Source organism: Squalius cephalus (assembly GCF_949319135.1).
Source record: "Squalius cephalus genome assembly, chromosome: 1".
NCBI lineage: Eukaryota > Metazoa > Chordata > Actinopteri > Cypriniformes > Leuciscidae > Squalius > Squalius cephalus.
Genome location: NC_137122.1, coordinates 32,136,988 through 32,199,705, shown reverse-complemented (window position 1 = coordinate 32,199,705; position 62,718 = coordinate 32,136,988). Strand labels below are relative to the sequence as shown.

The 62,718-nt window shown below is 38.7% G+C and overlaps 1 protein-coding gene across 2 annotated transcripts; it reads left to right on the top strand.

Annotated features, from left to right (window-relative positions):
• Positions 1 to 2,482: 2,482 nt before the first annotated feature.
• Positions 2,483 to 43,983, top strand: micall2a (mical-like 2a). 2 transcript variants are annotated; one of them, XR_013821275.1, is made up of 19 exons: positions 2,483 to 2,864; positions 3,768 to 3,816; positions 5,503 to 5,644; positions 8,558 to 8,886; positions 9,039 to 9,169; positions 9,371 to 9,886; positions 10,813 to 11,021; positions 11,361 to 11,439; positions 11,849 to 12,024; positions 12,118 to 12,213; positions 12,289 to 12,390; positions 12,784 to 12,845; positions 12,935 to 13,058; positions 13,924 to 14,026; positions 14,193 to 14,266; positions 17,708 to 17,822; positions 17,960 to 18,006; positions 18,113 to 18,269; positions 43,767 to 43,983. XR_013821275.1 is itself a non-coding variant. In XM_079871673.1 (18 exons), the coding sequence occupies exons 1-18, from the start codon at positions 2,722 to 2,724 to the stop codon at positions 18,196 to 18,198; spliced, it is 2,583 nt and encodes an 860-aa protein (XP_079727799.1). In that variant the 5' UTR covers positions 2,483 to 2,721; the 3' UTR covers positions 18,199 to 19,162. The 2 variants fall into 2 exon arrangements, 1 of the variants encoding a protein (XP_079727799.1); XM_079871673.1 differs by lacking the exon at positions 43,767 to 43,983 and having other exon boundaries at positions 18,113 to 19,162.
• Positions 43,984 to 62,718: the final 18,735 nt, after the last annotated feature.

Below are 62,718 nucleotides of genomic sequence, written 5' to 3'. Positions count from 1 at the left end.
TAAGCATAAAAGGCCTTTAATAAATTGGGCTATATCATTAAAACTTAAAAAACCAATTGATCTACGCATTTCAGATTGACCCTCAGGATACACTGATTTATGTACCCCCCCCCCCCCCCCCCCCCCACCACCACCACCCCACAATATATGCTGATTGTGCTTATTTAATTATTGCATGCTTTTGGAAATCACATTTATTTCATGCTTAGCATTTACATGCTTTTTAAGAAAATCTGCTATAATCCTGGGCAGTGTTTGTTCAGAGCTTCGACCCTTGAGAACAATATAACTTCTGAACTGCAGGACCCTGGTGGTATATTTGAAAATGTGGACACAGCACCTGTTCCATGTCAAATGAATTTAAAGGTCCTCAATAAGGGAATTTCCTGTGGGATCAGCAGAATCGCAGTCAGCTTCATGCAGTGTTTGTGCAGCCAAAGCCCTTGTTGAAGAGCCAGAAAATGCATTTGTCTTTAGGTCATTGGTTCAGTGTGGAGTGAGAGTGCCCTCCTCTGGGCAACAAGGTCCTCTTGAGTTTAAGAGCATAATGTTTTGAGATTAAGCAGAACAGTCATTTCTCTCTTACACCAATACAGTAGTATAGATGTCTATAAGGAATATCATGCATGTACAATATGGGAGAGGATTTAAAAAGTAACTGGTAGCGCAATCCCATTGATTCTGCACCCATGCACAACTTGAGATGCTCACCAGTCAAACTTAAAACCATCAGAGGAGGTGGATCATCTGAAATTACACTGAAAACAATCTCTTTCTCTCTGCCTCAGGACAGCTGAATGGAGCTGGTATTTCTGTCCACACAAGGATTATATACATCCTGGACATCAATATGAAGACTTAGAAATTGTATTATGTTTATTAAATGAGGTTTAGACCTTTTTTTTTAAGCAAATATATCCGTTTTATTATTTTTTAAAGGCAAACAAGCTCTCTTCGTCACAGTGGGCTGAATGTTAAAGGGTTTCTGGTTTGTTTTTCTGGGTTTATATGCCTATGCAAATGAGATTGACAGTCTGACCTTGTTGAGAAGCCATTATAAACATTCATATTCATGCTCCAAAAAATCTGAACTGATTTATGCTGATGGTTGTAAACATCTTCTGCAGCACCCTGTGGTTTCATCCTAAACACATTATACATTGTTTACACTGCCTGTATTATAAAAAATATGGGTCATTCTTGTTAAGCAGTGTACTTCTGTAATTGTAATTGAGCTTTGTTGCAATTAAAGGAAGTATTTTTTACAAAGCATTATACTAGGCTTCCAGATATATATAGTCTGGTCGAGCTGAAGCACCGAAACTTTATTAATTATGACTTCATTTTTTACACAGAATTATCAATATATGCAAAGGCTATAACATGGATTAAATTTAAAGCAGGTTGCAGTATGTATGGCAATTCATTTAAAGAGTTTAAAGGCATTCCTTTTTTCAAAATCATTTATAAAAGCCACAAAACTTTTAAAAAAATCTACATTTAAGTAAAACCTACTTAATTATAATCAAAATATTGTTATATACAAATTTTACCTTTTTGTTCTGCATAGAAACATCAAGCTTAACAAACTTTGTAAGTCAAAATAATAGTATATATTAGGGCTGTCAAACGATTAATCGCGATTAATCGCATCCAAAATAAAAGTTTGTGTTTACATAATATATGTGTGTGTATGGAGTATAATTATTTTCTATATATAAATACACACACATGCATATATATTTAAGAAAATGTGTTATTTATATATAAAATATTTATATATAATATAAATTATATATAATATAAATATATATACACAGTATATACATGCAAATATTTCTTAAATATATACATGCATGTGTGTGTATTTATATATAGAAAATACACCGTACACACACATATATTATGTAAAAACAAACTTTTATTTTGGATGCGATTAATCGCGATTAATCGCAGCCCTAAATATTAATCATTTGGTTTGAAACATTTACATTTAAATGTTATATATATATATATATATATATATATATATATATATATATATATATATATATATATATATATAAATTGCCAGTTTTTCATGTTAGAAGTACATGAAATGATTTTAAATGTACACCTATTAAATTTTGTTTTTGTTTTTTTTAAAAAAAAATTAAAAGAACTATTTCTGACCTTACAAATTTTTGTTCAATACTTTGTCCAGTATAAACTGAACTGTAAAAGTTGAACTGACTTAAACATAAGTTTTTTTCATTGTAGGTCTTCTCTTCCATTTGATTACTGTAAGCATGCCTGGAATGGCCCATACATTTCAGACCTTAATTTCATCACATTCCTCTTGATAAATAACATGCTTGTAGTTGTCATATTAAACACATCAACGACCGAAAAAAAAAATTCGATAAAAAAAATAAAAAAATAAAGCAATTAGCGTTTAATTATTGATGGCTTGAAGCTCCTCCCCCTTGATTTCCTCTGTGTATTCCACAGGTGCCGCGCGCGCTGCTCTGCTTTAGTGAACACAGCTCTGAGGAAACGCTGCTTTCTATTCACATACGCTTCAACTCTTTTTATTCTCTTTCACTGTGACTTCCCGCACTGTCTCCTCAGTCATTTTCTCCCATGCTTCGTTATTTCGTCGAACAAACGACGTCTTTCGTTTTCTGTCATTTAAAAGACACCATCTCCCGTGTGTTTTGGCAGTAAGGGCTTCTGGAGAGGATGGCTGCTATCAAGAGGCTTCATCAGTGGTGTAAGAATCAGTGCGATGGATATAGAGATGTGTCCATCAACAACATGAGCACATCTTTCAGAGATGGACTGGCCTTCTGTGCTCTCATCCACAAGTTCAGACCGGACCTCATGTAAGAGACGTTTATTTATAAACGGTCGTTGATTAGGATGCAGAAGTTGTTCACTAACTATGAGAGTAAAGTATACCAAAATGGGCTACCAAGAGTTTTAAAAGGAGTGTGGGATGTTTCAACTTTTTAGTGTGGTCTATAGCTACTTTATGCAAAAAGTATTTGGACTTTTACATTTGAATCTATGCCTGGTCACTTAAGTATTTGGACACTTTCTGTGAACTTGAGGAGAACTGACTTCATGCATCCATTTGAGTGGCAGAAGAAAATGGCATAGAAAAGTTAGTACACTCTAGCATTGTGTTGAATGTTAATTTTTAAGTGTGTAGTTGAATTGTCCAACTTTCAGAGGCCACTGTATTGAAATTATGACAGCAGATTCATAGGTAGTTGACATGCTGTGATCTTAAAATATTTTAAAAGGCGTTAAAGGATTTTATAATCATTTTTGTTGCTTTTATGACTTAATATCATGAGATTACTATAATATTTTAATGTAGTATGTGTATTTATCACATTTAGAGAACTATTTAAAATCAACTAGTGAAGGCAAAATGTAATAAAAAAAAAAAAAATGGTGAGAACTGACTAGTCAGGGCATCTGAGATTTACACTTTCTTTTGTACATTCAAATTGTTACATTCATCTTTTGCTGCATCCATTCTGTGTTATTTTTGCCATAGCCTCAACAGACCTATTTCTTATGTTAAATATGAGTTTAATATTGTAGGTTTTGTGACCTTTAAAAGCTGTCACAATATTATGTTTAATTTACAGTTTGATGCATTTACACCTTGAAACCACCTTTATTTCTGTGTGCTTTAACTTATTTCAGTATCAACATTGTATTGTAACACTTCTCAAAGTGTCTATCTGGTGAGTCATGTCCTTGTTTTCTTTCAGAAACTTTGAGTCTCTCTCCAAAGACAATGTGTATTACAACAATCACTTGGTAAGTTATTCTGTTTGGCCTTGATCTTGGCCTGACTCATCGCTTGCATGTTTTGCTGCCAATTGTAGCCCTATCCTGTACAGATGTGTGTCTGCTGCTGTCCTGTGGTAATGCAAACGTGGTTGGATGGCTGGATGTTTGTTCTTTGTTTAGTTTGCAACATTCATGGATTTTCTCTTATTGACCTGAATTAGAGTGCTTGAGACCCTTTTCCCACTGCTTGTGAAATGCATGTGATCTAATTTTGCAGCAATCTCAAATGAGACTAGTTGCTCAGTAAAAGAGTCTATTGATCGGTCGAGTCTTGGAGCAATAGCTTTTGGCAGGATAAAGATACCCTTCAGTTTTTGCAGAAAGTATCTTTTAGTGAAACTGTCTAAAGTTTCAGACTTGTCCTGTGTGAACTTGGGACAGAGAGAAGAATTTTGTATCCTAAACCATCAAAATTTACTTAACAGGACTTAAAGTATTCTTTTTCCCCATTGACTGAGTACTACACCCTCTTGATTGATTCAAAGATGTATTTATTCATTTTAAAGATTCCACGCTTTAAGCATTTTAACTATCACAGGCAACTTGTAGGCTAATCTTCAATTTACTTAAAGAATAGTAGATATCAGATTAAAATGAGTTTATGGTATATTGAAATTTTATTTGAATGAATTTTTGATTTACCCAGAAACTGGCTTCTGTTAGAGTATGTCTTGTATGGAAAATTTAATTTGTGTTTGAGTGTAGGGACACTGTCCGACCAGGACCGATGACCTAATTATTTTTCTTCCCTATCTGGAAGTGCTTATGAGAATGAGGTGGTGAGACATGCCACACCTGGGACTTTGTTACAATGATGAGCTCTTTCTCTGGTTGCTTCCTCAGAGACTGTAAATTATAGGCCACACACTCTGAGATCTGTTACAAACCCTCACCACTTCTATAGGAAGCACTCCGCTGTAGTTTGAACCCGAGCCGTGTGGAGTCTGTCCAGTTAATGCATTATAAAGAAGGGTGACAGTCATCCACAGGGCACCTGATCCTCTCTGTCAAGATTAACTTACCTCTGTGCATTTAAACACCAAAGAATAGCTGTTTTCCCAGTGTGCTTTGGTTAAACCCAGACAGTTTTTAACTGAAATGTTTATTTCATATCAGCCTCTCAGTGCTGTCATACAAAAGATAAACAGGATGTTGCAGCTGCATCATGGAGGATGTGCCGCCCCTCCTCAGCTATCCTGTAAAATGAGTGTGTCCAGGTCAGACCTAAACAATGCCATCGTATCCTCTCTTCTGTCCCCATTCCCAGGCCGCGGCGCGCACGGGAAATGTGCTATTCATTATGCACTCCCTGCTCGGGCCATCTTGATGTGGTGCCAGATTGTGCTGGTTACTGGCCTATTCTATTTTTGACGGCTGCTTTTTTTGTGTGCCTTGTCTGTGTTTACAACTAATCGGCCAAGTTCCTTTCCCCTAGAAAACCATTGCCACAGCGTGATTTTGGCGGCCTGAAACAATCATATGAGGTCATGTTGAATGAGGATGTTCAGTGGTTGTTATAAACACAGGGAGTTGTGTGTGTGTGTGTGCTCGTCTTTTTGTAGTTGTGGTTGTCTAATTGCTGTTTTCTTTTGCGTGGATTATGTGGCGTTGTGAACTTAGCTTGGCTGATTTCTGTCGTGTGATGTGCTCCAGGCGTTCCGTGTGGCTGAAGACCATCTGGGAATCCCAGCTCTTCTAGATGCAGAGGACATGGTGGCGTTGCCTGTCCCAGACAGACTCAGCATCCTCACATATGTCTCACAGTACTATAATTACTTCCACGGCCACTCACCAAGTAAGACTTGAGTTCACCATTTTTATTAACTGTGTAAATGTCTTAGCTTGACTCATAACTTGATCCATCTGCCCATAGTTGAGAATATTGCATTGTGGGATACAGTATTCCTTTCATGCTAGGTCTAAAAATACATATGAAAGCACATCCATTTCTCAATGTTTTGTCCTTTCCACACTGATACAGCTTTTTAAAAACTGAGCTTTTTGAAGTTTACATGACAACGTTTTCAACTAAAATCTTGTGTTTTGGCCGTTCATTATACGACAGTGGTATTTTGGGGTCTGAAAACACAAACTTTTGGAAATGGGATTCAAAGTGCATGTTTTTGAAAACGAAATGAATGTCTCTGTGTAAACTACAAAAATGACACTTACAAAGTGACATCGCCAACTACTGTCCTGACATGAATAATACAGCATTTAGTCGTTTTCACAGATCCTTGTGAAAGGTGATCGTTTTGACAATGTTGTCTTTACACAGAAAAACGCAAAAGGAAGCTTTTCTGTTTTTACTACATCGTTGTTGTACGAACAACTAAGTGGATACATTTAAAAACACTGGGTCTCATTCACTAAGTATGCGTACTCACAAATTTGTGCGTAAAATGTACTTGTAATGTATAATTTCGTAATAAAATGTATTCTAAATTTACGATAAATAGGAACAACTGAAACCACACGTACGCAAAAAGCACTTATTCTGTACAGCTTTATATTTCATCCTAACACGACTATAATTATATTGAAGTATGTTGCATTAATTGTATTATATAGTACATGTATAAAATTATATAATCAAATTATTAAATAATTCAATTTCATCTTAAATACATTCCATAGTTAAAAAGAAAATCTGCATTATGGCTTCAGCTAATAATGCAGATATATATGCGTATGTACAGCTGGCTAATGAGAGGTCTGTAATTTGGCTCTGTATAAAAGGTGTTTATTGTGAGAACTGGTTAGAATGGCACACTTGGCATTGCTCGTGGGTCGGGCGAGAGCGCGTCTGCGAACAGCGGTAAGTTTGACGAGATTGACGAAAGGCTGAAAGGAAAGCATGTGCGGAAAGCGGATTTTTTTTGGTGTGTTTTACGATGTTTAGTGACACGTCTTGTACGCATGGATGTTTATACCCTTATGTGCCTGCTATTTGCTGTTCACTTTCACAGTGTTGCAAAGATAAATGTTACTTTGCAAGAATGTAAATATAAAGATTGTACAGAGATGAAATAATCGTAATAATAATAATAAAAAATAAAATAATTGTGCGAGAAGAATAGCATGAGGACTTTGTCTTGTTTCTCTATCATCTCAGTGAGCTTCTATTACTATTATCCAAGTGCAGTAAGATTTGTTTTCTGATGTTTTAGTATGGACGAGAAAGCACTTGGACGGAGTGCGTTTTGAAAAGAAAATTTACCTGGATTAAAGGTACAATATGTAAGAATTTTGCATTAAAATATCCCAAAATCTCAAGGCCAGTGTTATATATTTTGTTAAGTTGATTACTTACAATATCCCAAATGTTTCCAACTATTTTTAAATCGTGAGAAAATTGCGATTTTAACCAAGGAAACGGGGCGTTAGAGCAGGGGTGAGCTGGGAGTCGCCGGTCAATTGCGTTATATCCGCGTTACCCTCGGTTTCCGCTCGTACTGCGTGGAGTCCTGGACAAATGCGGAAGTTGTAGTTGTAGCGTCTATCAAACAACAAACTTAGCTTGTTCGTGCAGTCGTTATGGAACACAATTATTCTTTACCGATTGCAGGTGGTTCTGTCGACAAAGCATGCTTAATTTTATATTTTCCAAATGTAGCATTCGGTAATAGTTATGTTTATGTAAGGAAAGTATTTTTGCTTTAGATTTGTGTTTAACGTTAATTTATTGACATTGTTTATCTGGTGTTTATGGCAATGTAAATAAATATAGCATGTGTTATACATAAAGATTAATCAGTGTGGGTACAACTACAATATACATGTGGGTACAATGTACAAATGATGTGGGTATGTTCGAATGTACTTTTACAACAATTGTTTAGAACACGTAAAACTGCGCAGTGTTATCACAACAATGAATTCGACAAATACAGTAACATCTATGATAACCAATATAGTAGGCCTATTAAACCGTACTTATCTTGCGGTTAATTAATTTTAATGAAATAAAAGTGTGATGAGGTTCAAGAGTCAGGAAGGAAGAAGACAGGGATCGGCGTGACTGGGACTTTATTAAAACAAAACAAACAAAAGTCGCACACAACGCGCATTCACCGTGGCAACCGCGACGGCACAAAACAGTTCAAAAATGAGAGCTCGGATCCACCGGTTTTCTTTCTCTGCGTCCAATTTTCTCTCCAGTCTCTCTCTCGTTCCAGCGCGGCTTATAAGCGGTCTCTCCACGCCGATCACTGCAATAAGACACAGGTGTTCGTCATTTGCACTTGACCTACTTGCGTCTCGCTCGTCTCGTTTCTCTCTCTCTCCCGTTACAGACCGTGCTGAACCACCCCCCTCGCCATAAAAAGCATGTCATTAAACGCAACATTAATGAAAATAGAACTTTACCTCATCCATGAACATGATTTTTCGATTCCCGTCTGACTGATTTACATCCACGGTGGAATTTAAAACGACAGTTCCCATCATTCCACGCTCCTTCATATCGTCATCAAGCTACGCCGTTGTTGTTTGGAATGTAGCGCCCTCTAGCGGCAAAAAAATCTTGCATATTGTACCTTTAATGCAGACATAGTTTTAGTGTGGTCCACATTTTTACTATTCTATGCATACAAAAAGTTTGCATTCTGTGCACAGTATACTGCAAAAATAATGGTAGTGCATGAGTAGAAAAATGCAGTGTATCCATATTTCTAAGTCTTTCTTCTCAATGGTCTCTTATTTTCAGTCGGGGGAGTAGGAGGTATCAAGCGGCATGCTGAGGACTCAAAGGAGATGCCATCTGAGAAGAAGAATCTGCCTGTGGTGGCCAAAAACCACAATCTCAAAACAAATACAGAGAACCGTCCTCCTCAAACCGAAATGCCAAAAAGTATCAGAGACAACCATCCTCCATCTCTTAACATCCAGAAAAGTGCTCCAGAGAAGCACGTTCTAGCTGATCCAGCTCGGCAGACTGGCACAGACTGGCAGAAATCTCCAGGGGCGAAATGTGTGCGGGCGCCCGTCGCACCACTCAGAGCGAGATCTCCACAACCACACAGAGCTGCTGAGAAGGTGTCAATTTGCCTATCCCTTGATTATTCAACATAAAAAAAATGACTGGTCTTCAGACCTAGTTATAAACAGATGAGTTTAGAATGATTCAGTCATGATTTGGGAAATTGATTTTTAGTTTGGAATGTTTTCATTCATCTGATCTTTTGTAGAAAACTGTTTTGGCGGAGAGCTCAAATAAAAGCGGCACATTGAACAGTGATTGTGCAGTATGTGGAAATCATGTGCATTTGGTCCAGAGGCACCTGGTAGATGGGAAACTTTACCACCGGAGCTGCTTTAAGTGAGTTTTCATTGGTGGTGCTTGGGAAGCATGGCTATTATTGCTCTAAATATTGATAAGTATGGCAATTTGGCATGTACTGTAACTTTTGTAAGTTATTTTATTGCAATGTACACTTCTAATTTAACACAATTGTAAAGTACTGTAACTTTATTATTATTATTATTATTATTATTATTGATTTCACTCTCTCTTAAACAGGTGTAGTGTATGCTATGGCACACTGAAATCTGGGGCATATAAACTGGGAGCGGACACTGGCTCACTGGTCTGCAGTATTCACCAACATGCCCAAAATGGCTTCAAGCCTATGGTTAAGCCTTTTAAGAGCAGTGGCTTTACACTCGCTGATTTGGTACCCAAATCTGACCGTGGAGATCAGCCATCTTCACAGCTCTACACCTCTGTGTTATCTACACCCGTCAAGGCTGTGCCCAGACCAGTGGAGCTCAGTCTCGCTCCGCAGTCATGGACGGCCTCTGCTCAGAGGACTCAGGCAGCCAGGCAGAAGTTCTTTCAGTCCTGTGGCCCAGCAGCAGAGCACCGGCCCACCGCAAGACCGCAGTCAGGCCCCTCAGAGTCCATCGCCAATCAGAACGCCAGTCTGAAGATGGAGGAGGAAGACCAAACCAGTGCACTGACAAACGGAAAACAACTCCTTGAAGGAAACCGAAATAACAACAATGCGCTTAATAATGACCCAGGAGCACACCGGCAGTGAGTTACTAACTAATGATTGCTGTCATGGTTTAAAGTATTATTGATCAGTGATCAACAATTTCTCAGGTGAAAAATGATCTATTTGGTTTTTCACACCAGAAATGTACCCCTACATCATTTTTAAAGTATGGGTTGTTTGTCACTGTTCATAAATGCTGGGTATTTTGGTTTCAGGATTTCTCAAAACCTTTGTTAATGTTCTTATTTGGCAAGTACAACACTGCAGTTCATGCATCTGCATGTTTTTTTTTTTTTTTTTTTCAAAAGAGGTTCTAGACACCTTTAAAAATTAAAAAAAAAGTGTAAAACATTGCTTAACTTAAGATTTTACCTGACCTTAAAGACAAACTATAAAAAGCTTTAATGAATGCTTGGTGAGAAATTGGATCATATGTTTTAAGTAGGCAAATAATTGCCATTCAGTTCACCGCCATTCAAATGTTTGGGGTCTGTAAAAATTTTCTTTTCTTTTTGGAAAGTGTCTTTTATGCTCGCCAACGCTGTTTATTTGATCAAAAATAGTTAATATTGTAATATTGTTAAATCACACAATTTAAAGTAACTTTTCTATTTTAATATTTAAGATATTTATTCCTGTGGCCAAGCTGAATTTTCAGCATCATTACTCTCCTTCAGAAACCATTCTAATATGATGATTTGCTGCTCAAGAAACATTTATCATCAATGTGTTGTGCTGCTTAATGTTTTTGTGGAAACTCTGGTAAGTTTAATAACTTGCCACATATGTTTTTTTTTTTTTTGGTAATGATCAAAACTCAAAAGTGGCAGAATATATATGTATATGTATATGTGTATGTATATATAAAACATACTGAACCCAAACTTTTGAATGGTAGTGTCAGTATATCTGGTTCATATATTGTACATATGATCATGGTGTGAATGCTGTATGTCTCTCACAGGATACAAATCAGATGCTCTTCTGCTGAGGACTCCAGCTGGAGGCAGGAGTTACATGGACGAGATGCAACAGGAAGGAGCTTGTATCAGGCCACTCCATCCAGCCCTGCTATCAGCAGTAACCGCACGAACAGCAAAGAATCCTCCTACCTCAGTGCCATCAGCAAGGAGCGCAGCAGACCTCCATCCCTGCTGCTTTCTACTGCCAAAGGTGGTGTTCGCTCACAGATGACCTTTGCTTATATGGATTGTGGTCTTTTTTTAAAAATGGTTTCTAAAGGTCACATGGGAAATATTTCCATAAACATACGTAATAAGTATGAGATGAGAACATAGGCAGGAAAGCGGTTAAATTAAGCCATGGGCTAGCATCCATTGTTTTTTTTGTTTTGTTTTTTCCTCCATGTAGTCAGAAAGATTGAATCTTAAGACTGATTTCTGCCCTGCAGTATTTTAATCCTTTCTGTTTGACGGCACGGCTTCAAATGGCATAATTTGATATTGTGTGACTCATGCTTTTTGTTTGCCATAATTTTTCCCTCTGCTTCAGCCAAAGATGTTCAGAGCTGCGACGCCCCAACTGACTGGAGATCAAAGCCAAAGGCAGCTCCAAATGGACCAAGACTAAAGTAAGTTCGACCAGCCTAGTTCTCCCTAATGCTTTCTAATCCACACGAGGGGAAGCAGGCAAAGTCACTCGGGTGTGAGCTGCAATGACACTTCAGAGCTGGAGTACTGACAGTGGGGCCTTTCATGTATCCATTCTCTAGCCGGCGGATGCCTCCTGCCTCCCCCATAGTGTTTGACTGCCTCCGCGTGCATCCGCTCGCTCTATCCCCAATCCTCAGCAGTCCCAAGGAGTGCTGCGCCTAAACCAGCCCCCTCTGAAACACTAGACTCTTACTTTGAGTTCCTCTGATCATTCTTTTAATTTTGTTTGCGTCTACTGTATCTAAGGTGAGCGTCGGCTTATGCTGGTTTGAAATGATGATTTTGAGTCTTAGTCCTGTTGTAGTGAAGTTACTTTGCTTTTTGTAGATCTCATGGTAATGCCAATGATGTCCTGCTGACTTGTGGAAAAAACGAAAGTGAACATTGTTTGAAGGTCCAAGAAGATACTTCAAGAGCTCCAACCTCCTCTGTACCAAACAACTCTCATTGCTCCAACAATGTTGTCCTGAAAACTGAAAGGGAACAGCAGCAAGGGACCTGGGGTAAGCCAGTCACATCAACCTTAAACCGCAAACCTCAAATACTAGATGTACCTTGAACACTGCCTGAAGTTTACCACTTTATTTCCCTCTCAGTTCAAAATGGAGCATGTACACCAGCAGGTTCTTCTGCCCCTATCCAGCCATTCAGTCCTGTTGTCTCATGTTTGGGAGAGACTTGTCATGGGCAGGGTAAGTCCAGGCCACATCAGCTGCAGCATGGTAAGATTTGCGTTTATGATGATCATACTTTTCTTCTGACCACAGGTTTGAAACCCGACTGTTCCTTGTCCTCATGTGTCTTGCCCTCTCAGTCCTGTCACAAACCTTCATCTCCAAAACAAACTCGCTGCAGGTCGGCGATGTCCAGTAAGCATTTTCTAAACTTATGGTAACAATTATTTTTTATTATTAAACCTTAACAGAATGGTTCACATGATGCAATTCGTTGCTTTTTATCTTATTGTAGTTAGTGAATCACCATCTATACCACTTGTATAGAAAACAGAAGCATGGTCTAAGCTCTGTTTGTTGAATTTAAAAAATGTTTTTTTTGTTGTTGTTTTTTTGTTTGTTTGACTATTTGCAGTAATTTATGCATATTTCGTGTCCGTGTTTTGCGGCGCCCCTAAAAGAGACATGGTGATGGAAAAAAGTTTTGAAATATATTTTTTTCCACCACCATGTCTCTGGGCTCTGTAATGTTTAGCCTTCAGCTTTTCATACCCCCAAAAAAGTTTTGTCTTTTTAAAATAATTTTAGGTTACGACAATGGAAATATTTCATCCAAAAATGGCTTGCTGCTTGAAACGAGGTCGCCTACTGTAAGTTTGTGCAAATGTTGTATACTGTCCTTTGCCAAATGATCAAATATCTCATCACCATGGTTTAATTATATTATGTGTCTTTTCAGATAAAGCCTTGCTACATCTCACCAGATCAGATCTCAAAAGAGCTACAGGACATTGAGAACAATCTGAATGATTTGGAGAATGAAGGTGTGGAGCTGGAGATGAGACTTCGCATTTATGAAGAAGGTATAAGATTAGATTAGTAGTTCATGCAATGGTTGTGTTCCTCATTTCTCTAAGTTGAAGTAAGATTTGAAGGTCCCGTTCAAGGTTGTTTAGGAAAAAATAAGCTGTTTGGGAGATCAGATGTTCCTTTTGGTGCTATTCCAGATTGTGTTTCACACGGCATGTTGCAGCACCTTGTGTGTGTGGGTGGTTCATTGAGTTCTGTGAGACGCGCACTCATTCCAAACCTGTTAGCTGAGCCCGTCCACCTGGGAGTCAGAATTGCGATGTAGCCTTTAGGGGAAGGCTGTGGCCAATAAAAGGCTCTCGATTCCAGCAGCCAGGGCCAAATGAGGCGAGGCGCAGAGGAAGCTCCCTCTCCTCCTGTGGGATGCTGGGATGAAAATGGAGAAGAGGCGGTGGGCTCCAGTGAGAGGCTGCTAGCTGTGTGGGGCAAGGGCACTTGATTGGCTCTTTTCAAGGTCACCATGGCACAGTAATATCATCTCCAGTCACCTGTCCTGCTGCTAGCGGCCGGTGGGATTTCATAGAACCTGACTGCCTCTCGCTCCCACCAAGGCCAAAACCACCACTTGATGAAATTAAGTTTGTGTGTGTGCGTGTATGATTGTACTTGTATGTTTTTTGTACCACCTCAAGGCAATGTCAATGGAAAACATGCTTTTTAGACCGTATTACAGTGCTCTATTAGGAGACAAATAGAATTCAATCATAGCTCAAATAGAACTTGAAAGTGAGAATTTGGAGATGCCCATCTCCAGAGTACTTTAAATTGTGGCCTCAGGTGGGGTGTCACTTATGTGGTTGGATGTGAGCAGTGCATTTAGGACCCTGGTGTCCTTGGTAACTTTGGACTGTTTTACAGAGGGTCATGGGGACCTTCTGATGGATCCCTTGATGGTGGACTGGTTTAACCTGATTCGGAAAAAACAAAGCTACATCCGCAGGGAGTCAGAGTTGATGTACATGTAAGTGATCCCTTATACTGTATTCACCAATTGTCTAGCTGTCTTAATTTTGGATGAAAACATTTCCAAAATTCTTAATATTGACTAATAAACAATAAGGGAGAAAAGCGACTAGTGTGTCTGCTTGCTGTCAAATTTGGTCCTTACAGTTCTCAATCTCTTTCAGAGCAAGAACACAGGATCTGGAGGAGCAGCAGCCGGGAGTAGAAGGAGAGCTCAGGAGGTTAATTAATAAACCAGGTAAAAATGAAGCCGGGTTAACTACTGTAAATATTACTCGTCAACTTTTTTTGCCATTAGCAATGGACAGGTGATATAGGGGGAGTGAACAATGTCAATGAAATGGTTTATTTGTGTTAAGAACCTTCCAGTGATCATGCTGGATTAATGTCAAACTGGAAATGTTTCATTTTGCACTGTAAAAAAAGTTGAGTAAATTAAAAAATAAAGCAATTAGCTGCTAGTGGTGCAACGGATCATCATTGATCCGTGATCCGTTCGGATCAATATCTTCGGTTCGGCACACACGTGATCCGCGGATTGATTTATGGGGGGGAAAAAAGCACTCAACATTTGCTTATATTTGTTGTTCATTTAAACCGTTATGAACCGCAGCGAGCGTGACACCTCATTCGCGCCGCAAGACCTCCAGACGCGCGTAAACGCGTATTTACATTGACTTAACATTGAAATCACTCGCGCCAGACGCTCTATTCGCGTTTGGTGTGTGAATGCAGCACGAGGGTGAGGGCGGGCGAGAGAGAGAAAGAGTGCCTGCGAGTGAGTGAGCGAGAGTGAGGTCTGCGGTCTTGGCCATTAGTTGATTTACTTGTTTTTGTGTAGGTAATACGTTGTCAAATATGTTTAAACTTAAATAAACTACCTATACAAGTAGTTATGTCTCTTTGTATTAATGTGTCCTGTTATTGACATAATGCGCGTCATTGACAAAATGCGCAACCAGATGTTCGAATAGTTCGAATATATGTGTTTTTTTAGAGGGAATATTCGAACGTCATTTTTGAGCAATTTTGACAGCCCTATATGACAGTGGAAACACATCAAGCATTGGTCCATGTTTAAAGGAAGGAGATATGCCTTTTTATGTTGCACTTTAAGTTGTTTTTCATTAATTATGTTAAAAAGAAGATATTATGCCTTGTGCACTTTAAGTTGATTTTATATATTTTAATTTAATAATTTAAAAGTGTTAATAAACAAACAAAAAAAAGTTTTTTTTTGCTGATCCGAAAAATGATCCGATCCGTGACTCTGATCCGAGAAACGATCCGAACCGTGAGTTTTTTTTGATCCGTTGCACCCCTACTAGCTGCAAAGCATTTGAGTTTTCTCAACTTCAATAGTTGTAGTTGTGCCAACCGATTTTTTTTTTTTTTTAAAGTTCTTCCAAATTAATATTAAGGTAAATCAACTCTCCTCTGCAATGTAGAAATATCTTGGTTTAACTTTGTTACCTGGTTGCCTTAATTTTGAGTTCATTGAAATAAAAAATTTGAGTTACTACAATGGAGATTGGTTTAAACAACAGAAACTTGATTTAACAAATGGAAAAAAAATTGTGATAATTCATGAAAATAATTTCTTAGTGAATATTAAGACCTTAAAGGTGCCTTGTGTAATGTCCGCCAAAAAATCAATTCATACTCCACATTCCATACCAGATGGGGGCAGTATACCTCCAGAAAGTGAGTTGGTCTACTCTAGAGTAACAACCGAGAAACGGCATAGTCTCTATGCTCCGCCCCTACCTTCACAACGACCCTAGAGCCATAGCCGAAGCCGAGCCAACTCCTAAGAGAGGACGTTTTGACTCCAGAGGAACGTTGGTTGATGTCAAGTGATTTTAAAATATGACATCTTCAAGCTACTCCCCTTCACCTTTAACAGTGAATTTGTTCATATTACATTTTTATTTTTAGTTTGAATTACATTAATTTGACAGACAGCATTCGCTGATGTTGACCAAGCTAGCGCCAAGCCGCCAACGTAACCAGAGCTGCCAACTCTCACGCATTCACCGTGAGACACACGCAATTGACACTTTTCACACACTCTCACGCAACACATCAATTTTCTCACGCACAGAAAAATCGCGAAGCAAAGAGGACACAGAGACCGACAGACTAGACAGAGCAGGTTACTTTATGATATAAAAAAATCTCAACTCTCAGATTCTGTCAATTTTATTACGCAATTCAAACAATAAACACCGTTTTGGCGTTTGTAAATGTTACACGACAGATCCCTAGCGCACGTGAACCGATCATCTCTACTAGCTAATAGTAAAAAAACACGAACACTGTTGAAAGATACAGTAGTAGGCTACAACTTACCAAAATGTATTCCTCATACATAATATCGACCAATCAGTGTTTTTTATCAGCGTGAAGAGGTCAATAACATAGCTGGAGAACAATTATGTCAGATTTACCTCAGGAAAGCCATTTAATAAACATAATATAGGTCACGTAGTTGGCAAGAAAAAAAGAGCTATAGAGAGTATTGTGCTATATATGTGTACTATATTACAATGCTACATATTTATTATATTTTTACTTATATCATGGGCTTCAGCCATTCTTCCGCTCTCTTCCCTGAACTGAAATGTAGTAGTGGGCTGTACTTTCCACACGATTGACATCAGGTTCAAGTACGCCCACAAGCCGTGCGAGTTATTCGTGTATTGCAGTTTGGCTGGTGGTTATGTTGCCCGCATACCGCCTCCCATGGCCGAAACTGGTATTATGACACCTGTCGGGCCGTGGCTAGTAATGCTAAAGCTAATTTAGGTTGATATCTCTGCAGCACTATAACTTGTCATTTTTTTTATGACATCATCGCCCTTATTTCTTCTCATTCTTTTGATGCGTGTAGCTCATTTTTTGGATATTTTTACCTCAATTCTTACACATGTCACCTTTAAGTACTGTGAACTTATTTCATTGGAATCCACTTAAAATAATATTTCTTAATATAAAACTATATGGAAAATTGAAATTGTATGACCCTCGTCTCAATCAGTGCAAAGGGACTTGCATTGCACTCAAGGAATACATTATTTACAAATTAATGTCTTACAATATGGCAAAATAAATAATGTTTATTTATTAAAGGGTTAACCGTATGCTCTGCTCTAAACTTTCATAAATTACAATGAGCTTTTTAATTTTGCTCTGAGTGGCATGCATGTCTTCACTCTTTGGTTGCTATGTTAAGTCTGCATTTAGAAATGAGCACAAATTATAAATAAATCTTATTCATAGATCTCTTGTGACACATGGAGCCAGTTCTCAGACCTGTCTGTTGCTTCAAATAATTCATTGGGATTTTAACAGGATTTGAAAAGTGATACAAAGTGAAATCAACATGTCAACTATTCTATAAAAAAGGACAAATGTAATAGCAGTTTAGTTTAGTATGCTTGGTCTCATTTTGCATGTTTTACAAAAGCCATAATGTGCGTAATGTGCATAAAGCCATAAAAAAAAAAAAGGCTTATAAATCATACTAAAATGTTTTTTGAAAATCTAAAATGCTGAGTTTTCTGTGATGGGTAGGGTTAGTAAGGGGATATAATATGGTACTACGTACAGCATAAAAATCATTGAAAGGTCCCCATAAAACTTGGAAACCCAATGTGTTCGTGTGTCCGGCTGTTAGAACATCTCAAGACTCTGGATGAGAAGAGGAGGGAAACAGAGCTGTTGAACAGACTGATGAAGATCGTGAATGACAGGAACGCCATTGTTGAGGGGCTGGAGGAGGACAGGTTACGGTAAGTCCTGAAGAAACCACACTACTAATGAAATGCTATACTTTCTGAGTGCAACTGCAAGTGAAGATTAACCACATTTAAAAGTTGCACATTTGTAAATGTAATTCTGCCAAGTAAATGTAATGTCACATTTCAAGGGAGGAGGAGGAAGATCAACAGTTGAACGAAATGATGCAAAGACTAGGTGAGAACTTTTGCTCTCTTTATTTTGATCTTGTCAAGTCTACTCTGAGCTTGAATCGGCGGATAACATTTCGATGAAAACGTTCTTTGTTTCTGTCCGGGTGCAGGTCCTCAGAAGTTTAAAAACAAACACAAGTCGTCCTTCTCAAAGCTGTTTAGACGGAGAAGTAAAAAAGCCTCAATGGGAGAGTGAACTTCAGATCTACTGGAGCGCAGTGATCCAGATCTTGTCCAGTGATCCAAGTCCAGATTTCACCTAAGAAGGTTTGGGACTAAGAATCACAGGCTCAGTGAGGTAGTTTGAGTTCTTGGAGCAAAATGTTTCTTTAATAGCCTAACACTTTTTTTTTTCTTTTTTTTAATTATTACTCTGATCATGTTCTGATAGTTTTCACTTATTTGATTTAGCTAATACTAGTTCTAATTATTTGTTTTAAGTGTTAAACATGTTTGATCCTGCAGTATTTGCTAATTTTTGCCTTCTCTTTAAATGTGTGGGCTAGTTTGAATTATTGTTAAAAATGTACGCTGCTTTTCCTGTTTTCTTCTTTTTTTTTTTTTTTTTCTTCCACCCCCACTTGTTCAGACATAAATGGTAACTTATATTAGCAGATAAACAGATGTCCAAGATTGGCTGAAGCATGCTTCTTGACTGTGATCCAAGAATCTGTGGAGCATCTTAATTTAACCCTAACCTCCAAAAAAAAAGAAAAAAGTTGAACTGTGCTGCCTGCTAAATCTAGTGTCTTCAAGATGCAGTGCGTGCAGTGACCTGAAGGGGGCACTATGAGCTTGCATGCATTTCTATCAGAGTTTTCCAGTTATTTTATATTCCTGAGAATGCTAAATCAAGCTGGAGATTAGACAGCAGAGGAACTTGTGTGCTGTAGAGGCGCGGATTATTGGTCGATTAAACCTAGCTCAATTAAAACTGTTCCTCATTTAACTTATCTAAGAAATATAGTCTTTCCACAGATGTCTTTTACATGGTGTTTAAATAGAAGTATTTGACCAAACTGTTTTGAAAAAACCCACTGTTGGAATGTTTTAAGAAGTTTTTAAAGTTCTTTTGAGAGATGCTTACAAATGGATATGCTTATTTATTGTATATTTGACTTTTAAAATGAGTAATCCAATAAATCTTAATGAAGTTTCTTAGTGTATTGTACCAGCAACTGTTTTCATGCTCACAATCTCTGAATTTCAGATGTCCGCAAGTGAATTTGCGAGGCCCAAAAACGTTAAACGGAAAACCCCATCCATGCAGAAATGGTCAGAAGTGCACAATAACCAAAATGCCCAGTTTATCCCACGCTTCCAGGCGGTTCCCTTCTCCGAAAATTAAAATGACACCGCGCTCGCTGCAGCAACCATAATTGTTGTTCCTATCATTGCTCGTGCTGTAAAACGGCCGTTTATACAGCCATCATTTAATATGGGTTTTAGTAAAATGCATTAAGATAATTTACTCACATTTAATATCATGCCACTGCTTACAGGCCATCCATCCCCAATTTAAGATGCATGAAATTGTGATCATGAACTTGGAACACCATCTCTCTCTAGCTGAGAGGAGCCGAGGAGGATATTGGTGCAGAACGCCACGCGTGATGCGGGTGACAGTCGAGACTGAATACGTGTGATATTAGAGTTAATTAAAGCTTTGCGCCCCATCTCCTGCAAATGCTCGCACTCCTGCAATTAAGAATCAAAGGCGAGGGCTTAGTGTCAGGGGGGTGTCTAATACATGGTTTTAACAGGAATGGGACCTGATTTGCCAAGCTCCTAGCGACAAGCATTAACAACAGCCTCAAATTAGGCGGACATTAATATTCATAAGTAAAACAATTCGTCCTGTGAATGGCTGATGAAATGAAATTCTCCGAGGTGAATGCTCGCGTCCACGCCGCCCGTGTCCATCAAAAGATGCCATTACTGATCAAGTGCTTAATGTATATGAGCCGCCTGATGAAATTGAAGGGATAAAGGATGCCGGGGGTTTGGCTTGTTTGTCACCAGCCTGGTATTTCAAAAACCGGTCCGCCAGCTCAAATGCACCATCGCTAACCTCAAGCATACGCGCACGCGTCTCTCTTTCGGTACATAACTGAATGACATTTACATATTTGCTTGATCAAGGCCAGCTAAACTGAGGTCACTAACACAAAATGGATTTGAAAATGGAGTGTACTTAAGCGTTTTTTTGTGTGTTTTCGCTGGAAAGTGCGCTAATGCGATGCACATGTCACATGGGCTGCGGCGCAAGCTTTCAGTGTAATGCGACGTGGTTTAATTGTTTAATTAAAAGCATACATTACACTTATCTGACGTACAGTTTATTCTAAAGGTCAAACTCTGCTTGTCCAGCGGTGGCCACTGAGCTGTTTGTTCTCTTCCTGTAGGTGTGTGTGTGTGCGTGCGTTTTGCAGATATGGTGGTAGCGCTTCTGCCACTAGTCTGTAATTATGATCCTCAAGGTAATTTTATCAGCCTCATTAGCTCTGATGAGTAAACGAGAAGCGTGCTTCTAATTTATTAGCCATCCAGACTGGAGCCCTGGCTCTCATCAGACGGATCATAATGTTTGTATAGGGGAGCTGATATATTCAGTGTATCATCCGGCTGCAGAAAGATTCGGATTTAGTAACTGTATTCTAAACTCTGAATCAAACTAAGCTATATCCGTGCAGGTCCAGAGCAGTGGTTCTCAATGTTTTTCACTCCAAGGCCCCCCCCCATTGGCAAAGACAATATTGGGAGGCCCCTCAAGATATTTCAGGTACTTCTACTATATTGGGAATTTATTTAATTATTTGTTGTTTTTGTTTGTTTGGCAATATATTTAAATTCTAAATTCCATAAATCCAAAAGTTTTAACTTAATGTTCTTTAGGGTTTACACTTTACTGCCAATGATTTTCCTAGTCATTTGCGATTTTACGGTTTTATTTTTAACTCCAAATTAAAAAATTCTTCCCAGTTTAAATTATTTTTTAACTTGACATAACTAGAAAAGTGGTTAACACTTAAAGGGTTAGTTAAAGGGATACTCCACCGTTTTTTCATATTAAACTGTTATTCCCTTTACTAAGATGAGTTGATGCATACCTCTCTCATCTCAGTGCGTGCACTTAATCGCTCTAGCGCGCGGCGACACTTTGAAAGCACTTAGCTTACCCCAGTATATTCAATGGTATCTAGCAGCAATGAATTTAGAAGTTACCAAACACATCAATGTTTTCCCTATTTAAAAACAGTTACGCGAGTAGTTATACGACCAAGTATGGTGACACAAAATAAAACGTGGCGCTTTTCTAAGCGGGTTAAAAAGGATAACTATAATGTATGTCGGAATAGCACTTTTGGAAGTACTTCGACTCGGCGCAGTAAAAAGTCACGCCTGATCCTCTTCCTAGTGGGTTCCTAGTGGTCATAGTTTAATATGAAAAAACGGTGGAGTATCCCTTTAACACAAAAATGAAAATTCTGTCATTAATTACTCGCCCTCGTCGTGCCTTTCGTTCGTCTTCGGAACACAAATGAAGATATTTTTTTATGAAATCTGAGAGCTTTCTGTCCCTCTATTGGCAGCTAAACAACTACCACTTTGATGCTTCAAAAACTTCATAAAGAGATCGTAAAACTAATCCATATCAGAATTCATCAAATATCTTAATTTGTGTTCTGAAGATGAACAAAAGTCTTACGGGTTTGGAACGACATGAGGGTGAAATTAATATTCTGTATATGTTTAATAATATTGAAGGAACCTGAACTAAAATTGAACAGTTGTATTTTCGTTAACTAACGTGCAAAGATTAATACTGTATCACATTTATTGCTCATTGTTAATGTTAGTTAATGCATTAACTAATGTGAACTAATTGGACCATATTATAAAGTGTTCACGAAAAATGTATATTCATTAATTCAAAAAAAAAAAAAAAACTTCCATGACTTTTCCAGGTCTAGAAATCACTATACCATGAAGCCGGTTAAGGTGAATACCCAGGATTGTTTAAGCTTAGTTTGTGTCAACCCTGGGTTTTAGGCACCATGAAAGTGGCTTTTAGCGCCGTAGTAACTTAACTTGCAGGTTGTCTGGCTTTTTGCGATTTATAATTATTTGATGATTTATATAATTATTATACCCCTAATCCATTACACAAGAGCAATTTTAGTTTAACAATTATTAAACATTTAGTTAAAATATGCATAAATGTACACAAATAATATGTAATGTGTATATATTAAAAAAAATACACACACACTCCACAACTTTCACTTGTACTGTCTCATATAGAAAGATATTTTCTTGCTGTATGAATGCATTTATGTACTTCATATTCTTCAGTCTCTTAAAGAAATGAATCTTGCTGAATCTCTCGTGAGAAGTGAATTGCAGTTTTGCTAAGTTTCAAGGAAAGCGATTGGCTGTTCGCAACTGATGTCACGCTTTCATGTGCCAGGATCACATGATCACATGAGTCAGGATCAAAGCCTGAGTTGACAGAGTCAGCTCAAGGTACCAACAAAGGCTGATTTGAATTGGTTTGGTTTTGTCAACGTGAAACTAATCCTGTAACCCTGAGTTTGTTCAACTACTGTCATAGTATAGGCCCCAGGTTTTCCAAGACCATGAGAATCCTGGTTCTTAAATACAAATGACAGTTAAGTGAATGAATTAAAATCAGCTAAAAGATGCAATCTTTATATATATATATATATATATATATATATATATATATATATATATATAAAAAAATTTAAATAATTGCAAATCTTGTAGGGTGCTGAGGCCCCCCTAGTTGGTCCCAACCCCCTGGTTGAGGACCACTGTTGTAGAGCTAAAAACTAAAACAGATTTATCCACTGTTGTGCCACAACATATACAATATGTAAAAAGCTGATCACACTGTAAACTTCAATTACCCACCCCAAAATTATTTTTGCTGGGAAAATTTCATTTAGTTTCTGTGTCATTTGGTGTGTTTAAGGAGAGGAGGTAATGTGCTCACAATTTCACTGTGCGAACATTTGCATTGAGGGGAAAATATGCACTCTGGCTCCTGGGAATGAGATGGAAAGTGCATGACTGGGAGACTTGACAAGTGCAGCTTTTCATCCATCTCAAATGAATAATTTTCCCTTCCCTTAAACATCCCTAATCCAAGCATGTTATCAGCGCCAATGCAGGATTCTGCCCGACTCTGCTCAGCGGCAAGGCAACTTTTCCCTCTTTACACGTTCGCAAGAGCTCCTGCTCCTTACACTGGCACAGAGACTCGTCGCTTTATCCTTTCGGCTGGTTTTGTGGATCAGTGGAACGGGCCCCACAACAGAAGTGATACATATGGAAACTCTTCACAAATGCCAAAGTCTCTTTTCACCCACAATCTGAGCTGGCTCACTAGATGTCCAGCATTGGCACACAACTCCTGACAGAGATATCACAGCACTGCGCTGAACAGAAAAACTGTCACTGCATCTCGTATCGCATGTTCTGCGAATGCAAGTAAATGTTCAGCGTCTCAGTTTTGAGAGTTTCAAATGAATATTTTTAGCTTTCCAGTAAGCAGCTGGAATCCGTTGAAATGTATTAAGTTGAAATTCTCAGCATGGGAGCTCTTTCTTGTGACACTTTCCGGTGAATAAATGCTTTGATGCTGTACAATTGAATTGCTGTTGAGATCTCATGGCAAGATCTGTGATGGGTAATGAGACCGTCAACTGTTTTAATAACTACAGTGCTCACTGCATGTTAACCTCATTTCCAGGTAACTTTCGGATGCCACAACAGCTCGTCTTATAACGCTAGAGGAAGCTTCTAATTTGTCATTTAGTGACATTTTAAGCCTTTTAACTGAACCCAGTCAGGGATTTACAGTTCCCTCCCAAGAAAAAATAATTTTGTCCTCTTCGTGGCAAAATGAAGGGAGAGATTAATGGTGAACATGCTGTGTTAGAAGAGAATTTATGCACGCTTCAATGCTTTAGGTGTACGATTTTGGTAGGCACATACTAAAAGTCTGGAGGTGTGTAGCTGTACAGAGGAAACATTGCATTAGGGGCGTTTCCTCCGAGGAGGCAGTGCCTCAAATTTGATGAGAAAATAATCCATATTATAAAAATAAAACAATGCATATATTACAAAATTTGACATTAAAAATTATATAAATCACTCGTTTTTCCAAAGTAACACTGTCCAACAGCGACACTAGCAGGTAAAGTTACAGCGGGACGGTGCACCTCTCTTGCCTCCCCTGAGCCCATTGAGTTTTAACGGACTCCCTAATGTGGTGGGTTTGGTGGGGCGTAATTGAGAATAAATGGGGGAAAGTGAGAGGCAATGCTGCTATCATGCTAAAACCTGCCTCTTGTCAGTCTGAATAAACAATGATAGCATTAATGGGAACACTAATTAAAAAGCAAGTTTTTTTGTTTGTTTGTTTATTTAACCAGGAAAATGAGACCACATTATATGGTTAAAAAAACTGGGGACTTTGCCTCCATTTCATAACACCCCTGCACGCCAATGCATTGCGTTATGCTACTTTTTTTACCTGCACCTATTTTTTTCAGTCCTTTTTCAAAAATGGACCAGTGGTTTCCAACCCTATTGTTGTGCGTACACCAGGACCAGGGGTGGGAACTGCTGAAATGGACCATTTGGGAGCAGATGTCACAGTTGCATGCGCATTGTGGTGGCTGATAAACAGTGGTAACAAGTGGAGGAAAACGGACAAGATCGACAGAAGAAGAGGGAAAAGATGTCTTTGGATGTCAGAATTGGAATGCAAAAAAGATGGGTGAAGGCACATTTCAAAGTGAAAAACATGTTTTCGAATCATTAAGTGGACTGTACTGATGAAATCTGTGACTATTACTCTACCATTAAAGCATGAGTTTGAGATCTTCACATAATATGCAGTTCATAGGGGACATAATGTATTAGCCCTACAGTTACAGCATGAAATATTTAACACTTTTATCTCACAATTTTGACTTTTTTTTCTCACAATCGCGCGTTTATATCTCTCAATTTGGACTTCTGAGGGGAAAAAAATTAATTGTGAGATATAAGCTCACATGACTTATTATTGTTAATATTCTTTTATTCCATGGCTTCTATATACTGCTACTGCAGAACTGTCATTTTCAGACACCAGGTAGGCTCCGCCCACAAAATACCATATGGTCTTTATTCCTCAAACTTAAATGGTATACTGTATGCGTTTTTCTTGTTTTCCATAAGATAAACACATGAACTGTTTTGTCAATGCCAGGGATCACACACAAGCTGTATACATTTAATTAATTGATATATTAAAAAATGTTGATAGCATACCTTAATCACAAATCCTTTATGTATTCTAGGGTTAACACACTTCTGGTGCTTATAATGACAGACATACAAGCAGCCCTGATATGCTAAGGAGAGCTCATTGAGTGTTTTACACTGTGTGTGTGTGTGTGGCCGTGCTTATGTCTGTTTGATGGCCGCTGTGCAGTGGAGACTGTGCTGTCTTTTCTCTCTGTTGGCTGGCTTCTTTTGATGCTCTACCTCTCTTATCTTGAGCCTGGCAAGGTTAATGAAGTGCTAGAACTCTTGGAGGAAGTAAAAATGAACTGACTAGCAGAGACCAGAGGAAGCTTGGAGATGAAACGCACATCTTGGAGCGGCTCTAAGTGGCAATTTTGGTGAATTACTGAGACAATGAGAGGAGGAACGTCATCTTCTTAGACACAACGACACTGGGTATCAGGAATGGTCGATTGGATCTCTTTAAACCCGGCTCATGTGGAATTACATTAGCATTTTAGCCTTGCTTGTAATATGATCTGTCACACCTCTCCGCCAGCCAGTGGTGGCGGGGCCGAGTGCTGTTTTTCTGGCATTGACAACCCACTCCTTCATTTTCTGGATTTTAGGCGAAGTACGTTGGCTAATTGATTGTGTGGGCTGAAATATTCAGCAATAAACATAATGGGAATCTTTTGTTAAATTTGTTTTCACTGATCAACTTTAAAGACTGAAATTTTTTTTTTTTTTTTTTGCACTTAACGGTATGGCTGATACCTTTGGCTTATATTAACATTTAATGGGGTGGATGACGTGTTATCAGTCTTGTTAACTCAAACTATTCATCTTTTTTTTAGTTTGAGATTAAAATAAACATCCGATGAAAAATTTAGAAATGTTTTGGCATCTAACTGAAATAAGTTAAACATCTACTAAAACTGAAATATAAGTTAAAGCTAAATTAAAATTAGTAATACAAATTAATAAAATTGACAAAAAGCACATAACAAAATTGCAAAAATTAAAACTGAAAATACTGTGTATATGTGTTATGTGTTTATTATATATATATATAATATATATATATATAATATATATATATATATATATATAATTTAAAATGTGTAAGCATATATGAGAGATAATATATATATATATTACACTTTTTTGGCTACTGATATGATTGATATTTCCTGTAAATTTTTTATTTAAGGGTAAAACTCTTTTTAAAGATGTATATATTATGTGCCTTTTGAACTATGAAGCATTTGGGGATTTTTAGGCTACTGTGTCTTATTCGCTGTGCATGTTTATGACTTTGCCTCCACGTGTTCCTCAAAGTCAATTCAGGAAAATGGTCATTTATTGTATGACTTCCAGCCTGGCTCTTGGGTACTGCTTAAGTAAAACAGAAATGGCTCATAATATGAGATTAATAGAAGGAAACATTGTGCTAATACTTCGTTGCCCATAGCTCCCCCTCCCCGTCCTTTCCATTTCCAATATTCTAATGTCCCTTCGCATCTATATGCACTAATAGGTAAACATGAATCTGGAAGGTCTACATTCCAATGAATTAGCATATAAATGACTTCGTCTTATACAAATAGAGCTCTTTTGCCCATAAGTCCCAGTGCTAAGCAAAAGATTGTGTATGTAAAATATGTCAGGGGAAAATGTAAATTAATCTGTCCCACTCATCGTTCAGTCTAATGAGAAAATGGTTTTACCTTTAACCCGACTTTTCTATTTCCAATAGCTCGCTGACATCACTTTCACCGATACGCTCCATAATTGTTTCAAGCAAACGTGCAGCAGCTGTCAATAACAAGCAGGTCTTTTTGGTACAAAGCTCAAATGCGAGAAACAAACAAAAGGTTTAGCATCACGTTTCTATTTCATACTTTCGGAGCCAATAAGTCTGTCACAGTCATGCCATTCTTCTGCCTATAAATATATGGATGGTAATAGTCTCAGACACAATAACATTCATACCACGCTGCCCGTCTCATTTAGCTTTTCATACTCACGGTTGTAATTAAGCCCGCACTTTTTACATGAATTCAAGCTATTTGTTACATAGCTAGAGCTAATATGTTAGAAGAGGCTTATCGAATTGGGTCAGCTAATTAAGCAATTAGCTTATTTCAGCTCAGTACTGACACTTTGCTAATCTAGGCCATTGTGCTCAGTGATATGCCAACACTGAGGCAGTGTTAGTCTCTACCACAGCAGGGCTCTCTCAACCCTCTCGCTGGGAAGGGCTTTTCAAAGCCTTCCCTCCGCCATCAGCTCGCACTTTGAATGACTACACACATCCTTCCACGTTAATACTCCCATTTCTCATGCAAATCCCTGGAATTGAATAGGTTGTTTATTGTGCAGTTAATATATTGAGACATTCATGCCGTGTTGTTGGAGTGTTTGCCTTCTACATTTTTAGCTGTGTTAACACACGTGGAATCCCAGACAGATTACAGTGCGATAGTGTTAAAGCCCTGATGAACGTCTGCTTTCGCGTGAGGTTCGAGGCGACCGCAGGCTTCGTTGCGTGCTTCTAAAGTGTCGAGCTTTTAATGATAAAAATCCAACACCATCTCTAATTAGAAATGCGTCTCTCAAGTCACTTTTTCCACTTGGTCTGCTTTGGGTATCGCAGGGTTTTGTGGCTTTTGTAGGCATTCGGAGAGCAAACAAAGAGTTGGGATGCGTGTTAAGATTTGCTGTCCAAATAGTTTTGATCGGAAAATGCTACAAGACGCACTGTATTGTCGAACATTAACTTTAATTGGCCATGGCTCGCTGAAAAATGTTTTCTGTTCAGATGTCTATCATGGAAAGAATGCTGTGAAGCAGTGTTCGTTTAATGAATAAAAATATTTGCAATTAGAGCCTATAGGCTAAGGAATGGGAGTCAAGTCTTGGAAAGCCTGTAATTATATCGCAATAAGCATCTCCTAGCTGCATTCTTGTGTGAATGTGCAAAAGTGTGTTTGATATGAAAAATAATTGCACTTTCAAGTTCAAAGCACACTATTATACCTTTATCAATTGGATTTATTTATTGCATGCAATGCTCCTTGTGAAGTCTCGTGCGCATTTCTTTCTTTTTTTCGTAGTTGTTGTTGTTGTTCTTCATGTAAACACACGAATGCAGCTTAAACTCATTTTAGTGTTGAAAATACCTTGCTGAAGAGGCCAAGCAGCCTGTCTTGTTCAGTAAGGCTATTAAATCGTGGTATGTATTAGAGTGTGTGCTAATTACAAAAGAGCTTAACCTCTTTATAGAGGAGGATAATGTTTGCTTGGTTGGAGAATGCTTTGAATATTAGTATGTATTGGGTTTTCGCAATTTCATAAAAAAATAAATATATATGCACTGCAAAACAGTTTAATTAGAATATATGTTTTGTTTTCCTGTAAAAAAAAAAAAAAAAAAAAAAAGAAAGAAAGAAAAAAACACCCCAAAACAAACATTTAACCAATTTAAATATTTGAATAATTAACTTGATAAAGAAAAAAATATATATTAGGACTTTATTTCAGAGAATATTTTGAGTTCCTTTTAAACATTTTGTGCTCAGACTGGAAAATTAGGCAAATATAGTTGAGATTTTAGAGACCGTTCAAAAGTTTGGGTCAATAAATGTTGGAAAATTGAATAATAAAAAATTACTCACTCTCGTGTAGTTTCAAACCCGTAAGGCTTTTGTTCATCTTTGGAACTCAAATCAAAAAGGTCTCCGCTCTTTTTGATGAAATCTGAGAGCTTTCTGTCCCTCCATTGACAGCTACGCAGCTACCATTTTGACGCTTCAAAAAGTTCATAAAGAGATTGTAAAACGAATCCATATGAATTGAGCGGTTTATTCCACATTTTCTGATGAGACTCCATTGCTTTATATGATGAACAGATTTAATTTAGGCCACTTTTATTCACATGTAAACATTGATCAGTGAACATAAACAGAAGCTCAACCGAACCTGCTTGATGCACGAGAACAACCTCTTGCTGAAGCTTAAACGTGTTGCGTAACACACGAGAAAGAACCCCATTGGTTCTCACACGTCAAGCGAACATGTTTGAGCTTCCTTTTACCACAACTGATGTGTGAGTTGATGTTCATCATATAAAGCGATCGAGTCTCTTCAGAAAACCGCTTGTACTAAACCGCTCAATTAAATGGATTATTTTTACGATCTCTTTATGAACTTTTTGAAGCTTCAAAGTGGTAGTTGTGTAGCTGATTTTTGGGTGAACTAACTCTTTAAGAAATGTCTTGAGCATCACACAAGCATATTAGAATGATTTCTGAAGGATCATGTGATGCTGAAGACTGGAGTAATGATTTATTCCTCACAGGAATAAATTATGTTTTAAAATGTCTAAAGTATAGATTTTTTTTTCACGACATTGCTGATTTTACTGTATTTTTGATTAAATAAATGCAGCCTTGGTGAACATAAGAGACTTCTTTCAAAAATAAAATCAATCAGGGAGAAAACAAAACAAAACATACCACCCCCAAATTTCTGAACGTTATACAGTATATTTAACATTTTTCAGCTGCAAGATAGGTCTTCTTAATGAAATGACGTTAATTTCCACTTTGTCCCTCGAAACACACAAATAAAAGTAGGTGAAACCTACACCAGTGTTTTTAACACATGCTCTTTAATTTTTTCCAGTGTCAGGGGTTTGATTTTCCATATAGACCGTCGGAGGCAGCCTACATGGGGGGTAAGTAGCCACAGCTGATCACAGAGGTGCAGGAGCACGCCTGCAGCAGGGGTAATACATAATGCGGGTCATTGCTCTGAGGTGACATTTATCACATGCTGTGCAATGATCTCCTTTTTGAATATGAGAGAGCGAGCGCCTCAGTCACACAAGTATGGTAATGTGTCCAATATGATCCACTTATTTCCCAAAAGCAGAACCGAATCCAACATGGCTGACTCGTGCTTCTCTTGAAAGCATTGATTTGACATGGCAGAGCGGCGCAAAGCCCGGTGAATGGATCATGCTTAAACACACGTCTGGCAGCTCTGTTTGGCTATGCAGAAAAAGGAGCGTACAGCATTTTCTTTTGTACGAGTCAGGGGGAACGGTTGTTTCTGTACGAGGCCCAGAGCGCCATCTCTGTTCTCTCTTAAATCTCTCGAAGATTTCCGCACAGAGCCAACCTGATTTTTTTGAAAGTTTCCAAATCGGTTGTGATGGATTAAGTAGTTCCAGGCGGATCCGACACCGTGTAGCGCTTGGCAATGCGTAACGGTCATTTTGATGATTAACAGCGGATTTTACTTCCCAAGGGACTGTGAATGCTGAGAAACCGGAGATATTCTGCTAGTGACCCTTTGACGGCGCACACTTTAAACACCATTATCATCAAAACTCCTCTCTTTTCCGCTCTCGTGGCACCCCGGCCTGCATTGTTAATATTATAATGCCAAAAATGATCCATTCTGGTATATATGTAGGCCACTGTACCCCAAAGCCTAAGTGATAATAAGATTTTACCGACTAACCTGTGCGTTGTAGATATGAGATGTTCAATCATCTTGAAGTTGCTCTATTTAATAATCCATCTGCCAATTAAGCCAGTCAGTGGTGTTGAGGCCCACAAAAGGTTAATAAGCCTCAGCTGCAGTGTGGTTATCCTGGGTAAATGTCACTTAGATGAGGGGCACACAGGGTCAAGATCTCCCTCCAGATCTAAATTTAATCACACCGCGTGTCCACTGGCCTCCTCTTCACCCTAATTAGTGTCTGGCCTGAGTCGGAGCGTGCGATCGGGTCTCTCCTCACCCCTCCGCACGCCTTGCACACGTGACCGGCTAACAAACTAGCGCTCAAAGTCAAGCGCAAAGCCACCGGTGCCTTAATTGCCTGTTCGGGCCGAGGTTGTCGGTATCCTCTGAGGTTGTGAGATCATCAGTGGGATTTCGAGCCATATGATGTGGTAAATCTTGTAAGTCGTTGTGTTAGAGGTTTGTTTAGTTCGAAATTCATGGTTGGACTCACTCGGCTAACTTCATTAAAGACTTTGTCAGAGTAGTTAACGCGGGGAGCAGGGGTTAATGCTGCCATATTGTTTGTTTGCTAGGGAGACGATGCCGCCGCATGTTTTTCCGCTCGCCGCGGCTATGTGCTTCTCTATATGCAGTGTGGAGGAAACAGGTGCTTGAGTATTTAATTTCAAATATTAATATAAATTAGACGCAAAATGGGTAATCATTCTCCTGCCCTACAGAAATGATTAACATCATTTGGATAAATAACCAGATGGCAGAATCACAGAATTGAGGTAGATTTATCTTAATTAATATCTTGAATCTACTTGGAGAAAGGTAAATGACTCCACCGGGGCCGGAGATGTGTGTTTATCAGTGAACCTCTCTTAAAGTGGGCCACATAGTGGCTGCCGGGAGAAATGAACACACTCTTTCTTGGTATGTATGAAACTGACACATGCACACAGATTTTCTCTTTCTCCATCTCCGGTTTTATAAGCCACACAACAGTGTCTGTTGAATAATTTCAGCCTAATGGAAAGGAGATTTAGTGTAAGAAAAGTACCGTGGAAACTTGCCCAGTAATCGCTGGCTTGTGCATACAGGTATATTAGAAGGTAAATCGCTTCCAATTGCGCAGTTGAGGTCTTTATCCTATCAGTTATTCTCTTCCAACTCGTATAAAACAACTTTCCGCACTTCCAAGCGGTTGTGAAATTCCTTTATTCCGTCTCATTGAAGCTCGTTATTTAAAATGTTAATCATCTTATGTTAGAACCGCACAATAGAGCCTAAATAAATTGATGTATTGGCGTAGTTTTAAATTAATTCATTTGGTTTCCTACTGTGTTGCATAATTATACTTAAGTGCTTAATTACATATTTAAATGGTGCCTTCAATTACTCTGGCTTAATAAAATATCATTAGCGTGTCTCCCAAGTTATAAGCTTCAGAGACATATATTAGTCTAGCAGGCTAAAAAATATTTGATTATGGACAGACAGGAGTTTGGCAAAAACCCAGGTCCAATCTACAGTGAATCTCTGTTAACATAGAAGCCGCTGCTCACATCAAAAATTGACATCGGAGTTAACAAACAATGTGAAATTTACATATTAATTAGCACTGGGCACTGTGGGCTGAATTTGAATATCCGCTCTCAGTCTCCGTGAAGTATCTGTGTGAAGTCACACTGCCGCCGTGTGGAGGTGACTTATGGATTTAATGGAGAAAATACCCCGGCTTCACCTCCACTGTCATCATCCAACATCTGCATTTAAAATACCCAGCTTCACCCACTTGTATGTAAATAAATTTTCACCACAGCCAGAACTGTCAGCCTTCTTTTAAAACCGTAAAAGCTTAAAGGTTTTAATTTTTCCACAAAATTCCAAAGAGAACCTTTTAATTTCTTTTAAGCAGACATTTTTCAAAAAGAAAAAGAATAGGATCTGAAAGATAGGGATATTGACATATATATTACAAATATAACATGGTCTTGATTTATAACATCCTTGTAATTAATATTAAGCACATAAGTGTACTTAAATGTTTTTTTTTTATAAAATAATCCTCGTAGAAGTTAAATTGCGTCCAAAATCACATACTGTCAGAGTATGTACTACACACGCACTGTACAACATACTACATTCGTTACTTTAGCATTGTCATGTGACCTATGACGCCACCATGTACTGTTCCCCACCATTTACAAATACAATGCTGACTCTCCCATGGACACAATAGTAAAGTGCCCATCAGAAGCACACTTCAAAATCACTGCAGATGTACTAGGTCATCTGGGTATAGTATTTTTCGTCTACTGTTTTATGAATATACGGCATAATCTGCCATACTATTCATTTCGCATACTGCTTTTTACGGTAGGCATATTTGGATCCCTGACCAAAAATAATGATCCGCTGTAAAAGTTTGACATCACAGTTACAGTATAGTGTAGTTTAGAGCATTGTATTGACCTATTACAAGCCAGCACTGTAACAGTCCTTTTATAGCGTAATATAAACATACATTTTTTTTGGCAGAAAACAAATCTTTAAGTGTACTTCACTACTGTTCCAGTGTTCAAAAGTTTGGGACTGGAAAGGATTGGGATTGTCTTTTTTTATTTGTATTTTTTATTTTATTTTTTAGAACTTTTATTATTTTGTTAATGCTTTTTATTCATGCATTAAATTGATCAAAAGTCAGTATGACCGTAAAGATTTTACATGGTTACAAAATACTATGCCGCAAAATAAATGCCGTTGTCAAATAAACAGCCATTTTCCATTTAAATGAATAAAATACATTTTTAAATATATTAAAATTGAAAACTGCTGTTTTAATTGTAATACTACTTTACAATATTACTGTTTTATAATATTTTGATCAAAAATAAATGCAGCCTTGCTGAGCATAAGATGACAAATAATATATTGCTGACTCTAAACATCTAAAAATTACAAATAACCTTTTTTTATGCGTTTATTTTTCATTGGACATTGCGGGACACTGTAAAATACTCTGAAAAGATTGATTATTGATTTTAGAGTTCCTACTCACAACGATTCGTCAATGTTTCATGCAGTTTAGTGGTCGGCGAATAAATGCAGATTTTGCCTTTCAGGCTGTATTGTGATCATGAAATCTCACGCCAGCATATTGGGAGAAAGACCTTGCCCCCTCTGCTCTCCTAATATTCACTAATATTCATTTAATTTATCACCCTCAAAGGTGCACAGAACTGTTGATTAATTTCCTCCAGTTATGGTGCAGAATGCTTATTAAACTGATTACAGCAGTTCCCACATATCTACACGTCTTTTCGTATGTTTAACATCTATACTCGTAGTAGACGATGAGGTTCTATAGCAATGGCCCCTGGGCAAATGGTTATAATTAGAATGCAGATCAATTGGGAAGCAGGTAATTTACCTTTAGGGAAGAAAGTCTAATTATTGCCTTTGAAAACCTAATTTAGCGTCAAACACTTCAGGTGTCTCATCGGCAAGAGGGGGGAAATCTGTCCCGGAGCATCGCAGTAGCTCTCCGCTCTCCTTTGTGTCTCCAGTTGCGTTTTGAGGAAACCTGAGAAGCCTGCTGAAGAACGAGGCATGTTCTTCCTCATCTCCCACTCCATCTAGCTGTGAACGAGATCTGAGATGGGAGAAGGACTCGTCGCCTCTCAGTTAAATGCTCCTAGCAGGTAAGGCCGTACCTGACAGATGGTGTTTGTGAGTGATGCCCGTTCCCAGTCGATCAGGGCCCCAGGAAACGCTGGAGGAACGTCTCCACAGAGCGTCCCTCGCAGCCTGATGGCATATGCTCTGCAGTGGCCTACACCTGCTGAAGGACGGCGCTCACACCCACGTCCCTGGGCGGCCCAGCCAAGCCGGGGTGTTATTCACAGCTCAGCCCCTCGCTCAGACTGGTAAATAAAGCCGAATACGCTGCGGCGGGAGGGGCTGCCACCTGGACTCGGTCTGGGGAAACATCTGCACAAGCTCTTATTCGGTGGTCGTTCTCTCGTGAACGTGAGCGTACGGCTCCGCTATAGTCGTTAAATTCGCCAATCCGTGGATTGGAAGGTCACCAAGACGTCCTCAGCTGAAACAGTGAAGAATGCTCCAACTGTCTGCGGTTAGCCATGTCCAACTGGAAAGCGTTGAGGTGACAACACAGAAAGTGGCGATTAGGCCCCGCTCGCCTGAGCCCGAGCCAATTCGGCAGTCTATGAAACCTCAGGCTAGGGAGTGCGATCTGGCGCTCTGTCACAGACTGAGTCGTGCTGGTTCCAGCTCCAGACCCACTCCACTTTCCAAACCATCTCCATCTCAGCAGATCTTGGCCGTCTTCGGTCCCCGCGGGCCACTGGAAAAATAATATGCTTTGTCTGTCTGTGTGTGTGTGCGTGCCTGCGCGCATGTGTGTTTTGCGCCTCTCCCGAAGACAAATACGGCCTGCCTTCATGCTATAACAGCCATTACTTAATTGTGCCGGATTTTCCGAGCAGAGTGTTGCTTTAATTAAGCAGCTAATTGCAATGTAGTTCTTGATTAGCTTTGGGGGATGGGAACGTTCAGGCAAGGCTGATATGTTGTGCACACTTCAGAATCATTTACAGAAATTGAAGCTAATTTCACTCTCTGTGTCTATTGCTGCATTAATTTAATTTGGGTTGCTTTTAGCTCATTAACACTTCTAATTAATACGTTGACATCACCATTAAGATGTCTCTTTGAAATTGCTGTCTCCAGATAATCAGGATGGAGGAGGCTGACGGATGGCACAAGAGACAGAGAGGAGGAGAGGTTCGGGAAGGACAGGGACTCCCCCCGTACTCGTTTGTAAATCAGCAGCAGCGTATGATCATGGACTCTAATAGGGCTTTGTGGCAGGCGGCGAAATTGGAAATGAAAGGCAAGTTGATTGTTTTAGATTTGACGGAGGTTACAGTGTGTAGAGGTGTTTGTGGAGGAGACGGCTGAGCTTGGGGTTGCCGGTATGGGCCAGATGCTGTACACAGCTGAATCTCACGCTTGACTGGCTTTGTGTTTGGGTTTGTCACTTTAATGAGCAGAATTTAGTGACTATGGGAGTATAATCCTCAGGGTGAGGATGCTATCCAGTTCATCACACTGTCATCACTTCCTGCTCTCTCCACACTCCATGCTCATTTCCACAGCCTCGGATCAAATAAATTTAGCTATGTATTTGTATTTAATTTTCATTATCTGTAAATGTTTGCTGTGTAAAGAAGCCCCTTTAGCTGTAAGGAAACCCATTGGTTTTTTCCAGCTCCCATGGAGGCCTGGCCTTCAGAGGAATTATAGAAGTTCGCCAATGACTATTTAATTAAAATCTGCCAGAGATTATAATATAAAAAGTGAACTTGTCACCCTCAACCCTCAGATGTGAAATTAAGTAGCTGTCAAATGCCAGGGTTTGTGACTGTGAGTGCTAGGCAGTCGTTTTATAAACAAAGAGTGCGGTAAAATTAGTGACGTTTCTACGCTGTCCGTTTCTTTATGGCCTTGTTTTGTGTTTAATATGTCAACAGCTGGAGTCTTAGTCTCATTCTTTGGATCAAACACTTTTAGCTGCCAGCAGATGTGCATAAACATTTCTATCAGTCATGTGTATGCATTAAATAACAGCATAAGCAGCTTAGATGTTATATTTTAGCATGCAAAATATATCTTTATTTGCACACATAGTAATGGTAAGTAAACCTGTGTAAAACGAAGGGGGGAGAAAAGGAAGTGATTGACTTTCTGTTGCCTCCAGCCCCCCCATCAAGAGCTGCAAATCAACAACATGGCAAAAAAGCTCTTATTTAACGCGTAAATCAATGGTTATCTGCAGAGCTTTCTTTCCTAAAAGCTCTTCTTTAGGTTTGTTTTGAAGCATTCTCCAAGAGACAAACCTACTGTAAAAAGCCTTCTGTCTAACACTTCATTAAAAAGTGCCTTGGAATAAGAGTCACAGGGGAGATGAACCCTGCGTCATGTGTAAAAGCTATCAACAGCTGCATCAATTAACCTCCCGGCCCCTCGGGGCCCATTAGCAGGAGAAACACCCTTTCAAATTGCATGTTTCAGATTACACAGGAGCAACTAGCCCCATAAATGGTCTTATTTGCTTTTCCTATAGAGTTTGGTTTGTTAAACAATTTCGTGCTAAGAAGACATCTTTATTACCAGTGAGTGTGTGTGCACGTATATGTTGGATGTGTAAATGTATCATGTCTTGCTCATTGCCTGTTATGCAGAAAAGGGACATGTTTCGCAAAGAGACAAAAGGACCCCAAAGACCACAGACGTGCACTGAGGTTATAACTGACCTCTGACTCATTTGTGCCGTCACTATTAAGACTATTCTGAGCAACAAGCCAGTTTATTGTATTACTACTTTTAGTTAACTTGAAATCATTTTTTGATGTTTCATAAAAGACTTGTTTGGTTGTAGATTTAGAAGGTTTAGTATTACTCTTAAGCAGGACATGTATATGCCGTGCTACGAAAAAAAAACAGTCTGTGCGATGAATACATTTACCACAGTAGCACTCGATACAGTTTAGCATGTGAGACGGAGCTTGTTTGTGTGAAGTGAGAATTTGTTGTGTGCTTGTGTGAGGTTGATCTAGGGCTGCACGATTGACTGAAATTAAACCAAAATCACAGTATTTAAATTAATAAATATTTGCGCAGGTGAAGCGCAGCACTGTTTAGAGCGGATCGATCGGTTCGCAGTTAATGCTGCTCTAATTCTCTGTAAGCTGTGAGATTGAGTCATTTACAGTATAATGTCGTGCATTTGAAAAAGTAACACGCACCAAACATCTTTCCAAACTTCTAATGAGAAACGTTTACAAACTAGTTATTCAACAAGAGAACATGTAATCGAGTGTTTGAATAACTTACTTGCGATCTGACGTGCTTCACGTCACATAATGAGGCAGAAATTATATAATTTTATAATATTCTGTACAGTGATAAAGGCTATGTCGATTAGCATAGCATTGCATTATAAATATACTTTGAGGTTTCATCAGTCAAAACGTTTCTGTTACAGCGATAGCTGAATGCCTTTGTCCACATTTCCTGAAACGTCACATTACTCCTATGAGTCTCACTTGTGGACTTTCTGTGCGAGGGCGCCCTCTGGCTACGAGTATGAATGAAACCGATATTACATTGTGTGTGTGTGTGTGTAGTACTCACTAAAGGCCCCGATATACTCACAGCAAAGTTCTTTTTCGTTTAGGGGTAAAACGAAGTTCGAAATACGTGAGCAGCGATATACTGTTATCGAAAATCTGATGCCGCCCACACTGCTGAGAGCGGCGTTTAAATTAATATGTAAATGTGCTGCGTGCTTTCCACTCTCAGTCATAAAATATAAAAATTGAGAAAACAGCTAGCTTTTTCAATAAAACATTAGAAAAGCATATGATAATAACAACGTGGTTTGCACGTGCTCCACGGCACTCCAGTAAAGTCACGTTTATTTACATATCACTTTATACACTAGATAGCTTACAATCAAGCAGCTTTAATGTATTAGACATGAAAAACAGTGTCAGTAGTGTTCATCAGAAGTACAATTGCATTTTTCTGTTATAAAGCAGCTCTCCAGTGTGTTCATGTTTTCACTCGCGGACGTCTGACCGCGACCGACTGAACAGGCCAAGTGAACCAGAAAAAAAATTCACGTGAAAGAAGGCGGAGCCTCCGCACACACCTACCTATTACGTAGTAGCCATGGACCAATGGTAGTACAAAGGTGGTTAGCAGCTGTTTTGAGAGTTCGAAACAGCTTGCCAAAGCGAACTTTCCAGAAAAGTTCGCTTTGGCAAGCTGTTTCGAACTCTCAAAACGAACTCCAAATGAACTTCGTTTCGGCCTGATCTAAATGACGTCACATCAGTTCTTTCTTTGATTTCGCTTGAAGTATATCGGCTCTTAATGCTCTCAACACCTAGCCTAGAAATCTAGACGCACCCTAGCGGCAGCAAAATGTATTTTGCAGCCAGGGCAGTCTAGCAACTCTCCACTGACTTTCGAGCTGCAAAAACCTAAATTGGGTCAGGCCAATCACGTCGTGTATAGAGTAGGCGGGGCGGGCTTAACATAATGACGATGTTGCAACGGTTCCCTGCCACTTGAAAACAAAGATTGGCGGAGCTGCTGGAGAACATTCTTTCGAATCGGCTTTGGCCGCGACTCTGGAGGACTTGGAGTTAGGTTTTTCTTTGAGAAAAGAGCATAGAACGGCACTTAAGTCATTCTTAATAAAAGGAAGATGTGTTCGTAGTTTTGCCGGCCAGATTCATAAGTTGAATCTATCAACTAGCTCCGCTGTTGGGAAAACGCTCTGGTTGGTTGAAGCGCTGTCCTATTGCGTGCAGAGGGAATTTGAAAGACAGCCGTTTATCCCGCCCCTCGGATTGAGCCGTGTCTATGGTGAGTTGCCAGACATAACATCTTGATGTAGGTCTGGCTTGCCAGGCTACTCAACACCTTATTTTGGGTTAAAAAATAGGAAAGGAATAATTTTTTTTTCTCTGGTGTAGAGAAGTGTACAGTAGTTTTTTTTGTTTGTTTTTTTCCCTCTCTCAGTGGATGCATAAGATTTCCTGACAAATTAAGACATTTTTAAATGTCACAGATTTTATTTTTTTATCATGAGTTAATATTTTATAATAAAACCTTAGACCTTTCTAATGATTTATAGTTTTTTTATATATATATAATGATAATAATAATAATGGTTATTATTATATTTAGTTTTCAGAGATGGTAACTGATATGTGCTACAAAACTTTCAACCACTGTAGCACAAGTGCTGTGTGCAAAAAAAGTTGACGCACAGCCCTACTCTACCTCAAATCATTCGGCTCTTTGAGAAGACGCAATTACTTTTCTAAGCATTTGGTTTAAGGATTTTTGCTTGGCAGACCATTAAATAGGGAAAAAATGGCTATTTTCACTTGGGTTAGTTAGCACCACACCGAACACCTGGACAGAATAGTAAGGTGTTAAAAACCACTTTGCACACCTTAGAAACACTCTTGCAACACCCTATATGACTATAGCTAGTTTTATCTTAGCACCACTCGCATTGCACTTTGATAATATAAAAGTCTAGTTGTTATTGTTCCCTGACATAGTTAACCAATCAAAAGAATCTTTTAAGGAGGTGATGGCATTAAAGTACTGTGTCAAGAGATGCTTTACTTTTTAAGAGTTATAACAGTCCTAATCCAGTGATTGGCCAATCTTTTAGCATGTTATTGAAATAGTAAATACTACAGAGCAGTGTGTCAGCTCTATGGGGAGCATGAGAATTTACTCCACTGTTTGCACTTCCTGCTTCTCGGCTTTCACAGAAAGATTCACAGTGGAAAATTAGCACTCTACAACTTGATTGTCTAATATCTGAATATATAGCCTATATATATATATTTGTAATGCTTAGCTTTTTTGACCTAAAAACGCTGAATAAACGACTATATAAAGATCCATGTTATGAATACTGGCAGATGTTCCTTTTGATCCTTGAGCTTAAATATTCTTGATATTTTGGATGTAATTATTAGTCAGTTATTCGTCTTAATCCAAGGTGAAGCTCATTAATTCAACTTTATTTTTTGCCTTGTAAAGTGATTTCTAAAGAAGAGGTTGCCTATTTTGAATGTTAATACTGTGACTTGCTCTAATGCAACAAGACGTTTTGAGGACACCTTGGTGTGTCTAGGGTGGGGTAGAAACTCAAAAACCTCAGACCATTTTAGATGAGGCATTAAAATGACACGCCTCCATCTCAACCGTTTCTGCTTAATCCCGACTATTTTGTTTCTGCCGCATATTCGCGGCATAATTCAGGCAAGTTTTTAATGATTTCGAGTCTAAATCCACGGCTATCATCCACGCTATTCTCCACCGGCTCTAGTGCTCAATTATAGTGTATTTTTAGAGGTGAGCAGCACACTTGTGTGTTTGGTTTGAATATTCCCATTATGTGTGGGATCTCAGGTGGGGTGGTGGGGGGGGGGGGTGGATAAACAAACCCCCCTAGCATTCGTCGACGCGGTGCATCCGACGGCGATGTTTATCCCTCAATTCGCTCTGACGACACAACCCAGATGCATTAGCAAACCCCAGACCAAATCAAGAGTAATAAAATCATTCATTTTGGTTAATGAGGATATTAACAGCAGCAGTTGTGTTTAAGCACAAACAAGAACAACAACATTAATAATTGCAACTCTCTAGCGCTTGGCTGATGTAAGCGTTTAATAATTAACAACTCTGTGTCTTATCCCCCAAAGGTTTGCCTCTTATTATCCAACTGAGTTACGAACGGGTAATTACTCTGCCACTGGATGGTCAAAACACTCGTCTCGAATGCATTCAGGTCTGCGGTATCAAACCCCTCATTCAATCAATTCTCTGTTCGTCTCGTGTTTATTGTTATAAAGTCGAGAACGTGCCGTTTCGATTTATTTATCTCCTTTTTTTTTTTGCTTTTTTTTTTTTTGCTTTCACTGGAGGATTACTCTTTTACCTCCTGTGTTTACATATTAGTGCTAATCCAATTGAGTCAACAAGGGCACTTAGCATTGACTGAGGAACTGAAGGGCGGAGGGGTGGTTATTAATTTAAGACGTATTCCAGATTTTAAGCTTTCGGGGAAATAGTTCTGAAACATCTGTTCTGACAATCCCAGCAAATGGTGTGTTTTCTGGGTTAATGACTCAGCTGCGTGTCAGGGCCGTGTGCTTTTTGAAGCGTGCTTCCGCGACCGGCCTGTAGAGGGCGCAGCTGAGCCTCCCTCACCCCTGGAGAAATAACATCAACTGTTGTTTTGACATTAGCACTGGGGGCATCGGGAATAAAGAACGGACAAACAAGCAGCGATGAAAGAGAAGATCTCTGGGAAAGGCTCTGTGTGGATGACAAACACGGGCTGCGGGAGACACAGTGGATGTCTGTGTTGCCAGGTTGATTTAAGGGCAAACGGATCGCTGTAATGAGGATTCTGATCCCTGAGCTCTGCTACGACCCTCCTACTCGCCATCATCCCCCTACAATCGGTCGGGACCTTTGACCTGAAGGACACACCCTGTCAGCTGAAACTAATTAGAGTTTGATGACGTGTGACCGGAACGCTGTCTAATGGCAAAATGGGGCAGTTTAGAGAGAAAAAAGACATATGAAAACATGGGAAGTGTCAAATGCTGTGAAGTAAAATGGACAGCACTTACCTACAGATAAGAGGGAATACAGGTAAAATGGGGCGCTTATCCTCATGTTCGTTTGGGGTCTCAGAGACCCCAAGGCCTTTAAAAAAAAATTGCTTATGACAACTGATTTTAAAGTTATTAACTAAATAAACATACAGTGTGCAATATTTTGTATGTTGGATGTTTAGAGATCCCAGATATTACCAGTGTGCTTGATCTCATTAATAATGGCAGGTATTTATTTAGTAATAATAGTAACTTTTATGTTTGCATAGACACAGAAACCTAACAATGATTAACATTGACAGCATCTAAAACATAATCATTTATTAACAACTTTTGTTTGCTTAACGTTTATATAATATTTTAGTTTCATTGAAAATATGAATTCATTCTGTTCTCTGTGATGTATATTTGTTTCAAAATCTTTTCACAAGTTCCTCTGATAATCAAAACAGTTGAAGCTCTGTTTTCTTGCTTTTCTGATTATAAAGATATATTTAAGCACATACATGTATAACAGAGCTTCTACCAACTGTTTTGATTAGATCAGGAAATTGTTAAAATAATTGGATAATAATAATAATAAAATAAGTTAAATTCAATTAATTATAATTTTAACATGTACACTACCGTTCAAAATTTTCGGGGCTTTTTTTTATATAAAGAAATTAATGCTTTTTTTTCAACAATGATGTAATAAATCAATGTTGTTTGATTAAATCAAAAGTGAAGCCATTTATGTTTTTGCAAAAGATTTCTATTTTAAATAAGTGCTGTCCTTTTGAGTTTTCGATTGATCAAAATATCATCAAAAAGATTCCCACAAAATGATCAAACAATGCTTTTCCAACATTGATAATACAAAATGTTTCTTGAGCAGCAAATCATCATATTAGAATGATTTCTGAAGGATCACGTGACACTGAAGACCGGAGTAATGATGCTGCAAATTCAGCTTTGACATTACAGGAATACATCATATTTAATTTTTGAATTGGTTGAACTGTCCCTTTAATGCTGGTTTTTAGTAATAAAAATAAACGCATAAATAATGATACAGATGATTGCGCTTTAATTTCCCACTTTACCTGTATTCATCTACTGAAACAATCACTTCTATACAAATGTAACAATCATCATATGCAGCGTATCGATGGATCTCGAATAAACAGATGCAATTAAACTGACAAATATGGAAGTCTCATTTTACTATGCCACATAAATCTCTCTTATGTGAGGTTCCAGAAGATCAAGTAAATTCTCAATGAGAGCATTTAGCTGACAGATACCCTCATACAGCTTTTAGTGCAGGCACTAACAAGTCTTGAAACGCCTGTCTGACACCTCTCTATCTATCACTGAATTTATGCCTCCTGCAGTCTATTGGCTCATCAGTGAACCAATATTTGTGTACTTCATCCATTTATCCTGCCCTAATTAGTCTCAGATCAATAGTCCAATTGATTTAGCAATACACTTAGTTTTAGAAGAGGTGTCATATACCGACGCGGTGTGCAGACTCGCCATTAGAGGCTTAATGCACTGAAATAGGAAGCAACATTTAAAAGGAGTAATCCTCGCTGTACTACACGTGGACTCCACTGTGACATGTGGTGTTGTGTCAGCGGTTGTACTCAAATGGAGTTTTATCATTAATCATTAGTCGTTCTCTCTCGTTCTCCTACAGGGCTGGGCTGATTCTGGCTAATTAAGCAGTAGCGGGTGTCAGCAAGGCTGCGAGACTTCCTTCTCGTAGCTGTGAAGCCATCCCAGCAAACATGGCCACGAACAGAGGGGCTTTCATCACGTCTGTGTCTGCACTGGCCCGTGCTGGGCCTCCACAACACATAATGCTGCTTGAACAACAGCGATCAAAGCGACTTTTACACCCACTAATACAGATATTAGCGCAAATTAAAAACATTGCAATTGTGCGCCGTTCCAAAACCTTTTGGGAGAAAGTAGGCAGCATCCCTTGGAAAGACCAAATAGGTGATCTTATTCCAGTGTGTACGGCAATGACCTTGTTCAGCACTTTATTGGCATGCCGGTGTGATTGCAACCCACAATTACTTACTCGAGCGAAATTGGGAGGGTGGCGTCGGCGCTTAGAACGTCTTTTGTGCGAGGTAGGACCGCACTAGCAGAGTAACACCCATTAAAAGCTCATTTGCACGGGTAGGCAGTTCATTAATGCAAAGGATAGTAAAATCACACCAATAGAGCCAAGTGTAACCCCAGGGCACTGGCAGAGGCTGAGGTTCAGTGTGCCAGCACACTCACCATGATCATACCTCATTTACACTGGGAATCACAACTAGTCGGGCTATTTGTTTTTACTATTTACTCACATGTGAGCAGCTTCAGTTGGAGACGTTAGTCATTACTTTTCACACACAATTTGCATGATAACTTTGTTGACGTTCTGACAGTTTTGTGGTGGGCGAGCGAAACCACATGAGATTTTCCACTACTTAGCCTACAGGAAATATGAGGATCTTTAATTCATTTTAATGCATTTTTATCAAACAAAAAATTTGTATACTGTACAACATTTAGATTTTGTCATGTTCAAATTGGGGTCTTATAATTGATTTATAATATAATGACTTATTTTAATATATATTTTAGAATTTATATGTTAATTTGATTTAACATATCACTAAGTAATAATAATAGTGTCATATTTTAATGTTAAATTGAAATTATTATTAATAATAAGAGGAATTTGTTTAATGTTTTTTTTTTTTTTTTTAAATATCTAAAAACACTTATAAATTCACTTATGTATATTACACTAAAATAAATTGGTTGTTTCAACTTAAAGTAAGTGTTCATACTGCCTTAAAATTTTAAGTTTGGTCAACTCAAATATCCAAGTTGTCACTTAGTACAACTTCACATTTCAAGTTGACTAAACTTAATTTTCAGGTAGCACAAACACTTTAAGTTTAAACAACTTTTTGTTTACAGTGTATTATTATTATTATTATTATTATTAATAATAATAATAATAATATTAATAAAAAATTAATTCAAAGCTGAAATTTAACATTTATTATTATTAATGATAGTAATAGTGTAATACTTGTGATGTAAAATGTATATTATTAGTATTATTCTTGTTAAACTATTTTAATGATTTTTTTTCAAGATATTTAAACGTGTGTATAGTATTAAACTTGTATCTAAAGTATTTATAATATTAATAATAAATTCACATTTGACCCAAATTATTACACTATTAATAAGATGAATAAAAATTAGTGACCTTTGATTAAAAAAAATTAAAACAGTTTTTTTTTTTTTTTTTTTTTGATGACACAACACTGCCTCCCAGATTTCCTTGACTCCTTCAGGACAGGTTGCAGTTCGGTTATCGTCCAGCAGATGCCAGATTCTCTCTCCTAGGCCCCCTCGCTCCCCAGCGGACCGTTCTGTCTCGGGTCTCAATGAATTTCCCTTTCTTTTCATCACTCGCTGATGTCCAGCTGCTCCTGTCAACACCTTCTTACAGCAGGCAATTCATCGCTACACACTGGCAGCTGAGACCCCCGTGATGAACTTCAATCTGCTATCCGCAGAGGGGGCTGCACCCCGAGTTGGGCTAATCAAGGGAAACACCCCTTCAAGGAGGAGGGGGTGGGGGCAGGCAGACAGATTGAGCCCAAGTTACCCCCGTAATTATCCTCTCATTGCCCCCGTGCCGCAAGCTGGTGCCTATGAATGTGGCGAACATTTACCCAACACCCCGCGCCATTGTTGTGCTCCCGTCCCATCCGTGTGGGCTGCCAATGCAAGTTCATGTGTTTCAAGCAGCTTTGGTACGACGCGACCGTGCGGCAATTTTATTTATTTTTTTAAAGGGCTCTGATATGGTGAGGCATTTACTATGCTCTCTGCGATAACACGCCGCAAATGTCTCTTGCCGCGGGTTTTGATTATTTTCAAGTTGGTAGAAAACACCCCCTGGGGCCAGTTCTCGGGCCCTTCGAATTTTATTAAACCCTTTCTACAGCTGATTACTTGCAGCGAGGTGCACAGGTTGGCGCATTTTAGGAGTGGAGTGCAGGCCTGACAGGGTCATGTTTAACATGTCCACAGGCAATCAATTCACCTTAACCCCTTGTGGTACTTCAGCCTTCCCCACCTAAGCTGTCCTTAATAACCAGGCAATGGTGAATTTCTGATAAGGCGTTAAGGTCTCTGACCTATATATCCGTCGGAAAAATCCATCCAAGGGAGAAATGTAGCTTTTTAAATGCATATCCTGAATTTAAATAATTTTACACAATGAAAATGGAGGGGAAAAAAGCATTTGGTGTCACAGTCTGTTAGCTGGATTAAAAAAAAAAAACCATTTGTTCATAATTTTAAACAAAACCAGGATATTCGCAAACTCATTTATAATCTTGATTATGTATTCTTTCTGCATTTCGACTGAGAAATTGCAATGCTTTTAGATTATAGCTCCACTCCACTTATAACCAAAAAAAAAAGAGATAAAAATCACTTGTGTGAACGAGCACTTGGTGGGGTGTCTGATACCAAAATGTAGGTTCTCTGTAGGTAATTGAAAAATCTATATTTCAAAGTGAGCAGAGCTGCATTGCAAGAGGCAGTGACATTTATTTTGGACTGGTGTACTTGTGAAGTGTTTGATTATCGGAACAAACGGAGGACGGGGGATTCATAAGTGCCTGTTCTTAAAGGGTCACAACAGTGAACTATATTAAATAGAAGATGTAGATAATTTAAGACGCCACATCATACCGTCGCCTTTGTACAACAAAGCCAAGAGATAGCCAAGCGATCTTTTCAAAATGAAATATCTCACCCAGTTCAAAATCCTTTTTTGACTACAAAAGCATGGGATGAAGCATTCATTTGAATTATTTCCAAATACAACACTCCCTTTCGTCGTTCTTCCAACAGTTGCAGAGGGTTATAATCTATGAGAATTCTGTGCTAAATTTCTTCATTGGTTATTTTGCAGTTAAAGAAAACCAATGCCTTTTAAGCTTTAAGGAATAGTATTGTTCCCCCAATGAATCGGTGGGTAATGCTGTATTTTTCTTAGTGTCACTGACCTCTGTGTAGATTTTTACCTAACAAGCATGTAGAGAGTGCTACATTTGCCCCTATTTGACAGTGACTAATTGCTCAAAGAGTGCGTAGTGCTTGTTAGGCCGGTGGAAGTTTCACAGACTCCACAGCCAAGCTAAATTCATTATCCTCTCTTCGCTATTCACTGCGCCCCGTCAACTTACAGCAACCAAACCGGGCTAATTTGAATAAGCCTACCACTAGCCATTATGACGAACCCAAGTTGCTGGTTGGGTTTGGAAAAACATCAGAAACTCTACGTGATGGCTTTTTTTTTTTTTTTTTTCGTGATTCTATAGAGTGGTGCATGACGTAAATTAGGATTTTGCGACAACCCAAAAGCCAATGGAAAAATCCTATTGGGTTTTTCTCGAGGGAACCAGTGTGGTGCTTACTGCCGATCGGCCTACAAAGTGACACCATACCTCCACCACTCTAATTATGAACATGTCCACTTGACCAATGCGTTTGCAACTGTTCATGGCGGTTTGTTCATTTGCAGTCGGCCCGTTGTTTTAAACTGAGTTACCTGTGCAGCTTTCAAGGTCGGGCCCGATTGGCCAGTACGGGAGCAAACGCTGTAGCAAAACGGCTCAAAGAGAGGAAGTTCCCCACATCAATCTCGTCCTCCGTCCCACCCGCTTATTACCTGCCTGCTGTTTGCTTATTTACATCCTCTGTTTTGCCAAAACACACATAGGGGGTACAGCAATTAAATCAGGGTGGGATCCAAGCTGTGGATGGTCGCTAGTGAGTTTAGCAGTGATGCTACGCGGTTTGACCCAGAAAGCGTCAATGAGGTGACGTAGCAGACAGATGGCAGGCTCCAAGAGGGTGGGAATGGAGACTCTGCCAGACTGTACCTGACAGGAGCGTCATAATGCGTGATGGGTGCCAACGCGCACCCTCGGCAAGACAAAAGCCGGCTTTCTTCTCCGTTTCAGTCCGTCCGACACGTCTCTCCTCCCCCCTCTCCGAACCTCAGTGCGTCCCTGGACAGGTTTCAGCGTTTAAATTTGAAAATGATTTGTCCTGCCCTCTTAATAATAGATGAGAGCACATAGTTGGGGTCCCTTCAATAAACTCCCTCCTCGCTTTAATTAGTGAACAAAAAGCCCAGCCTGCTGAGGACTCGGGCTCGGGCGCTGTGTTGGTAATTAAAACTGAAACCACCAAAAGGAGAGGAGGGGAAAGGCTCTATTTTTATCGCACAGGCTGTTTGGTGCTGAGTGCCCATGGAAGGTTTTGCAATAAAGAGTGATAATGAAGGTGTGAGACCTCTGGGGGCCAGCCGGGCGCTCGCTACAATGGTTGCTCTCACACCAGACTGAAATACAGGGAGCAATTAGTGAAGGCAGCACACAGACTGGTCACTGGAGATTAGTTAACACCTCAGGAGCTGCGCTTCAGGACGGGCACATGCTTGTTTTGCTTCCACACCATTTGCTTGTAAAGAATAAACTAACAGCATAATGAAGAGAGACTGTGTTTTTCGCTTTGAAACAGTATTTTGTGCTGGAGAATCGCTGAGGTCAACGACGCCGACGGCTATCGCGCGTCTCGTTGTAATGCCGTAGGTCTTGGAGATTTCTATCTGGAGTGGTCAAGTTTGCAATCGCTCTTTCAGGATTACGGTCTTGAGGAACATTTTTGAAGGCCTTTCTCACCGGATGCTCCTAAAATCTATGATGAGCTACAGCTCAGTGCCAGAAACCTTAAGCCCAGTCGCTAATCCTAAAGACATTGTTAATAGAGGCCACATACGAGCTGCTAAGCCTGTATGTTCATAATGTTATATAATTGAAGTCATAAAAAGCCAATTAACTTCACCTTCACTCGCGCACACATTTGCAAACCCGCTTAAGGGAGGGAGCAAAGCATATGTAGCCATTGAAACTCGCTGGTTCCGCATCGCCGGGCTTTACCCTTCAGATGGACACGTGTGAGGGGTCATTCTTTAAAACAGCTGCCATTTGTGTTGATCCTCATATGAACATTCGCACGAAATTATTTACACTTTCACTCTTAAAGATAAAGGTTCTTTATTGGCATAGTTCCATGAGGAACATTTAACATTCATGGAACCTTGCCATCGGACACAATGTGCTTCACACTAAGAAAAAAAGAACTGTTCACTGAGGGTCCTTGAGGGAACCAGAAATGGTTCTTCTATGGCATTGCTGCAAAAGAAACCTTTATTTTTAGGGGTTGAATACACTGTAAATGAATCGAAGTAATTAAGAGCTTAAGAGCAAACTTTTACTAATACTATGGAAATATTTGTAAACATTTCAGTGAAAAAGATTTTGATTTTATTTTATTTTAGGTTACACTTTATTTGACAGTGTTCTTGTAACATGTTATGCTTGCTTACTACAGTAATAACAGTAAATTGCCCATTATTACAAGCAACTAACCCTTACTCCATAGTAAATACATGTTGTTAATTATTACTTATTTGTGTATTTACACAGTAAAGAGGACACCTGAAACCTAATACCTAAGTGTAACCTTTTTTATTTTAATTGTACCTTTTTTTTTTTTTTTTTTTTGGGGGGGGGGGGGGGGGTGTCTTTTCCCAGCTCAATACTCTTTGCTCAGCAAATATGCAATAATAAAACCAAACACTGCAATGTAAAGCTAGCATGCAGTCTTTATTATCCCTGCTTTTATTTTTAGATTTTAGTTGACATTACTCAAATGTATTATTATTAAAAAAGATGGTACTTTTTATATCATAATATTTTGGAATTTTTAAACTATTCATAATTTCAATTCACAATATACAAATATAAATAAACAAATAAAAATAGCTGCCATGATGGCATCATTATCCTGAACTCTTATTTTCTTTATAAGGATGATACAATTAAACTCCACCGCTGTTATAAAGATGTTATAAAGACATTGCTATCTTAAAATGTCAACTTTGTTACCATGATGTTGTGTAGTAAACAGTTGATTTGAAATTTGTGGATATATCAGCATTCAATTCTCTTTCTATAGAGCACAAAGCTTGCAATGTCAAATTAAACTGTAAAATGGTGTTACTATCTGAAGGCGTAATTATGCACAGCGCATTATTAATAGAATGTTTAAATTTATACAAAAATGTTTGATAAAACCACCTTATCAAACCGGTAAAGCCACCCGTTACATAGAATGACCCAAAGGACATGTTACTGCGTGTTACCCAGATGCCTGTGGAAGAAAATGAATAAATCCACAAAAAGACACGTGCTTTCTCTCTCCCTCTCATCCTCGTCTTCCTCCCGCCACCACATAATTTTCTCGCAAGAAAGGAATTTTGCCAAAATGTTTGCTTTAAGGAAAATAACAACAGTCAAACGCAATATTGGATCAGTCAAATTCAAGCCATTTAAATTTGAATGCGAGTGAAGTGGAGGAGGCAGCCGTTGTTAAATATGATGCTTGAATGAAAATCTAAACCTTCCAATACCTCTAAGCAATGTACCTCAATGAGATGAATTAACTGTAAATGGCTCCCTCTCTGTGTGAGTGTCTTCCAATTTAAAATCTCATTATTCGTAGAAGATCCAGAACAAGGTGACTCTTAGGATAGATCGAATAAGTGAAGATAATCTTACCGGCCACTTTTATGCAAATAGGAGATGTATTGAATCAACTAAAAGAAGAATGGTGAATCAAATAAGCTAATAAAGCAAGGTTAGGTTAAAAACTCAGCATGAATTGCGGTTCTGACGGCGAGCACCTCGGCTCTCGGCTTTGTGCCATTGTGTGCCAAGTTGCAGAAGTGCATTACGCCTGTCGTTGAAGTTAGACTTCCACTATAGTCCTACATTTAAAGTATTAGGGAAATCTCTACGTGAAGCCTAGGATGGATTTGAGAATGTTTTGGCACGAGAGAATCAGGTAACTCTGGTTTGTTGAAACATTCATTGAACATGCTTGGGACAGAAAGGTGCATAACGTTGGATGCAATATCCCAGTTTTATAACTACATTAAGGAACTTGCAAGCAGAGCTTGAAGTGGAAGGCCTCATAGCTCGGATCGGGTTTAAGTATATTCACCATTCACGTCATTAATAATGTAAGATTCATTACACAGAAATGTGAAGCTGCATTTTTTTTTTCACCCAGCCTGAATATAAAGCTAAAATATTAAGTGGTGCAATTTGTTCTTGACCCAAAGCGTGAACTGAAGTTACATCATAACCTTCCCTTATATCTACCCCTGCAGACATGGAAAATCATACAAGGCCACATGTTATGAAGTAGGGCAGTTGTTGTATTTATTAACTTGTGAGATTAACCTACTCTCCTAAGCATATCCTATGCTGTGTATTTAAAGGAATATTCTGAGTCAAAAAAATTAAAAGTCATGCTGAGTCGACAATAATAGTGACTCGTTCCTTGTTTTCTTTTTCTTTAAAAAAATAAATAAATCAATGTTATGGGAAGGCACTTACAATGGGAGTAAATGGGCAAAATCTGAATTGTGAAATTTATAATTTGATATAAGCGTTGGCATCAATTCTTCCGTTAAAGGGGTGGTTGATTATGATTTCACTTTTTTAACTTTAGTTAGTGTGTGATGTTGCTGTTTGAGCATAAACAACATCGGCAAAGTTACAACGCTCAAAGTTCAAAGCAAAGGGAGATATTTGCTTTTTAAGGACTACAACACACGGCTACACAGGTTAGTGGCATCACTAACCCTGAGGTTTACATAAACCCCGCCCCCAGGAACGCATTTATAGATTATCATGACAGAATATGCTAATCAATGACTAGAAAATTGTTAACTCCACATCAGCTACATAAATTCATCAACTAACCATTCAGAAATGTCCTGTTGCTTCTACATGTTGTCACTTCTTGAGCCTCTCCATCATTGTCTGACTTCGGTTTGAACATAAAATGCAGAACAGTTTCTGTCATTTTAGTGCTTGTCTGTGTGAGGTAATCGGAGATGCTAACACAGGAGCTCTTGAAGCTCTGCCCTCTGTGCCGGGAGCAGCAGCTCATTTGCATTTAAAGTGACACAAAAATGGCGCTCACTCTCAAAAAGTGATAATTTTAACATACTATTAAAAATATATATCTGTGGGGGGTATTTTGAGTTTAAACTTCACATACACACTCTGGGGACATCATAGACTTATTTTACATCTTGTGAAAAGGGCATTATAAGACCCCTTTAAAACGTGTGTATTATTTGAGCTGTAAACTTTTCTTGTTTTTCTTTGATGTTTGTAATATTGGATATAATTTACAGAGAAAAGGTTTGTAAGCTTACACTATAAACTCATGTTAACAATACTTTTTGAAGCATTATGCAACATGTGCTGTTGATTGAGCTTGTATTGACCCTGGAAAATGATTTTAATTTGACTGTTCTTTGTTTTTTTTATATTTTTATTTACTGCATGCTTGCATCTTGTGGGTATAGCTTTGTTTATAAGGTCATTTGGATTTTCATTTTCAGCAGTCAGTTGACCGCAACTTACATGGTCTTATTCAAACTAATTATCAATTTATTTCCACAGAGGGCTGAGATTTGCTAGCAAGTAAAGTTGAAGTCTTACAGCATTTTTTACACTTCAGCTAGCTTTTCAGAGATTTGGTAATACCTCACAAAGAATCCTCTGGAGAGACAGTTTTTTTTTTCTTTCTGTCTTTTTTTTTTTGTACTGTGGATTTACAAGATTTATTGCAAAGACAGCTGTGTGTCAACCACTTTGAGCTCCTGCAGGCCTCCCATCATTCCATATTACAACTCCTTTGAACATTAGTGTACTTCACTCTGAGCTGCTGACATGCCGTGTGAATCTGAGGATGTAAAATTATACACATTTAAGCACAACTGCTCGGCATTAGGTGTGAGATGAGAGGCTGTAAAGATGCATTGTGGAGTTTGCTGAATATCAAGAGCTGCGTGATTCACCACGGTGTTGAAGGTGCAATGCTGGTGTCTCCTCCTCGTTGATGTGCCTGAAACTTATGATCTCTTACCACGCAAACTCATGTCAGTCACAAAGAATGATAGGCTTTATTAAAGTGAACTTTAAGAAGATATATATATAATTTAAAAAATACATAAAACTAATATAAAAGTCAGTATAAGGATAATTTTACATAAAGATAATTAATTCTTAAATATAAAGGTTACATAAGGATTTTACAGCCTGATGCCATGAGAAATTTTTAAGCTCCTGAATGCCATTGGAGAACATTGACATTGAAGGAAAATATATTTTTTATGCTCCTATGATGTCATAGATTGTTTTTAGGATCCTATGACATAATTTGGAGAATATATCAAGCTCCTAATGCCATTAAAGAACATTGGCATTGTAAGAGAACATTTGTACTGTAAGCTCTTATGATATCATAAGAGAAATTTTTTTCAAGTTCCAATTATGTCATAGGAGAACATATTTAAGCTCCTATGATGTCATAGTCAAGTCAAGTCATCTTCATTTATATAGCGCTTTTAACAATGTAGATTGTCTCAAAGCAGCTTTACAGAGATAAACGTATAATTTAAGGTAACAGAGATTGTTTCGGCTTTACAGCAGAGTTAAGTTATTTCCATCTAAAGTTAGTTTTAATTGATTTGCTTCCGTCGCAACGATCATTTGTTATTAAATTAGGGGCCGCTAAGACGACACCATTCCCTCTACACAGACTTTAAACGCGAACCTGTGAGAAACGCTGATGGCGTTCACATGCGCATTTAGAATGGGTTCTATAGTTATGTGCGTTTGAATATACGCAGGTTTGGAATTCCCTACAAGCCAAGCCTAAACAAAATACTTGTCGTAGTAGAACATAGTAGAACATTTTTAAACTCGTAGGAGAAAATTAAGCTTCTATGATGTCATAGTAGAAATTTTTAAGCTCCTACGAAAACATTTAAGCTTCTATGATGTCATAGTAGAACATTTTTAAACTCCTACGTTTAAGCCTCTGTGATGTCATAGTAGAACAATTTTAAGCTCCTAGGATAACGTTTAAGGTTCTATGATGTCATAGTATAATTTGTTTAAGCTCCTAGGAGAACATTTAAGCTCCTATGATGTCATAGTAGAACAATTTTTAAGCTCCTAGGAGAACGTTTAAGGTTCTATGATGTCATAGTAGAATTTGTTTAAGCTCCTAGGAGAACATTTAAGCTCCTATGATGTCATAGTAGAACATTTTTAAACTCATATGAGAACATGTTTAAGCTCCTATGATGTCATAGTAGAACATTTTTAAACTCATATGAGAACATGTTTAAGCTCCTATGATGTCATAGTAGAACATTTTTAAACTCATATGAGAACATGTTTAAGCTCCTATGATGTCATAGTAGAACATTTGTAAGATCCTAGGAGAACATTTTTAAGCTCATATGACATCATAAGAGAACATGTTTAAGCTCCTACGATGTCATAGGACTAGGAGAAAATGTGTAAGATCATATGATGCCATAGGAGAACATTTCATGCTCCTTCTGCCATTGAGGAACTTTGGCATCATAGGAGCTTAAAGTTTTCTCTTATGATGTCACACACGGGGGAACAACTCTTGAGAGCGATGATGTTGTAAGGCATTTTAGGCTCCTATGATGTCGTTGAATATCACAGAAGCTCAAACATTTCCAGATCAATAACCACATTGGACTTGCACTGACATTTTAAGACATCTCCTTTATCCAAATCTCATTTAGAGTGTACTGGTGCTTCAAAAAAATAAAATAATAATTGTTAGAGCTATAACAAATGATTCCCAGAACCAATGCACTGTAATATGGTTCTTAAAAATCTTTATGGCACGTTGATGGTCAATCAGGTCAAAGTTAAAACTCTTGAAAACAGTAGCAAAAGGGTTAGTTTCTGAACTTAAGATGCTCTACAGACCCATTAAAAAGTAGGTGCAGAGAGAGGAAGAACCAGCAACATGATTGATTCTTCAAGCCTGTCAGCACATTAGTAGGGATGAAAACAAATCCAGGGTCGGAGTTGTATGGCGAGCCGTGAAGAATCTTCTCTTCCTCTTCCTCCTGCAGTTCCTGCCAGGGAGTGGATCAAAGCTGCAGCGGCGGCTCCATGACTGCGCCGTCCTCCGTCAGCTGAGTGTATATGTCAGCCGTGATGAAAAGTCATGATTTTATGGGTGAAAAGGAGATTTATGAATGTGTTCATTGTGAAATATGTTCTCGTGCATTTGTGAGTTACAGTACATGTGAATTTGGCAGAGTGGGTTGGATCTGTGAGGAGAAGCCAAAAACAATGACAGTAACATGGAAGGAATTTGGTTCAAATAATCCTCTCTTTTTTTATCTGGCTGCTGCATCCTACAAAACTGAAACAGATTACAAAATGTACAGAGTATGAGCACAACACTCTGCCCCTCTGAATGGCTATCCTGTTTGATTTGGCAGGATATTAATCATTTGTGTCAATAAAAAGCGTAGTGAATGCAAATATCCGGGCTAGCCGTCAATAAGTAACCATGAAACCAGTGCAAATTAACCTCTAAATGTCATGGGAAAACCCAATACCAAATCCATTATCCACTGATAGGTAGAAAATTCTCATATTACTGTTGCTCCAGGGATGGAAGAAGGAAAAAAAAGACCCCTTCAGTGCCTCAGAGAAGAGACTTCTTCAGATTCCAGCCTCCAGTCCACTCCACTGAAGCTTTAGAAACGGCACTGGAAACTGCTGCTTTCATTACTTACGTCAACATGATGAAACTATGGGCAAGTGCAAAAAACCAGCAGCACAATCACTTCGGTGCATCACCAGATATCTTTAAAGTGGACCTATTTTGCCCCTTTTTACAAGATGTAACATGAGTCTCAGTTGTCCCCAGAATGTTTCTGTGAAGTTTCAGCTCAAAATACCCCACATATCATTTATTATACCATGTTGTATTGTACCATTTTTGAGTGGAAGGAAAGCTATTTTTGTGCATGTATCTTTAAATTCAAATGAGCTGCTGCTCCCCCGCTTTCCAGAAGAGGGCGGAGCCTGTCCGTGAGTATTAAACTAATGCTGCGTTCCAGGCAACCTGTAACCCGTGTTTTTCCAACCTTATACCCGTGAAAGTGCACTGGAACTCGTACTAGATCGATGTACTCCCAGTTACGAGTTGGAAAAACACGGGTTACAGGTTGCCTGGTACGCGGCATAAGTTCTCTTTCACGTCTTATTGCGCTTAAAACTGTCAAATACACACGGTTATGTCAAAAACACAGTTCACATTAACACAGTCGGTTATGTCTGTGAATGTAAACAGTAAGTACAGAGATCGCATGTGTATATTAGATCTGTGTAATTAAAGTGAAAACAGCGTAATATACAGTACCTACTGCTATATATGCTGTTAATATCAATCAAGCAACAAATGAAAAACAGCAAATCACTCACTGCTCTTGATTGAATAACTTTAGTAGTTTTAATAAGAATATACACTCACCTAAATGATTATTAGGAACACCATACTAATACTGTGTTTGACCCCCTTTCGCCTTCAGAACTGCCTTCATTCTACGTGGCATTGATTCAACAAGGTGCTGAAAGCATTCTTTAGAAATGTTGGCCCATATTGATAGGATAGCATCTTGCAGTTGATGGAGATTTGTGGGATGCACATCCAGGGCACGAAGCTCCCGTTCCACCACATCCCAAAGATGCTCTATTGGGTTGAGATCTGGTGACTGTGGGGGCCATTTTAGTACAGTGAACTCATTGTCATGTTCAAGAAACCAATTTGAAATGATTCGAGCTTTGTGACATGGTGCATTATCCTGCTGGAAGTAGCCATCAGAGGATGGGTACATGGTGGTCATAAAGGGATGGACATGGTCAGAAACAATGCTCAGGTAGGCCGTGGCATTTAAACGATGCCCAATTGGCACTAAGGGGCCTAAAGTGTGCCAAGAAAACATCCCCCACACCATTACACCACCACCACCAGCCTGCACAGTGGTAACAAGGCATGATGGATCCATGTTCTCATTCTGTTTACGCCAAATTCTGACTCTACCATCTGAATGTCTCAACAGAAATCGAGACTCATCAGACCAGGCAACATTTTTCCAGTCTTCAACTGTCCAATTTTGGTGAGCTCGTGCAAATTGTAGCCTCTTTTTCCTATTTGTAGTGGAGATGAGTGGTACCCGGTGGGGTCTTCTGCTGTTGTAGCCCATCCGCCTCAAGGTTGTGCGTGTTGTGGCTTCACAAATGCTTTGCTGCATACCTCGGTTGTAACGAGTGGTTATTTCAGTCAAAGTTGCTCTTCTATCAGCTTGAATCAGTCGGCCCATTCTCCTCTGACCTCTAGCATCAACAAGGCATTTTCGCCCACAGGACTGCCGCATACTGGATGTTTTTCCCTTTTCACACCATTCTTTGTAAACCCTGGTTGTGCGTGAAAATCCCCGTAACTGAGCAGATTGTGAAATACTCAGACCGGCCCGTCTAGCACCAACAACCATGCCACGCTCAAAATTGCTTAAATCACCTTTCTTTCCCATTCTGACATTCAGTTTGGAGTTCAGGAGATTGTCTTGACCAGGACCACACCCCTAAATGCATTGAAGCAACTGCCATGTGATTGGTTGATTAGATAATTGCATTAATGAGAAATTGAACAGGTGTTCCTAATAATCCTTTAAGTGAGTGTATTTCTTACTTGAATGCTGCTGTTCAATGCTCTGGCTTGGAGATAAACATGGCAGACTGTGTACAGCTCGCTCAGGACGGGGTCTATGCTAATAGGGCAGAGTCCGTCAGCAGTCGTGGGCGGAGCCTAAGCATATGTGACATCACAAAAGCTACAATCTGCAAACAATTTGTTCTGAGACACTGCTTATGATTTATGGAGATTAAAAATGAGGAGTGGGTGGATTTTTATCATTATAGGGTGGTTGTGTACACACACTGCCGACACGCATTTGTGTTCAAAAACCATGTAAAAGTGAATTTTGCATAATACATCCCATCTAAAACGAGAAATTCACTAATCATAGTATGCACAACAAAATGCAAATAGAGTAAGAAAATTAAACATAACTCACATTATATTCTCCCAAAATAAGTCTTAAAGGGATAGTTCACCCTGAAAAAAAAATTCTGTCATTCACTCATCTTCATGTCATTCCAAACTCTCATGGATGAGCCAAGTAGTCATACTCAATTTCAGCAACAAAAACACTTACATTTCGGTCTGTTTCTTGCGCAAAGCAATTGTATGGCTCCAGAACACTTGGAAAATAGCAAATTGGAGTATAAGGGGGCATTCACACAGAATGCGATGTATTTGCATTAAAAATGTGAAGTACAGGCTAGTGGAATGGAAAAAAACAAGGTCTCAAGATGCTCTTTTTACAACTACTTTATAAGCCTGTTCACTTCAAGGATACAGTGTTATCTATAAAGTTTTAATAATCGTTCTACATCTGTGAGAATAGTGAAGTCACTATAACGATTATGGCACAGAGGAACAATATAGTTGGAATCACTTCTGATGAACAGCTGATGAACAATAAAAACATTGACAGGCAGCCAATCAGAATCCATCTTCCCTCAAAGAGCTCAAGCATTTAAAACCAGCAGACGATGAAACTGAAGCATGAACTTATAATAAACAGAACATTATTGTGCATTAGTGTGGAGGCTAATATAAAAACGCTCGAATGGCCGTAAAGTTGCTTTGAATTCATTTGTATTTTATTAAGCTCTATATAACCGAACTTGATTTGACATAAAAGTTGTGTGGACCTCTTTTATGCTGCTTTTGTGTCCTTTTTGAGTCCCAGTTCAGTGTAATTTGCATGGCAATGAGCTGCCAGCACAGTATTCAGAGTATCTTCAATCATGCTCCACAGAAAAAAGAAAGTCATGCGCGTTTGGAACAACATTGAGGACGAGTAAATGATGACAGAATATTAATTTCTGGATGAACTATCTATTTAATATGCTGTGCAATTTTGCTTCTTAAGACCAAACTACTGATTAAGAAAACGTTTTTTCTCTTTTGCAGTGACTTTCTGAAATGGACATACTGTACTAGGAGAGTTTTTCCACTGAAACGTGTGCAAAGTTTGGCTGTTATCCTCTACTTTCAGGCCGTTACTCTGGCAGACAACTCTCTAACGTGGAGTCTATTTACGAGCAAACCCTCTAATCCATTAAAAGGGATTCATGCGCAAACTAATGTTTCTCTGCATAATTTTAATGGCACAAAGCTCTTCAGTGTTAACCTTACTAGCCAAGCTTTATTATAAAGCAGGTTAGAGCGTTATCCCATCAAGAATATTTTATGGAAATTGTGTAATTTAGAAATCCAGCTAATATTAAAAGTAATGTCACACACCAAGGTCCTAATATTCATAAGCGCTTGTTTCATCCGTCTCGTTAAGTGTTTATATTGTGTTGCGTCTGTGAGCTGAATAACTCCAAAGTCTTTGATAAGGTCACTCAGCTTTAACAGTGTTGGTGCTGTCGCAGTTGTACAGTGACTTTGTTTGGAAACCAGATCCGAAAATTTTTGAGCCAACAACGACAGGACATTTTAAAAATTAAAAATGTTGATGATAAGCATTGGGAGAAAAAAACCCAAAAAACTCTTCAATGATAATATAAACACAAATGCCAACACTGGGGTGGGCCGGGATGCCTGAGTAAAATGTGACATGGGCGGTCTGGCGTTTGCTGAGCCGCTCGACTTTGTTATTATCCAGCTGGGCTTCTGGAGACCACTCCATTGGCCATTCTGACTATGGAGGGGTCGCATGTACATATATGCTTTGTTTGGATGCATAATGCTCAATATATTCATTGCTGTTTTTGCGCCTGTGCGTCTCGCTGCTCCAAACTTCCGACTTTATTTCTCTGTGACATTTCAAGATTGATCCCTTGTTTCTTCTCTATATGTCTCTTCCTGAGTTATTAAAGACATATGAGTCTCTATTTAAAATGAAGAGGGTATGTTATGCTCTTTGGAATTATATTTCATTATAGTCCATATGAGAAATTCAGTGTTTGTTTGCGAAGACGGTGAAGCTCTTGAGCAATACAGAATTCTTTTGCATATATTACTCAGGGGTATTACCCAGCAAGCCAAAATATACTTCCTCGCCATTCAAACCGGCTTACTCTCCCTCAGCCACTTAAAGGAATTATGACAGATGAGCTGTTCCAGAACAACATAATTTGTGTGTTTATGTGTGTATTGTCTAAGACATGCAAATTGTTTGCTTTCCATTGGTTTCGTCTGTGTGGTGTAAAAGGCTTCCGGCGCCTGTGTTTTAAAAGCCTCGCCTGGATCACGTAGTTTCCGTGTTGTCTTTGGCTCACCCGTGTGCATTTTTCATGTGTTGATAACATTGACGTACTTGTTTGCCTTCTCGTGATAAGATTCTCTTTGGAGTATTTGGCAAATAAAGAAAATATATACTTGATGTTTTCAAAGCATGCGAATGGTGCCTCAGCATCTCAGTGGCAAGCTGTTCATATTACTTACTAAAGCTTGAGTAAAGAATATATTATTAGAGCAGATCCATTAATTCCTGCATGTAGACACGGGGCTTGTGCAGAAAACATTGCCGGGCTCATTTGTTCTATTTCTCTAGTTTCACATTCAGCTCTCTCTGCACAAGTGTCTCTGGTACTGCAGTGAAATGCATCCTGACATTTCACAAATCTATTTGTTATGAGAAAGGTTATTTAGTTTCCTTGTTGTTCGGCTCATTGAACCGCACAGGGGCCACACGCTCAAACCAGACGAGTGTTGTCTAACCACCTCACAAGCTTTTCATATTCCCATTGGCTGCACTTTGAGATGGCTGATTGATATGTTCAAACAAGACACTGGCCATTTATTGTACTCTTGGCTCATGTGGTACCAAAAAAAAAAAAAAAACATTATAGCAGCAGAGCTTCTCTGGTGTTCCATGAAGAATTCCACATTGTCTGCAAGTGGACTAGCTAATTAAAAAAAACACATAATAATTATTAAATAAATAAATATAGGCAGATTAAGATAAAATTAAAATAATGTTAAATTAAAATAAATATACACCACACTTCAAATATTTTTGGGGGGATATTTTATTCAGCAAGGATACATTAAATTGATCAAAAGTGGCAGTAAAGACATTTACAGTAATGTCTTTTTTAAACAATATATGATGTTTTCCACACAAAAAATATTGTTGTATACTGTTTGCAACATTGAAAATAATCAGAAATGTTTCTTGAGCATCAAATCATCATATTATAATGATTCCTGAAGGATCATGTGACACTGAAGACTGGAGTAATGATGCTGAAAATTCAGCTTTGACATCACGGGAATAAATGACATTTTAAAATACATTAAAATGGAAAACATTGATTTTAAGTTGTAACAATATTTCATAATGTTTCTGTTTTTACTGTATTTTTGATCAAATAAATGCAGCCATGGAGAGCATCATTTAATGAAAGAATTTTCTGACACCAAACTTTTGAATGGTAATGTTAATGCTGTAAATAATAAAATAGTTGTTATTATTCATAAATATTATAGACAAAAGCACCAACTTTAAAACAGTCAACTAATTGGTCCACTGATCAACATTTGTTTAAAAAAACGTTATCTTTTTTTTTCTTTTTTTTCTTTTCCGTAATATAGCTGATAGCAGGGGTGAAAAGTGAAAGGGGTGAAAGTTAGGACGATTCTAAGGGCCCACGCCCCAGAGATCGATTTTATTAATGGAATGGGTGCGATAGGGGGCCCAACCTAATATTCTTTCATAGGGCCCAAAATTGCTATAGCGGCATCCCTGCCCGTAGTCCAGCTCCTGGTGCATTCAGTATTTAGATCAATAAACAGTTGACTAATTCAGGTTAATTAGCTAAAAACAGTTATCTAGCCAATTTAGTTAAGATCAAGACAGCAGTCTTGCATAGTTATTATTTGTCAGTGGATCTAATGATCTTTTATTTTAAAGTTGAAGTGGTCCGTCACCGAAAAAAAAACTTTGAGAACCACTGCAGTAAAGTAAAGTTTTTAGCTTCTGGACATGTTGGATTTATCATGGAGCCCCTGTGGCGGGACCGGTCAGAGGTGGGAATATTTAACACAGGGAGGGATTTCTCCCTTTGAGAGTGCTAATTACTAACTGAGGACATCTCTTTCCCCATCACTCACTCTGTCACTCAATATTAATACGGCCGCTCATTGAAGTCTGGCAAGCTGTCTAGACATCACCTGAGCCATTAATCAGAGTTGTGCTAAAGCAGAAACGCATCTAACTACCGCTAGATAACCAGAACAAGTCTCCATAGCACAACCACTGACTGACTAATACAGCCCCGATCAGCCCGCTTAAAGTCCTGTGTTAACATTTTAAATCTACGGCCTCATAAAAGGTGAGTGCAAGGAAACGTTGCACTAGCATTTCCCCAAATCACACACTCCTTGATTTGCAATTCCAAAAAACCTGGTACATAAATAGAGCTTCACGGCCACGGCGTGAAACCAACTAAAAAACCTTGAATAGATTGTGA

What these genes read in the sequence shown, in the direction of transcription:
- micall2a (XM_079871673.1), top strand. Translation starts at nt 2,722, where the DNA reads ATGGCTGCTATCAAGAGGCTTCATCAGTGGTGTAAGAATCAGTGCGAT. An exon ending in GAGGTTAATTAATAAACCAG is followed by an intron (nt 14,267 to 17,707) that starts GTAAAAATGAAG and finishes TCCGGCTGTTAG; the next exon opens with AACATCTCAAGACTCTGGAT. An exon ending in CTGGAGGAGGACAGGTTACG is followed by an intron (nt 17,823 to 17,959) that starts GTAAGTCCTGAA and finishes TCACATTTCAAG; the next exon opens with GGAGGAGGAGGAAGATCAAC.